Genomic DNA, 69,806 nt, shown 5'->3' on the forward strand with positions numbered 1-69,806 from the left:
GATTGGATTGACCACCCCTGGAATGTCCATGAGATGGAGGTACCTTTTACAAGGCCTCCAATGGATCAGGGAGCTGCTGTTGGAAAAACTCATCAACCAAAACAGCAAGAGGGCCCTTCACACAATCAGGATGGTATACATGACAAACAAACCAACAGAGATTTCCATAGACCGCCGCCGCCGCCGCTGCCGCAGCAGCAACAGCAGCAGCCACCCCAACCACAGCAACAACAATCTCATCAATTTGGTTCTCAAATTCAGCATCAACATAGAGCTGTGGCCAGAGGACCCAAACTGCACTTTCCTGAATTCACTGGTGAAGATTGTGATGGGTGGATTAGGAAAGCTGAGAAATACTTTGAGCTGGTGGGTATACCAAATGAGGATAGAGTGAGAATTGCAGTGTTGTATGTCAGTGGAAAAGCTGAATATTGATGGAGAGGGACAGGTTGCAATGCTAACACACTACCTTGGCATCATTTCTGCAGAATGGTGGGCGACAGGTTTAACCAAGTCTCTGAATATGAAATTATTGGACAATTTCATAATCTGAAGCAAGTGGGATCTGTTGTGGACTATGTAGACATATTTGAGGAAATGGTCAGCATGGTAAGAAGAAATAACCCTGCTTTACCTGACACCTACTATATTAGTAGCTTCATATATGGCCTTAAAGATTATATCCAGTATCATCTGCAGTGCTACAGACCAACTGCCCTTTCTCAAGCATATTGGTATGCAAAAAGGCTGGAACAGGCCCAACCAACTTTCAAGAAATTCAGTAATTTCCCTGGACCAGTCAAAGTACAGAAAAATTGGTCAAAAGAGAAGGAAAAAGAAGCTTCAAACCCCACAATAGCTGACCTGAGGGCAGCTGGTAAATGCTTCAAGTGTAGGGAACCTTGGGTCCCTGGACATACAAAGGTGTGCAAAGGCAAACAACTCTATTCAGTGATATTGGTGCAAAATGAAGAAGGCAAAGAAGAAGTGGCTGTGATAGAGGATGCTGATCAGGAAGAGGATGCTGAATTTCAGGATGCTGAAAACATTCCCACCGTCCAAATATCTATGCATGCCTTGTATGGTAGCTGCTCCCCAGCAAGCTCATTTACCTTGAAGTTGCAGATTGGGAATAAAACTGCCATTGCACTGGTAGACAATGGTAGTGATGCTTCTTTTATTAATGCAAAGTTTGCAGTAAAAGCCAAATGCAAAATTCAGTCAGTTTCTGAAGTAAAAGTAGCTGCAGCTACTGGTGTTGAAATGCTATCTGAAACTGCCTGCCTGAAATGTCCTTATTCTATTCAAGGCCACCAATTTTCTTCTGACTTCAGACTATTGGAAGTACAGGGCTATGATGTGGTTCTAGGAGCTGATTGGATCTATGAACACAGTCCAGTGGGTCTAGACTTGAAAAGAAGAGAATTTTCCATCACTAAGAATGACAATTCATTGGTTACATTTACAGATGATATAGCTCATAGCAGCTCACAGGTGATAGGTGCTAAAAAGTTCTGCCAACTGATTAGGAAGAGGGCAGTTGGAGCTGTCATTGTTCTTAACACCATCACAACTGAACAGCAAGCGATTACTGGACCAACACACCCAGAAATAGAAGCTCTCCTCACTGAGTACAATGACATCTTTCAAGAACCATCCGAGTTACCTCCCAAAAGATCAATTGACCATGCTATACCACTGATAGACTCAACTAAGTCTGTTAATTAGAGAGCTTATAGGCTTCCTCATCATCAGAAAAATGCTATGGAGGACATGATCAAACATCTGCTACAAGCTCAATTGATCAGACCAAGTGTAAGCCCTTATTCTTCACCAGTTATCTTAGTCAAGAAAAAAGATGGAACATGGAGAATGTGTGTTGATTACCGACTGCTTAACTCAAATACAGTCAAGAACAAATACCCCATTCCAATTATTGATGACCTGCTTGATGAGTTATTTGGAGCACAAGTATTTTCAAAAATAGATCTAAGGTCTGGGTATCACCAAATAAGGATGACTGAAGAGGATATTTACAAAACTGATTTCACTACACACATGGGCCATTTTGAGTATGTAGTTATGCCTTTTGGCTTAACTAATGCCCCAGCCACCTTTCAGAAGCTAATGAACACAATGCTAGCAGAATTTTTGAGAAAATTTGCATTGGTTTTCTTTGATGACATCCTAATCTATAGTTCTTCCATCAAGGACCATGTAGTTCATCTAAGAACTGTATTGGAAATTCTACGACAAAACAAGCTGTTTGCAAAGCTCAGTAAGTGCACCTTTGCTCAGTCTGAAATTGAGTATTTGGGCCATATCATCAGCAAAGATGGGGTGGCAACTGAACCTTCCAAATTGGCCATAATCAAGCAATGGCCAGCTCCAGCAACAGTTTCTGACTTGAGAGCTTTCTTGGAGTTAACGGGTTATTACAGAAGGTTTATAAAGAATTATGGCATCATTTGCAGACCTCTGTTCAATGCTTTAAGAAAAGATTCCTTTCAATAGGCAGAACCTCAAGAGGAGGCCTTCCAGCAACTTAAGAATATTATGACAAATCCACCTGTCCTAGCCTTACCTGACTTCACACAACCATTTGTATTAGAGGCTGATGCAAGTGGCAGCGGCATAGGAGCAGTTTTGATGCAACAGGGCAGACCCATATCATTTATGAGTAGAACATTGGGACCCAAAGCTTCAGCAGCATCAACCTATGAGAAAGAGGCCATGGCAATACTGGAAGCACTTAGAAAATGGAAACATTATTTTGCAAGCACTTCACTAATTATCAGGACAGACCAACAAAGCCTGAGATATATCCATGATCAGAAAATAGTAGAAGGCATCCAACACAAAACAGTTGGTCAAATTACTGGGATACAACTACAAGATAGAATACAAAAAAGGCAAGGACAATAAAGCTGCATATGCTCTATCAAGAGCCACTCATTCTTCTGATATTATGGCTATTTCTTGTATTATACCAAAATGGGTGGAAGAAGTCAATGCCACATACTTACAGGATCAATATTGTCTAGTTATGCTGGCTAAGTTGAATGTTGATCCACATGCGGTCCCTAATTTCTCCCTTGAGAATGGCATAATTAGAAAAAATGGCAAAATCTTGATTGGCTCATCAGGAAATTTGAGAACCCAGTTGCTGGATAACTTCCATAAAACTGCATTAGGTGGTCATTCAGGGGAGAGAGCCACCTACCAACGTCTGAAATTAATCTTCTATTGGCCACAAATGCACAAGAATGTCAAAGATTATGTGAAAGCTTGTCCTACATGCCAGAAAAATAAATCAGAGAACATTCCTTATCTTGGATTACTGCAGCAACTACCGGTCCCTGACATGGCCTGGACTCATATATCCATGGATTTCATTGAAGGCCTTCCAAAGTCCAATCAGAAAAATGTGATACTAGTCATAGTAGACAGGTTCACAAAATATGCCCACTTCCTTACACTGAGCCATCCTTACTCTGTCCAAGATGTCATTACATTATTTACTGACAATGTTCTAAAGTTACATGGTCCTCCTTCAGAAATTGTATCTGACAGGGATAGGATTTTCACAAGTCAATTATGGCAAGCAGTATTCAAGTCAATGCAAGTTGATCTCCATTTCAGTAGCTCTTACCACCCACAAACTGATGGGCAGACAGAGAGGGTAAACCAATGCCTTGAAAATTATTTGAGATGCATGTGTTTTTGTGCACCAAAGAGATGGTTTCATTGGCTCTCATTAGCAGAATGGTGGCACAACACTACTTATCACACCTCTTTGAATATGACTCCATTTCAAGCCTTGTATGGATTTCCTCCTCCAATGGTAGCAGAAACTGTTCTACCTGATTGCCCAAGTGACAATGCCAGAGAAATCCTTCAGAACAAGCAACTAGCAGCCCAGCTGATAAAGGACAATCTGTTGAAAGCTCAAGCTCGTATCAAACAACAAGCTGACAAACATAGGACTGAGAGAGTATTTACAGTTGGAGACATGGTTTATTTGAAAATACAACCATATAGACACACTTCTTTGATCCTACACAACTGCATCAAACTGCACTCGAAATTTTATGGCCCATTCAGAGTCCTAGAGAAGATTGGCAACACTGCTTACAAACTCTTATTGCCTGATGGCTGCCAGCTACATCCGGCGTTTCACGTCAGTCAACTTAAGCAACATATTGGACCCTCAGTCATTCCTTCTCCTGAGCTGCCATTGATAGATGACAAAGGCAATATCAAAGTGGCCCCAATGGCTATACTGGAACGCAGAATGATCCCAAGAAACAATGAACCGGTGATACAATGGCTGATTCAATGGACTAATCTTCCGAAAGAAGAAGCTACATGGGAGGATGTTTCATTCATTCGCAAGATATTTCCTTCATTCAATCCTTGAGGGCAAGGATCTCAAGGGAGGGGCATTGTCAGGAATGACAAAGAGCTGCTTATTCAGTTCGTCAGACAACATATCAAGTCGGCGCTGAGGGCAACGCTTCATCGACTCCTTCTCCGACCTTGGATTGGCATCCAACGGCTGTTTTACTAATACGTGATAAATAATATTACTTCTTGTGTAATTAATTACGACCATGCCATCTTGCTATTTAGGCTGGTCAGAACTTGTAAGCGGTAGCGCATTTGGTATTCTCCTGAACCCTAGAGTAGTTAGCTTTAGCTGTAGTTCGTCGCTACTCCGGCGGCGCTGTATCAGACCTGCCCATTTTGCAAGTAAGCTAGCTATCTTAGAACCCAATTCCGTTGATTGCTTGTTGTGCTCGTGGTTCTTGTCCTATTTCGTTTTCTGGATTTGCTCGATTCCTCACAGAACGGGAGGTGCAGCAACGTGTAGGCGCACCCGAGGACGGCCACGGCCAGGACGTACCGGTAGGCGTGCACGTTCTTGAAGGTGAACCTCTGCGGCGGGTCGCCGTCGACATTGAGCTTGTCGGCAGAGGGCGAGCGAGGCGGCGAGGAGCGCCAGGGTGAGGAGCCGGAGGATCAGGACGGCCGCCGGCAGGGCAGCCGTCGTCCTGGACGCCATATTTGCTGGGTCGTCTAAACTCCTAATAATAACTACAAGCTGTAGATTTAATTTCTCGCAATGTTTCTGATTGCTACTGTTGATTGGCTTGTTCTTGTCAGGATCGAGGACACCGGGTTTTATAAACGGCGCAGCTAGCCTGCGTGCGCTGCAGCTGGCTGGCTGGCGCGATTTGCTGGCTCCTTGAGCTGGTCGCCATGGCCGTGTGCCGTCGTGTTCTTGGAGCTGGAAGTCGGCCGCGCGCGACATTTGGCACGGGGATGTTAACTGTTCGATCGTTGAACCAGTCACCTGTGAGGCTGTGAAACCGTTTGTCAATTCGTCTTGGAGGAGGTCAGGAGGACTGTCTCAGCGAAAGCAAATCTATATATCGTGATAAGTTTAGGGATTTAGGTGCATTTAACTCTAGGTAAATATGAATTATCTAAAATGATTTTTAGCGGAGGAAGGTAGGTCTGGGTGATAGGTGGTACTTCACAAAAACAATATTATAAATAGGAAAAAGTCTAGTTTATACTCTCGAACAATAATAAAAGTCTGATTTTCAATTTTCAATTGCAAAATCAGATAATAAGGGCTATCCAACCGTTGAAACTGGCCATGTTTAGCATTTTGGGTGGTTCCAAAGGTGATTTTGTATTTTCTAAAAGAACAAAAAATAATAGTTAGATCTAAAAACTAAAATTATTTTTTTAATTAGAAGAATATGAAATTAGTAATAAAATATTTCTAAAATGTAACCAAAACGTTCTTGCTCTATTTAATCTTATTTATTGAAAAACAATAGATATAACTATGAGCAAACAAATACTAAATATGAAAAAAAATTGACAAGTAGAATGCCAATAGATATGTTATATTTTTAGAAAAATGATAGCACCTGTTTGGTATTTTTATTTAAAATAAACTAGTTGAGTGTCCGTGCGTTGCTACGGATAATAGAATATTTTTCATGAATAAACACGTGAATATCCTAGATAAATAGAAGTGATCAAACACAATTTTCACGTAATAAACAGATCATTGACCAAAGATAAATAGGAGTTCTTGAATATAGTGTTATGAGGACTGTCGTCAAAATATCTGTCACGACTGTTGGTCAAATTTAGACTCGTAAAAGCAAAATAATAATATATTGATGTTCAATGCCAACTAAATATGCAAACAAGTACAACAGAATATGAAAAACATTATGTGAACCATTTTTTAAAGAATTGTGTGGACGTTATCATCATATAGTTTTGTGACACATTGAGATTCCCGCACAAACAATCAGAGGATCATTTAAGTAGAAAAGATGCCGAACTTGCCATTGTAGTTTTGCAACTTGTAATGGAGCACACATTTTCCTTTGCTTGAAAGAACTTTCTGGTTCCGGCAATCCACTTCCCCTGGTTCCTGCAAGTGCATGGCAATGGGCAAAGTCCCTACCTCTCTTGCGCCACTGGCAGCAGCCGGCCGAGCCCTCCACATGATGCAGTGGTAGAAAACATTGTTACCATGCATCATAGGATGCAAGCAACACCACAACATGAGTTGGAAAAAAAAACCGAGATGAAGACGGCTCACCATGGCAGTGCTAGAATGAAGCGGACGGTGCTTCCACGTGGAAAAAAACAATCTTTTGAGTGCTGTTGTCCAAAAAAAGTGACATGGTTGCAATTTGACAAACTTGAAGTTACAGGAATACGGAATACTCTTACAGCTTGTTCACAGAGGCAGCAAGTAGTATAAGGTCCTGATCGTGTAACAAATACATAGTTGAGCTATCAAGTAGCCGTTGCATTTTTCAGAACAAGTTGAGAACTAAAAATACATAGTAGCTACATTTTTCAGAAGAAATTCAAACCTACAGTAGCATATCATTTTCTAGAATAATCTCCAGACTGAGTAGCAACTGCATTTTCAGAACATTTGTTTTCCTGAACTATCTGCACACATCAAACTTGGTAATTGTTTTACTTGCTAAGCACTAAGCAGGTAATACAAGATCAATTGTCAGACCAACACATGTGGGATCAAACAAAGAGCAGAGCTGACCACGAAAGGATATTCAGTTTTATAAGGACCAGATGCTCATTTATCTAGAGAAAGAATCCAACTTCTTACTTGCAATGATCAAGAACAGGCTGAGTTTCCTTTTACGCTCCTAAGAACAGACTGTGTTTCCTCTTACGCTCCTAAGCACGTCCATCATCACCTTCGCTATGCTCTCCCAAGCCTCGGTGCAATCACTGTATGTAGAGATATATACATATGTTTGCTGCAACACTACTAAAGAAATAAGGAGTTGTCAAGAAATAATCAAGTATAGGGGAGTATACCATATACAGTGCAGATCAGCTTTAGTTTGTTAAAAAAAATTGAATTTCTCCTCTGAAGCATGCATATGACAAATCAGTACCTTTCGAGGGATAATAAAACCATCATTTAAATGCAAGATGAATTGAGGAATCAAGATAGTATACAACTTCTCTAATATGCTGGTACCATATATATGTCCAGAAGCAGATTCTCCAAACGCCAATAGAATTGCAATCAAAGAACTAACCATACATCATTGATAGTGTAGAATACATTAGGTCATTACCACATGCTGTAAAAGCTCAAAACCTAAGCATAGGTGTCTCAAAGAATTCTGCAAAGTATAAATTTGAAGAATGTCATGCAGTACCCCTCATGCAGATTAAGATGTTATTAGCTTGGCCAAGAGTAACCTAAGGTCAGTATATTGCTAGTAGTTTTTCCTAACCAATAACAGCATAAAAACTGCACAATGATGTTGATGTCTCCCCATTTCAGTCATAGCTAATGAGTAATCCAAAATCATACACATTTGCATTGACGAAGCAAAGCATTACTCCAGAATTGTCTAAAAATTCACAATCAAACAGGAAGAGCGAAGTGCATAGCACTGAATTAGCAACAACTATAGCAGCTGTTGTGTATGCATCATTGTGGTAAAAACATGGTCATGTATCAGAAAGACTTGGTGTAGTTGTTTACATGCTGAAAAACAATGCAGGTAACCCACATATGATAAATGTACTATGAATTTGATAGAACCAGGAGGCCAAATAAAATCTAATTTTAGCCAGAAATATCAATTGATCTGAAATATGATTTTTAGATGGTGTGCATACACATTGATGCATGGTTGATGTACCTTCATGCAGAGGTGTCCCCTAATTCCTAATCCTCTAACTGGGCAAAAAACTAATTGTAGGTAAGAATCACTACGAACAAAACAGGTAGCTAAGAATCACTATTGTTAGGAATTGGATCCCTACCAAGGCGTGGGCGCAGGTTGTAGACGTGGGAAGGAGGAGGACGGAGGATGATGCGCGCTCGACGGCTTCTGGGCGCCGTGGTCGCGCAAGGGGGAGGAGGCAGGTGGGATTGAGAGGATTGTGGAGGAAGAAGTGAGGGCTGCGAGGGCGAGAGAGCGGCGGCTAGGGTTGGGGGGCGCCGGGAACGCCGGCCGCGGGGCTTCGCCCACGGCCGGCAAGAGAGAAGGGATTTCCTTCTAATCTCTTACTTGATTAGATTGATACATCTCCTCTCCTTATATAAAGAGGTTTACTTGACCCCTAAGTAAGCGACTAATTAACCCTAATGGGCTAAGGCCCAATAAGCCCTTGACTCCTCTAACACTACACCACACCTGGACATGCAGCTCGTCCTCAAGCTGCAACCTAACGATGACGCTAACAATGACTCCACTAGACGCAAACCGAAAACCTAAGAACAAGCCTTTTACATCTCGACTTATTTTAAATAAACTGCAATTCTTTATTTTTGACTCTTGAAGATACGGCGGACACCCTCCTTGTGCCTGGATCCCATGGAGATCATCGGAACGAGAGGGGAGGATAGGTATCGCCACCGGAAATTAGTCGCAATAGCGACCCGCGGAGACGTCCTCGTATCGGCCAGTGACGGAACGTGATGGCGCTAGGCGATGTGCCTCCGCCGATGACAAGGAGGAAAGCGCCTCCCTTATCGTTGCTGCAGAATTGGAGTTCGCTACCTAACGCACGCTTGAAGACAACGGCGAGTTGGCGCGAGCGCTGGCGGACTTCCGACGGAACAAGGTCGCGCCCTCATTTGCCGAGGTCGATCACTGTCAAAGCCGCCTCTTGCATCTCCAAGCGCATCTTCTGCAGCCGTCGCCGCGCTAGAAGGCCGCGTGCTGCAGCCTGCAGCCGCACCGCCGCCTGGATTAATGAAGCCGCTTGGTCCTGTTACTCCTTGCGCATCACGCGGACGAGCCGTCGCGCCAAGAACTTGCGCGTTGCCGCTTGTAGGTGCACGACCGCCTCTCTCTTTCGCTCAAGTTGTATCATCTCCTGGAGAGCGGCTTGTATCTGGACTATTGTAACCCTTATGTCGGCGCACAGATCCTTGGTGATCGGCAGGGTCGGCGAAGACGTTGGGGGTGCCGTGGACAGTGTGGCGGCGGCCGTCGATGAAGAACTCGCCAGGGTTGTAGATCCGTACCCTGGCATCCCATAGGGCATGGACGCCGCAGGGGTCAACGTCGGCGGCGGTTGAAGGCGCGACTCCATAGAGGTGATGCGCGTCTCCATGTTGCCCATGCTGCTCAGTAGCTTGGTCATCACGGCGGCCAGACCCTCCATGGTTGGCGGTGGCGGTGGTGGCTCAGACTTGTCGTCGGCTGGCATAACTGATACCAGATTGTTATGGCTGTTGTTGGGATTGAGATCGTGAGAGAGGGAGAGGGCGGTGGCTGCTGTCGCGCTACAGTACCCACGGTACTGTTCACGATATGGAGGGCTGCGAGGGCGAGAGAGCGGCGGCTAGGGTTGGGGGCGCCGGGAACGCCGGCCGCTGGGCTTCGCCCACGGCCGGCAAGAGAGAAGGGATTTCCTTATAATCTCTTGCTTGATTAGATTGATACATCTCTCCTTATATAGAGAGATTTACTTAACCCCTAAACAAGCAACTAATTAACCCTAATGGGCTAAGGCCCAATAGGCCCTTGACTCCTCTAACACGAGTCTGAGCCGGGCCAAGTCTGAGCGTCAACAGGGGAGAAAAGCTGGTTGACGCTCCTTAGCGCCCCCAATTTGTATACCGCAAGCGCACGGTTCGTGTAACTTTTCACTTAAAGTATTCCCCCAAGGTTTATCAATTCACGGAACCAAAGATACAACAAACAATCTACTAGCATAAAGATTCCTTTGTGTTGAGATGGTGAAAAACGAATCTAATCTACTAAAAACGACAAACACCGAAGGTAGCAAGAGAAAGTTAGAGAACCAATCTAGATCACCTAGATCATGCATATGTTGTAGTTCCAGCTAGATGTAGTGAAGTAAGATAGATGTAAATCTCAATGAAAAGCATCTTTAAACTCAAAATCTCCAATCCGATCCCTCGATGCCCCACCTACTCAGTGGCAACGCCCTGTCACGACACCCCCCTTTGGACGAAAATACCCTGAAGCAAGTCGAACCCCCTTTGATAGTTCCGCCATAAACCTCTAGCCACCATGACTACAAGATCATGCTAAGCGATCTATCTCGATAATAGATCTAGGATGAAGCAAACCCAAAGAAAAGAACGAAATCGAAAGAGAGAACATGACCACTAAACATTCGGAATCACAAATAACTTCACCATGAATGATTGTACATCACAAGATCACAACCGGGGCCCTACCTTGATCTTGATGATCCTAGCTCCAGAACTCCGACGTGGTCTTCCTTGCAAGGTTCCCACGTCGGCTAGGGCAAACCCTAGACAACTAGCGCGACCCTCGGCTCTCCGAGAGGTGTACCCTCGGCTCTCCGAGAGGTGTACCTCTATCTTCTCTGCTCCTTAGCGTCGTATCCCGAATTGATCTCCTCGTGAACCTTGGGGAGGGGTCTTTAAATAGCCTCAGGAAACCCTAGGTCAAAGGGGAGGCCGAACCGCCACAAAAAGGGGCTGCCACAAAAAGGGGCTGGGCCGGCCGGCCCAATGGACCCAGGCCGGCCGGCCTGGCCCATTTCTTCTAGAGTTTATGTCTTTCACGATTGCACCCCATTAGACGTCGTTATCTTCGAGATTTCTTCGAGGAAAAGGATAGGATGGAAAATCCTTCCTTAAATCTCTCTTTGCTTTGTTTAGCCCCGAAGTATCTTGATCTTATCTTGTGGACTTTGTCCTTTGGGCTTCATTGGAGGGTGGATGTGCACAAACGGGCCTCTAATCATCATGGTCTTCGGTCCTTTGTTCGGGCTTTGGTCTTCGTCTTTCTTCGTGTCATCGCGTGATCGTGGGCCTCGTCATTTCATGCTCCAAAATTGGTCAAAAACCTGCAAAAACGAAGTACCTCCAAAATATATGTGCAAACGCGAAAACGACCAATAATTGGGCCGATGTTAGGATGGTTAGTGATTTTGATATTAAATTCATGCCATTATCAAAGTTAAACAGGAGATAAAATGGATACTTAAGGAGCGCCAACATTCCCCCATGCTTAAAACTTGCTCGTCCCCGAGTAAGTCTTTGATAAAAATCAGCGTTGTCTTTCAGTGTCCAATCCCTGCACTTGATCATACACGAGAAAACACAATGCTCCCAAAAATATTTTGCAGTTAATAGTTCAAGTTGTAACCAGCTTTTTCAATGTGGAAGGTAGATACAAGTTAAATGCTTCCCCACAATTATTAAGCACATGCTCTCAAAATTAAACAAGTCTCAGAATTAAGAAAGTAAGTTCCATAAGTAATGCTAAACCAAGATCAATAATTTAAACCTCATTGCAATTTGCTCATGAAAACTCTCAGCTCATCTTGTCTCTCAAACTTGCTAGAACTTTCTCCTTTCTTTCTCTCATATGTATGTGTGAGGCTTTATCTGGAGCTCTGGAAAGGTTAGTCCTCACAAAAGATATTATAATCAAGATATTATCAAAACAAGAAATATTTCTTATGGATTTACCGAGACTCGTCAAAAAGACCATTGAAAAATAATTTCTTTATGGAGAGGGAGAGAATGGAACACACATTTTAAATGTTGGACATGTGCAAATGGCAACGGTTGATCCCAAGCCACAACTGAAGTCCTTGTTATCGGATTGCACATGGTTCGAATAATTGAGTATAGAATAATCTTCAAAGTACCTGGAGTTAAATGAAGCTAAAGGAACCGATGAGCTTTTCATCATCATTCATTTTTTTCTTTTCTCTCTTTTTTTTCTTTCCTTTTTTTTGCTCCTCAGAACCGTTGGCAACACAATGCACTTACTCCACCTCGCCTCATGCTTGAACGTTTGCTTGTCCTCAAGCAATGAAGTGATGATAACTTGATGGAGTGAATGCACAAAACCTTTATCAATTCTCTGGACTCAACTTTGGAATTCAAGGGAGCATCTCCTCGTGAAAGATTGAAGCCAACAGAGGAGGAAAAGGGGCAGGCCGGCCGGCCTAGGGGAGTTGGGCCAGCCGGCCTACTGCCTGTAGGCCTCCACTTCTTCGGTTTTTTCTTCTGCGAACTCTTTGATGCTTCCCAAGATTATGTTTTACTGAATTTTGCTCTTGATTCCACTATTTTGCCGTCGAAATAAAAATATATACTCAATATATAGGTTGTGGTTAAGGAGGTGTTTCACAAAAAGATGTTTTTGGTTAAGGGTGGATATCCAACGAGGTTTGCGATGTTCCCGGTATAGAAACTCACAATGCATGGTCAGCTTCTTAGTCTCGTACCAAAGAAGATAAATCCTTAATTAATTCACCTGAAAATAATTTTTGCTCTATGGTTTGTTATGATATATCATTTAGGCATGTAGAAGGGTAGAGCAATTGCAAAAGGTATCATTGACAAGGTTAGCTCAAAATTAAATCCAAATTAAATTTTACTTGACAAGCTTAAATAAGAGAGTAAGAATAAAAGATATGGGTCTTAATTTATCATAACCTCCACAATTGAATTAGCCGGTATTTAATTAATTTTCAGATTATGTTAGAGAGAGCATTAGTTTAATCATGCATAAACCAAGCACAAGAAAGTAGACAAGGCGGCAACGATCATCATATTTTATCATGGCACAAACTTTCTATCATCATTACTAACCATAACATTAAAGCGTGGGTGATGCATTTATTTATCATGGTGATGAAAACAAAAGAAAGCGAATTTCACATATGCTGAAAAATAAATAAAACAGAAAATTGCTACGCACACATAAGCTTGCACATATGCTGAAAATAAATGAAAAGAAATAGAAAAATCCAAACCACACGTACGAGCATTTTATTCATGGTCTTGTCGTCGATCACTCTCCTTGATTGGCTCTTGCGTTGTATCATTGGTCATAATACTGCTGAAATGTTCCTCCATTAAATTGTTTCGGTGGCGCCAGGCCTAGAAGTCCTATTTGATATGAAATTTTTGTGGTTCCATCTTCTAGTTGGCTTGTGTGCCTCCAGATGGCGTCTATGTCTTGTATGTTTCTTCTTGCATAGACACCCATAATTCTCAGTCCTTGTTCCGGTCGAGGGAGGTCAAAGTATTGTGCTCCAAATGATGGGTCGGGCATCTCTCCTTGGTATGACGGGGGTGAGTAGCCGTAGTTGCTAAATGGTGGTGGCGCCGCCGCAGCATGCCCCCATGCTTGATCTTGGTTCCCTTCATATTGACTCGTCCATCCTTCCGGGTATTCTTGTCCACTTGATGCACCTTGACATTCATTACTCCAATAAGCGGAACTTGGCGGTGGAAGGTCTACTTCCAAGTCTTCTTGTTGTGACGATGCCGATGTTCCTTCAATTAACTTTCCTCTTTTTGATTTCCTCACCTTTTTTCCAATATTTTCAACTCGCCAATCAGTCCTCCCTCTTGCGAATAATTTCAGCCTTTGATCGGGGAGGGAAATATCCATCTCAGAAATAGTGAATCCCTTCTTTTCATCCCCTTCGATATAATGGTCTTGTCTCAAATGTTCAATCCCAATATCTCTTCTCGGGACATAATATTTTTGGATCACTCGTAACCCCGGATTCATGGCTCGGGCTATCATTGTGAGGTAACACCCCGAACCAACTTCTCTCGTACCGGATGATGCTTCACAAATCCACCTTTCAACCATAATGTAGGTGGGATCAATCACTTACTTCTTCACCAATGCAGCATACATCCAATTTAATTCTTGGTCGGTGACCTTCGATTCTCTCATCCTCCCGAGAATTCTTTTGCTCAACCAAGAGTGAAATATTTGGAGGGTCACATTACTTATATTCTTCCTTTGGCGGTTGACATCTTTTGCTATCTTTGTCCAAAATTCATCAAGCTCTCCATCTTCAACTCGCACCATTTCATATCCATTACTTTTGAATCCGAGCAAACTCCCTATTTCTCCATAGGTGATGACTTTTTCTTCATTTTTGAGCCGAAATTTCAGACATGGAACTTCTTTATCATCCACCACTTCCGTTGTTTTCTCCAGTGTCATGAACATCTCAAAAGCCACTTCTTCTTGTATGTATACCGTGACACTGTCGGAAAATAACTTCCAACCGATGTTCTCCAAGAGTTGATAGATGTCATGATGAAATCCCAACTTCTCCAATGCTTCATCATCAAAATCATAATTTGCTCGCAACCTTCCCTTCATGAACTTTAGACTTTCTTCTTCTTCCTTCGACAAGATAATAAACCCATATTCTGAATTATTGGGCTTGTATGGTGGTGGTGTGGATGACCTTGTCGAACGCCGTGGAGGAGGTAGCATCCCTTCGGTGAATTTCATGAAGGAGCTTCTCGGGTCTCTCATCCCACCAAGGAGCAACATGTCGCTCCTCGGTGCGGGGTTGTCTTCCTCCATACTCCGCGGAGACTCACAGACCGAGTGCCTCCGCGAAGAACTTGCCGATGCGTCGGATGTCGATGAACGCGTCCTTCTCCTCCCGGTGACGAACCTCATGATGCTACTCATGGTGACTCCTTACTGCACACACTCAAAAACAAACACACCGGGGGTTTCTTGCCGACGGGAGAACAATATATCGAAGAGTGGAGCAAACTAGGATTTGTGGCGAATTTTCGGAGATTTTTGGAGTAGATTTTGGTGGATGAATTTTTTATGGCTCTAACTGATGTTTCTAGGTGAAGAACTTGAAGAACACAAGCAATGAACTGAGTGAGGAGCGTACCTGTCAAAGGGGAGCACCAGAGCACGTAAAAAGGGGCCAGGCCGGCCGGCCTAGGGCATTTTTGGCTCTCCTCCACTTCAATTTTCTCTGGTGGCTTGCTTGTGCAATTATTTGCTTCTGTCCAGTACATCTTTCATGCTTTGCACCGTCTAAATCCTGTGAACCACTTCTTCTTTGCCTTTGATGTCCAATTGCAACATTATTTCTTTACTTTGTGTCATTCACCTTGTCCCATGCTTAATCTTTTATCACATGGTGCCATCTTTGCTGAAAATCACATGTCCTTCCCATGCATGGCTGCTCCCTCCTTTGGATTATTTGCATGTGGTGGTAGGTAGAGAGCATAATTCTTTCCCGTGAACTCACTTTGATCAATGGATGTTAATCAAACACATAAACCCTCTCCAAATCATGCTTAGATGTTTAATCCTCCTCTAACTTCGAAATTTCAGAATTGACTCAAAGCATGCAATGACTTTAAATGAATAATCAGAGGGGAATTGAAACATCTTTACATTTGTAAGTCGAAAAATATTTCCCAACTACATTAATTTTGGTTGCACCGGAACCGTTCACTTTCATGAATTGATAGCGAACTATCTCGAATTCAACCGTGGGTCTTGGGTTTATGTTCTAATTTTTGCCAAAATGAGAGAGATTTTTGAAAAGGAGAATAATTAAGGTTAGGAAAATTCTAGTCCTATGGTAATGAAACTGAAAATTCTCCCTATGTTTATGCTAATCTACGCATCAAGAATTTAAATAATATAAACATAGCGCGGCTCAACTCGTGTGTTTTATCTCAACTTGGTCCGACCGTCATGGACAGGACGGTCGCCAAAAATGGGTATGAAATTTTGGATGTGGCTTTCTCAAGAAGAGACAAATAAATCATTAGATGACTCATGTCATTGGTTTAAAATAAAAAACAACATCGAAATGACCGAGCGAATAAAATCCAAATCGAATTGTTCGACCGAACGACCAATTGATATACTTTTGAATTCTTGAATTCTTGATATACTTTTTAATTCTTGATAGTCGAAAAATCCTTGACGCGTAGTTTCGCACAAACATAGAGAGAATTTTCAATTTCATTACCATAGGACTAGAATTTTTCTAACCTTAATTATTCTCTTTTTCAAAAATCTCTCTCATTTTGGCAAAAATTAGAACCTAAACCCAAGACCCACGGTTGAATTCGAGATTGTTCGCTATCAATTCATGAAACTAAACGGTTTCGGTGCAACCAAAATTAATGTAGTTGGGAAATATTTTTCGACTTACAAATGTAAAGATGTTTCAATTCCCCTCTGATTATTCATTTAAAGTCATTGCATGCTTTGAGTCAATTCTGAAATTTCGAAGTTAAAGGAGGATTAAACATCTAAGAATGATTTGGAGAGGGTTTATGTGCTTGATTAACATCCATTGATCAAAGTGAGTTCACGGGAAAGAATTGTGCTCTCTACCTACCACCACATGCAAATAATCCAAAAGAGGGAGCAGCAATGCATGGGAAGAACATGTTATTTTCAGCAAAGATGACACCATGTAATGAATGATTAAACATGGAACAATGTGAATGACACAAAGTAAAGAAATAATGTTGCAATTGGACATCAAAGGCAAAGAAGAAGTGGTTCACATGATTTAGATGGTGCAAAGCATGAAAGATGTACTGGACAGAAGCAAATAATTGCACCAGCAAGCCACCAGAGAAAATTGAAGTGGAGGAGAGCCAAAAATGCCCTAGGCCGGCCGGCTCCAAGGCCCTAGGCCGGCCTGGTCCCTTTTTAAGTCTCTGGTGCTCCCCTTTGACAGGTACGCTCCTCACTCAGTTCATTGCTTATTTTCTTCAAGTTCTTCACCCAAAAACATCAGTTAGTGCCCTGAAAAATTCGTCCACCAAAATCTACTCCAAACATCTCCGAAAATTCGCCACAAATCCTAGTTTGCTCCACTCTTCGATATATTGTTCTCCCGCCGGCAAGAAACCCCCGGTGTGTTTGTTTTTGAGTGTGTGCATCAAGAAGTCACCATGAGTGGCATCATGAGGTTCGTCACCGGAGGAGAAGGATGCGTTCATCGACATCCGACGCATCGGCAAGTTCTTCGCGGAGGCACTCGGTCTCCGAGTCTCCGCGGAGCATGGAGGAAGACAACCCCGCACCGAGGAGCGACAAGTATAAACACCACATTTACACAAGATTGCTAAAAGGTAAATGCTATCATGATAAGCATTACATGGATAGGAAAACATACATCAATAAGATTGAGACCAAACTAGCAAAATGAGGGCATGAACAATGGAATGGATGCAAAGTGCAAATGCAAAGTTAGCAAAAACAAGTGCTAGCATGGTTGAAAGGATATTTCGATGTTCCGCAACTAGCTTATTCAAAAACAATTGCTAAGAGTGACAAAAAGCCTTCGCGACACTTCATAAGAAGTGAGGATTTTGTCAATGAAAATGTTGTTTATCGAAAATGACCAAGCAACCGAGCTAACAAGGTTTTAGAAGTAGGTTTATGGGTTTCCTATATTTTTGGCTTAAAACAAAAATTTTGAAGAGAGAGTATTGGGTATAGAAATTCTATCTAAGGTGGTTTTTTTAAAAAAAAAACTAGAGAGAAACAAAAGTTAGTTTTTTTTAATGAAAAACATAACCTATGGTTTTAGGATTGCTCTATGAGTGGTTTTCCTAAGGATTTTAGGATCTCAAAAGCAAGGCTAGTCAATGTTTTTAGAAAAAAAAAATTTAAATGCAACATGCAATCCAAGAGTGAGACGAACAACATGGTATGCAATGCAACACAGGGTGGGTGAACAAAATGATATGACATGATGAGGTGATCTAAAACAAAACAAAAAGTTAGACTAAGTTAACTAGCCACAAGTTTAGAATCAAAGAGCAGTTCAACACTTCATATTTCCCTCTAAAAGGATACAAATAAAAAGACTCTAAACACTAATAGGCACACAAAAAGGTCTACAAGTTTCCCAAGATCAAATAACAAAGTGCTCCCTCAATAATATTTAGAATGAACAACATGAAGTTGTGGTTTTTATTAGAGCAATGGTACAATGTTACTTGATATTCCGATTAAAGACTGCAATGTAGACGGTCATATTAATATATATAAATAGATAAATAAAATGAACGGGTTGCTTCCCGCAAAGCGCTTTATTTAAAGTCATAGAGCTTGACTTTCTCACATACCTTCTAATTGATGTGAAGCCATGGTCCTTCGTGCGAGAATTCGAATTGTCCATGCAGCTTGTATTGATGTCGCCTTTCGTAATCCATCGTGGTTCGCTCTTAACATCTTCATGCGTTGAATGTTGTCATTCGTGCCTTCCTTTGCCAATGTCCTTAAGGCCCTTATTTTGTCCTGAACTTCTGAATTCGATCATGTATGCTTGATGAAACCACAGCCCAAGCTCCTCTTCATTGTTGGCATCCTTATCTCCTTCACCTTGTTCTCGTTACGTTGCTCTTCGCCTCTCCTTCGTGGATTTTCCCCTGCGTTCAGAATAGAACATATACCAAAATATAGTTCTATTGAAAAGTTTATGAAATTACCTTTCCAACAAGTGGTCATTCGCTTTAAACGGAGTCCAAACGAGAGAGTTATGACCGTTTTACTTTAGCGCTGCGTGCTGTCCAGAAAATTTCAGAGTACACGACCTTCGATGTTTTGGCCATAACTTCTTGTGGGAAACTTCGATTGACTTCATTCTTGATTCGTTGGAACCGGAACTTCATGGGGCTTTTGAATATCAAAAATATACTGCAATTTTCTTCTGAGGTCGAGCAGAATATTGATGATAACAATGACTTCTTAGGAATCGATCCGAAGATGTCAATGATGTTGATCTTGTGGTCTTCGGAGCGTCTTGTTGTGCATCCTTGGCTCCAATGGACTGTCTCCATGGTTCTTGCTTTGGCTAAGGTGTCGGGATCGAAGGATAAATTGGCATCAAGAATACGCCGTGCAAGAGATTAGAAGGAAATCCCTTCCCTCTTGCCGGCCGTGAGCGAAGCCCCGCGGCCGGCGTTCCCGGCGCCCAAAACCCTAGCCGCCGCTCTCTCGCCCTCGCAGCCCTCATCTCGTGAACAGTACTTGCGGTACTGTAGCACCACGGTACTGTAGCGCTACAGCAGCCACCGCCCTCTCCCTCTCTGACGATCTCAATCCCAACAACAACCATAACAACTACGAACAAAACAGAAACATCCAGTGCAGGATAAGAATATGTGCAAAAGCATCTGTGGCCTAGTGTTCTATATTTTTTTTTAGTGCTACAAACACACCAGTGAACAATCCAAGATTAGCCAAGAAATATCTCCTGCATAGGCGGGGCTACTGAAGTAGAACAATTGTATTCTTGGTCATGAACTATACACAATCGATTCTAATTTGGCAAATTTTATATGTCGTCGATCACAGAGCAAAGACAGGCTGGTGGTCACTGCTCAACACACTTTGCTTGGATTCTTAAAATAGTTTATGCATCCATTATAGGCTCAATTTGTGTTCACAAAACAATCATATCACAGTGGAGGTAATTGAAATACTGAAATTGCAGAGCACCTAATACTATACATGTAATTTGCCACAAGAAACAATGTAGAGTGGGTATGAGATATAACTATCACCGGATTAAAACATTGTTATGGACAGTTCAGTGTAATTAAATTCCACCAAAACTGAACCAAGAGTACAAGGTATACCTGCAGGCATTAGGGTGGTCGAGACGGCCACTGGAATCCTCGCAAATCTTTTGTATCTACAAATCATTTACATTTGCATTGAGGAAGCAAAGAACTACTGAAGAATTGTGTTTTTCTCTATACATCAGATCCACGCAAAAACAAGAGAAGCATTGATATGTTATTGTGACCTCGATTCAATGGACTGCCTCCGTTGGGAGCACCGGCTGCAAGGACCCGAGCTTCTGTGGTCCTTTTCGAGAGGAGAACAACACTACAATAGCCAGAAAGCAATCACATAATGCTTTGTGTGGATGATCTCAATTGATTCAACCTCATGGGGAAACTATTTTGCAAACACAGGGATGAACTTCATGAGGAATCACGTAATGCTCATCTGACGTGGAGCCGACGGCGAAGGTCTCGAGCCGGAGCAGATCGTCGGGGAGGCGAGGAGCTGCCGCGCGTTGAGCCGCAGGAGGGGCGCGGCCTGAGCAGTTCATAGGTTACGAACCGCTCCAGCGCAGAGAAGGCACGACAAGCGGGTGAGACGGGTCTCCGGCGAGCGAGGCGCGGCGGAGAGGCACGCCGCACGGTGGAGGCCGGACTCGGTGCGGAGAGACACGCCGCGCGGGTCCGAGGCGCACGGCGCCCGCGGTGGAATCCGAGGGGCACGGCGGACGCGGTGGAATCCGTCGCAGAGCCGAGGGGCACGCCCCGATGGGGAGGCCGGAGCTGGAGAGGAGCGTAGGAGATTGGCACCGGACCGCGACGGGCGGCGGCCGGAGAGCTCGGATCTGGAGCGCGGCGGGGCGGTGGCCGGTGCGCTTGGCGAGAGAGGAGGCGAGCGTGCGGCGCCCGGACGGAGGGCAGTCGGTGGTGCCGGGCGGCGCCGCCCCAGCCAAGCGCGTGGATGCGACGCAGGTGGAGGCGGGCGAGCGTGCGGCGGGCGGGGCGGAGTCGTGATTGGGCGGTGGAGTACCGAGCGGTTGCGCGAAGAGAAGGTAGGCGAGGCGGACGCATGTGATTGGGGCGAGCGCGGAGCTGGAGGGGCGGACACACGGAGCGGGCAGAAACACCGATTTGGCAGAGACACTTTTCACTTCGTTTTTAGGTAACATATAAATTTTTAGTTTAAACTTAATGTTTTTAATTTTCATAAAATGAAAAAAACCAGCTTTGAAACCACGCAAAGGGCTATATTTGTCCAGTTTTGATAGTTGGATAAACTTTGTTACCTGATTTTGGAGTTAAAAGTTGAAGTGATCTGGATTTTTCTCTTATAAATAGTATAGCCAATTTACTCCCTTCGAGTAGCTAAAGTCTAACCCTCTAAACTATAATTTGATACAACTTACCCTCCAAACTATGCCATTTAGTTTATTTTACCCGTAATACAATTTGTCTATTGTTTCTCCATGCACAAATTGAATTTTAATTTCAAATTTTGCAGGATAGTACCGGACATCACAATGCATATTAAAAATTTGTATAGTGTTTCATCGTTAGTTTTCATATAATTTTGACCTCCAATTATTATTTTATTATTAGATATAGTAACCTATCAAAATAATAATAAAAATTATGATGTATTTTTCTAACATGTGTTATGATGTGAACTATCATATTGTAAAATTTCAAATTAAAACTCCACTATGCATGGTGAAATGAAAAAGATAAATCATCTTAGGGAGTAATTTGAACTAATGATATATTTTGGAGGTAAAATAAACCAAATGATTGTTTAGGGGTTATTCGAACTTTGGTTACAGTCAAGGAAAGTAATTTAGATTTTTTTCTAAATATTACATAACAGAAGAAATATTCATTACTTCATTGAGAATTTTCCCTTAAAAAAACGGAAAGTTTTTTTTGAATGAAAAACTTATCTTACCTATTTCTAAAGCACATGACAAATCCTTCACACGTTCTGCCCGTCACTTTTGTTTCGTCCGTCGTTCTCTGATGCAGAAGCAAAGGAACTCTCGAAATCCTCTCCGAGTTGGCATCCGTTTATAACATTGTTAATCATAGTTACCGAACTCCGTGTTGTTTATTATAGCTACCGAACTCCGGCTGGGAATCAACTATTGTTCCGTCGTTTATTTTGGAGAAGTGTGTCCGTGTGTTGTCCAGCACAAGCGTTGAACATATGGATTTCATTGTATAAAATCATGCGTTTGCGGGTGTTATCATTCATTGGCTGCTGCAATCGATTCTCAGTTCATGAAGCGGAAGGTATCCGAGGACGCTAAGCTATATACAAGGCAGAACGACGAGACTGAGTACATGTTCATGCTTGGGGCGCCACCGCAACGACAATATGTAGTAGATCACCACATCAACGGACACTTTTTTTTTAAAGAAAAACAAGGCAAAATCTTATGTTGCTCTAAAATCAGATTAAAACCACGACAAGCTATCTAGCTACCTCAAGCAACACCTCGGCCAACATAAGTTTTAAAACTGGAAGCTACCCGACGATGATTTAAGAGCATTTCTATACGTTAAAGACCCACGCTTCCTCGGCATCTTATTGGGCCACGATAGTCAAAATAATTTTATCCGCGCGATTTCTATCCGACGGCCCGTGGTACGACCAGGGTTTTAAAATCCGACCGGACCGGTCTAACCGCCGCCCTCCGGTACCGGTTTACCGGACCGGTTAGGCCGGTAACCGGTGGAAACCGGTTGAATTCAAATCCAAATTCAAATAAATTCAAAAACTCCTATGCAACCGGTTCCGACCGGTTTACCGGCCGGTTTGACCGGTTTACCGGCCGGTTTTACCGGTTTACCGGTCGGTTTGACCGGTTTGAAATTCAAAAGCTCCCGTGCAACCGGTTTACCGGCCGGTTTGACCGGTTTACCGACCGGTTTGACCGGTTTACCGGCCGGTTTGATCGGTGGGCCTTCATGGGCCGGCCCATTTTTTTTCTTTTTCTTTTTTGATTTAACTTTAAATTCCCACAAACTATACTAAATGAATGAATTTTTGAGAAAATTTGACACCATTAGATTCATCACACCTTGAAGTATTTTTATGAATTTTTTGAGAATTTTTTATTTTTTGAATTCAAATTTAAAATTTGAATTTAGGCCGGTTGGGTACCGGCCGAAACCGGAACCGGACCGGACCGGTTTGACCGGTAACCGGTCAAACCGGACCGGTTCCCACCGGTTAGGTTAACCATGGGTACGACTCACTCCACTTTCCAGCCCCACAGCTGAAAAAATCTTCCTCCGCTCGAGCTCCATGGACGGTGAGTAGAAGGCGGCGACTGCCATGGTGTAGCCGGTGAGCCGTGCCGGCCGGCCTGCAAGAGCCACCACGCCACCTCGACCGCCGCCGGCCACTACTACCTCCATTGCCGCCGCCGCCGCTACCTCCTTCCCCGATGCCGGCCGCCGTCGATTCACCGCCACAACACCTTCCCCTCTCCCTCGGTTCCTTTGGGCCCTCACACGTTCGATTTCTTCGCCGGATCTCCACCTCCGGTCACGACACCATCGCCGCCGCCTTGTCCTCCCTTACCGCTGTCTTCCAGGTCCGTTCAGGCACCTCCACATGCGATTCTTTCTCAGTCTCTCTCTCTCTTTCTCCTCTGATGGGCAACTCCATTCGCGTCGCCAGGACGAGCTCCTCCATGCGAGGTGCACCAGATCGGGCGTGGGCATCCAGATCTACGGCAGCTCGGTCGAGGAAGGCCACATCTACGGCAGCTTGGTCGACAGCGACGGGATCCATGGCCCCGTCTCCTGCTTCGATTCGGTTGACTAGAGTTATTGCCACCGCGGATCTCGCTGTCCCCGTCATGGATGCCTCGCCCACGGGCTTCTCCGCCGCCGCCGGCGAGGCCCCGAACATCTGATGTTGGTAAGCAGTAAGCACTTTCGAATCTTATTCCCCCTTTTCCTCTAGGTCAGGTCATATACTCTCCGGTACAAACCCGTTCGTATTTGCTGCTGTTGTATTGCCCATCCCTGCAAGCTAAGTCTGCTGCTGCTATCTGTTCGTGTTCCCCTTATAGCAAAATAATTAGAGTAGTGTGCTGGCTGTATTCCTTTCCTCTCGTAGTATATTCAATCTGCAGCAGGAATCACGTGGTCTTCAGTATATTCAATCTGTTATTAGATTTGCTTGGTGTATCGTTTTATTTATTCATGGTTTGTTGTAACTTCATGTAAATCCTTGTTATCCAAGGTGATGAAACTGCATATATGATTTGCAGCAATGTACCCCATTACAACTTTGGGGACGCACCTAATTTTACAACTCTAGTAATAGTTGAGTGACATTTATTTCATAGGAACTGCTGCCTTATAGTTTGTGGTCCTTAAGCCATGTTTGGATCCTTTGATTAAGTTTTGTCCAAAATGTTCAGAGTTTCCTCTGTTTCATTTCAGTTCACTTTAGTTCAGAATAGCCTTGCTCTCAGAATTTATTTTTATATTTACTTGCCTTATTTCATAGGAACTGCTGCAGCTAACTATATATGTGTCCTTTGATTAAGTTTTGTCCAAAATGTTCAGAGTTTCCTCTGCTTCGGTTCAGTTCATTTTAGTTCAGCATAGCCTTGCTCTCAGAATTTATTTTTATATTTACTTGCAGGCATTTGTTAGAGTTGCACCTGACCATCTCCCTACAATTCATTATCAGAATGTTATAGTTAAAGAAGGTGATCTCTCCCTCAAGTATGATATGCTTTTCTTCCTTGTACAATTGTACTGTGTATGTGGCGTGAAAATAAGTTTTGGTTTAATTATTCTAGTGCATTATAACTGTTGTATTCTCTGTAACAAATAGAGAATACATTAATTTGGACAGCAAAACAACTGATAATGATCAGAAGCTAAGTTTAGTTTGTTAACCAGACTAGCTTCTTTAAATCATTTTGTAATTACTCATTGAGCAGGAGGACTATGAAGTTGCCAGGAAAGTCTTTGGGGGCATCATCAAAATCAAGCCTATGAAGAAAAGAAGGTAGACTATGAATCATATCCCCTTCCCTGTTGCAGCTTCTTGGTTACAGTACAAGTTTTTTTATGAAATTGTGGTGTTACCATTTAAGCTGGTTAAATGACTTCAAAATTCTTTGAATTCATTTGCCAGCTTCCACAACTATAGAGACATTGCCCATTGATCAGATAGTCTCTTGTATTAAGTTGGAGCTTTTGCCACTGTTAAAACTACTTCTTGATCAGATAGTCTCCGTGTAGCATTTTTAGTCATATAGGTAAGTCGAAAGCAGCACACACATATGTATCTTATTGGCAATATGGAATAGTGTGTTGTTCTGCAAATATCAAAACTCCTAGTCCTGTTTGCTGAACGACTTTCTCTTGAAAGTTTTAAATTTTTGTTCATGATTCCGATGTTTGCAGCATAAAGCCCTTCATAGGGTGCTTGCAGAGGTGAGAGGTTGGAGAACCTAGTGGAGTGGTGAATCTAAGTGTTGCTTCACAGGTAGGGAAGTTTTTGCTATTTCAGCTACTTGCCATTTTTGCCCTGAACTTTCCATTATCCGTTGTGAGTGTGATTAGGCCACTTGTTTTAGACAACTGCTGAAAACACTATAATGGTGTCAAAATTTTGTGCTCATATAGCTAATGGCCGTTTTCAGTATATGCTTATAATGATGATTAATAATAGCAGTCCTAGCTGCTGTTCTGAAACTCTGCACTTGCAGGTCACAACTCTGTATAGAATTGATTTCTCAGGAAGAAGGGAGCACACAGTTAGTTAGCTGATGATGTCAGTTGTAAGATAGCATTCTTTATTTTAGCCATGACCAAAGTTCCTCTATCTGACTAAGCAATGCATCTCATGTCCTCACTTGGAGACTATCTAGTTACATTATCCGAATGTATTTGTGTGTGATAGTCTTAACATTACTTGGATCAGATGATGTAGCTGCTGCTATATAGAAGATAGCTCCCCACATGATGGTTTCACATTATCTTGCACAATGTATTTGTAGACTTTTTGGATTTGCACTTGCAAAGTTACAATGGATTTGTGATGTATAACCTGTGTATCCAGCTTGACTTTAGAGAGAGTAACATATGTATGACTTCAACAGATTGTGTAAGTGTATCTGCAATGTATATATATGGATAGAACCTATGTATTTATGATGCATGTAAGATATATCTCATTTCCCTTTTTTTGTTTTTTTAACTCTTCATCATAGACATGTTTTCCTACAGCCACGTCGTAGATGCGTTTTAACTAGCCGCGTCTCTGATGACCCACATCGGAGACGCCGCGTCTCCGATATGGGTCATCAGAGACAAGGGTTTACTAGACGCGTCTCTAGTGTAGACATATCACAGATGCTATGTAAGTGACGCGTTTTTTTCGTGTCACTAATAACTATTTAGACACATCTCTAATAAGGTGTTTTCACAAAGTGCAAGTTGACATCAATTTATTGCTAATTTGAATTAAATTGCAATGGTGGCAGGTTATGAACAACACAACCATCCCAGGGACTTCACATTCAGCACCGCCTATCCCTTAGGTGTAATAATGGGGTATTTCTGTTTGAATAGAATCCAATGAAATCATAATTGATCTCAGATAAATAACTTCTAAAGAGTCGTTTATGTTAAGATACAGTAGCGCTTCTGTACTAATATGTAGTTATGTATTATACATGAGAAATAATTGTGTTGTACCATATATCTACTAACATTTTCAATTGCCATGTTGATGCTAAATTTATATGTATTAATGACATCCTACCTTGACTTAATGATGGTAGGCGCGTACTCGTAGCATATAAGAACCCGTAGCAGCAGCAGCGCACGGGCATTTATGCCAGTAAAAGATAATATAAACTGAATTTCCGGTTTATTTTCTTCAAACGAAGGCCGTCCACCTCAAACGTTTCTTCCCCAAAATTCCAAATCTACCATCCCAAACCCTAAACCACACAATCCGCGCTGCAATGCTCCGCCGCCGCCGCGCCCCGCTCCTCCTCGCCGCCGCCGCGGCGGGTGTCGCGCTGGCGACTGCCTCCCCGTCCGGCGACAACGGCCGAAGCGTTGCCTCCACGCTCCGGCACGGCGTCGCCCGCTCCTCCCGTGCCGTCTACACGGTTCGCCCTCAGCGCTAGATACTGCTCCTCCCCGTTGTTGTTCCTCCAGTGGTCCGAAGCCTGCTCTTGCTCAATTTCCCGGCGGTTGGTTGTCACTGTGTCACAGATTGGGTTCGTGGTGGCGGATTACAAGTACTCCCTGAGGGGGCTGGATTCTGGGTCGGCGGATTACCGGGTTAAGCTCTCTGAGGTATGGATTTGCCCGGATGCGACGTAAGCTTGTTGTATAATTGATCAGTTTTTTCTTAATGTGGTAGCTAAGTAGGGCTAGAGACATTAAAGTTGTCTAGTACTATTGCATATGGAAACGGGAACATAACTTATTTTTGTATTCCGTAAAGTTCACTTTTAGAGAACATTGTCACATGGTAGCCTTTCTGCGCTGTCTAATGGGCCTCTGCAACATTAGAGGAATCAACTGACTCTGGTCTCCTTAGCTATTTGGATCACAAATTCAAAATCTTTCCTTAGTAGCAGACAATATAATGCAAATGCTTGCTTGTTCTTTATGTCAGTGACCTTTTTGATCCAATTTTAGTTATTTATATGCTCTGCTTATGCAATTAGTGTACCATTTTAGAACACGAAAGTTCATATTACTATACCCTGACCTCCTTGTTCCTCAGAAACTAAGTTCTGCAAAATGTGGGTGATCTGATGCACTTAGATAGACACATTATGCAAATTCACTACTCATTTGAGTTAGCATGCCATAGTGGCCTTCTCTTTTACTACAGCTGTACCCTACTACCCTGTGATCAATATCCAGTGTTTCTCATGCAATTAGTAGTTGCCAGAGTACACAGATGATTATAGATCCCATGAAGCCTTAAATGATTTGTTTTTCTTTGCTAGGTTCATCTGCGTTCAGCGAAAAAGCTACTTAAACTATGTGAAGTGAATGGAGGGTTTTATGTAAAAGCTGGTCAATATGTTTCATCACTAAGACAAGTACCAAAGGAGTACTCGTCAACTCTCTCCTGCTTGCAAGATCAGGTTCACTGTTAGCTGCTCCCTCAATGACAGTGTACACACATGACTTTGCTTTGTTATTTACTATGTTTTTTTCCCAACAACTCAGGCAACTCCATCCAAGTTTCAAGATATAAAAATCGTTATAGAGCAAAATTTTGGCAGGAGATTGCATGAAATGTAAGTATTGAATTTCGTGATTGATTTTCTTAGATTGGTTGTATATATATTGTCAATACATATAGTGAAAACAGAATTTTCATAGGTTGGCTGTTGTGTCTACCATAGTGTGGGTTCTGTGTTCCACTTCGATCATTTCATTCAGCCTGTATTGAGTGTTCTTGCCAGCTTCTTCCTTGTGTATCATACTACCATCATAATTCACAGTATACTTAAGGCGGAATAGCTGATTTTGTTCTCAAACTTTCAGTGAAGGGTTAATTTCGTACCTAAACTACCAAAATGATCGTTTTTAGTCCTCAAACTTTTCCATGCAGCTCAATTCAGTCCTTCGTCGTATGTGTCTTGACACATTGGTGCGCCATGTCATCATCCAAGTGTTCCTATTTTTTAGCAGCAACATATATTGGTTCACACACACTTATAAAAGATAACACAACAAAACTTTAGCTTCTATCTACATGATTATTTTTTTTAAAAAGGAAACTTTTGTGTTTCTTGATCAAATCACTTCCTTAAAAAATGTACGTCATTTTATTTTCGTAAAGGTGAAACTTCTATAATGACCAAATTCATAGAAATGCTGACTTTTTTGTGAACCATAGCTGACTAGATGTGACGAAGCGTGCCAACATGACATGGCACATTGGACGAAGGACTAAATTGAGCCGGATGGAAAAGTTTGAGTACTGAAACAGTCGTTTGAAAGTTTAGGGATGAAATTGAGCTTCGGCTGAAAGCTTGAGGACTAAATCGACTATTCAGCCTTAATAATAATAAGGAAAAGATTTGGCTGTTTTTTACATTAACTTGGATTTTGGAGTAGTGAAATGAGCCTTTGCCATGTCCATGACATTAACATCATTTGAAGGCTTGAAATTGTGAATACACAAAGCATTGTGTTTTAGTTCATACTTTTATGTGGTTTTCTGTAGTTAGGTGCTTAATAATCCATAAATAGCTTATTGTATGGAAAAATCAATCTTAAGGTTTAATATGTGAGTATCAGATTCCTGGAATTTGACGAACATCCGATTGCTGCTGCATCAATTGCTCAGGTTCATCGAGGTCGATTGCATGACAATCAAGATGTAGCTGTCAAGGTGAAATCCTTGTTAAACTGTGTCAATTTCTGCTCCATTTTTCAAACGATGTATTGTTATGTCAATGAATATATCATCATTCTGGTTGCTAACTATCCTAAAAAGAGCCAAAGGAAATTTCACAGGAGATGTTACATGGCATATCTACCCTTGTTTTATACTATGACCTACCAAATTAATCTATGTGGATACAATGTGACTACCCTTGTTTTAGAAGGGTGTGCATTTGTGGAATAGCTTTTCACTTTTAGAATACCCTTAGAATTACCAGTTTCATTCTTTAGTTATCGGCCAATTTTATGGTGTGCATTGTACATTTTGAAGTCACGATAGTTTTGTTTTCTCGAACATGCAGGAGAGCTGTGTATTATTGTTTAAGAAAGTCACAATATTTCGTAAAGACCAGAAGTTAATTGGAAATCGATATCACTTTAAACAGGTGTTAATTGTTACCTTCAATCATTATTTAGACAAGTACCTTTAAAAAGTTTGAATGGAGTAAAACTTGTTTCAAACTGAAGCAGCTGAGCACTAGAACATGAATCCTTCATCAGTATTGCTTTGAGTAGAAAATTCATCAAATACATTTAAGTATAAATCCACAGCTAACTTGGCCTATATGGCTCAACTCTCGCTTGTATGTATGTTTAATCTGACATTGATAGAAGTGTAGAATTGTTAGTAACAAGATATAACTGCATATTCTTTTCATTTTGTTGGCCTCAGTTTTGCTGTGAGCAAAACAGCATAACTTAGTTTGTTCAGAGTTTAGAAAAAAGCCTGCAGAAACCATTCCTCTTTAACTTATGCATAGATTAACGCTCATTCTACCATATATACATGTAAATCTGCTTGAATTATTGTTATATCTATATTAACATAGTATTGGGCTTTCATACAAACCTTTGTGACATCTAGGTTCAGTATCCTGGATTGGAGCAGCGAATGAAGATAGACATCATGACAATGTCTTTCTTGTCAAAATCAGTCTCTTGGGTATGTTAAATACAGCAAATTTTGGTTTTCCCTTTATTGTGCAAACATTTACCACTGTTGCATCTAATCCATCTTGTGTGATAAAATCATGACTTTTACTCCAAGTCTACAACATACTATAAGAAGAGCAGTATTCATTGACTGGTAGTTCAGGTACAATCTTTCGTGCATTTAAGATCTAGATAAAGGAAAACTCTAAGTGCTACTTCTCTGTGGCAACATTAATGAAAGAAACTGATGCAATCCTAAGCAAGACTTCATTTACACTGAATGAATAGATGGTAGCAGGTAATGTTGTGAATGGGTGAATTAGCCTTAGCCTTTTAGATGGCAGTTGCTAGTGGAGTTCTGTTATGGTCGACCAAGTATCTCGGAGAAGAAGCCGTGACCGTGACTGAAGCCCAAGCCAACATCAGTGATCAAGACGTGGAGCAAGCGACGCTCCAGTCAGTTATCCTTTTATTTCAAATTTGTAATCGTAGTCAGTTAATGTAATGGACCTATATGTATTGTACTAGATCTAATGAGGAGTTACGCTAGAGATCATTCTGATCTCTCGGCGCCCTTGTGCCTCTCGCAACCCTCGCTTCCGTGTTCGTCCGTCTCCGCAGGACGCCGGCCGTCAGGACGGCGCTCCAGCCTCGTCGCCGCCGGGAGCCGAAGCCCCGACCACCTACATCGCACGGCTACTTCCTCCGGCGAGAGATCAACCCTGACAATCTGGTATCAGCGTCCTTTCCGATGGCTGGGAACCAGTCCGCCTCCGCCTCCGTCCCTCCGCCCGCGTCCAACGCGCCGCCGTCAACCACAACCGCGTCCACTGCTCCGCCACAAATCGCCGCTGCAATAACCGCGCCGCCACATGCCGTCAACCCCCCCGCCTCGATTCTGCCTTCGATTGGACCCAGCAACGCCGCTCCAACCGCCGCCCCCGGGTCAATCGACACATTAACATCGGCGATCTACGGGCTGCAGAGACAAATGGGTCAGTTTGCATCTCGTCTCTCTGAAATTGAAGGCCGCTCATCGATTCCCCGGGATCCATCGCCATCTTGGTCCTCTGGTCTCAGTTTCTCCTTGCCCACGCCGCCGCCATTCAGCACACCAGATGGCATGCCCAGTTTCGGCGGGATTCCGTCCCCGCCTGCGACTTCCGTTGTCGTCCATTCTGCCCGTTCCACCCAACCAATTCCCATTACACAAATTCCTTTCCCACATTCACCATCGCCCATTCCACAAATGCCTAACCCTGCTTCGCTATTCCACAATGATGATGATCCTGATAATGCCATGGCAGTTCCCAGATATCACAAACTTTCTTTTCCTACGTTTGATGGAAAGGAAGATCCCCTTGGCTGGTTGAACCGATGTGAGCATTTCTTTCGTGCTCAACATACTCGTGAATGTGATAAAGTTTGGCTTGCTTCCTTCCATCTAATCAGTGTGGCACAACATTGGTTCTATATGCTTGAACGTGACGCCGGCGATATCGCCGCCATCAATTGGCCCATGTTCAGATCTCTTTGTCACCAACGCTTTGGACCTCCACTCGGCACTAATCATTTGGCTGAGCTAGCTCGTCTTCCATTCCGGGACTCAGTTGCTGACTATCAGGAAGCGTTCCAGGCCCGCATGGCGCATGCCGGGTATCTTGCTCCCGCTCAACAAGTTCAGTTATTCACTGGTGGACTCCCTGATCCACTCCGCACTGATGTCGAACTCCAAGCGCCTCCTGATCTCCAACGCGCCATGGCCCTGGCACGGGCGTATGAACGTCGTGCGACGACTGCTCCAGCGCCACAAGGTCGTCCACCTCGTTCATCACCAACAACGCCGCTGGTCTCTGCAACTACTTCGGCCGCTGCGACCTCGCCTGCATCCTCCACAGCGGCTCTTGCAGTACCGCCGCGCCAGCTTCGTCACCTTACTCCCACAGAGATGGCTGAACGCCAGCGCCAAGGTCTGTGTTATAATTGTGATGAACCATACATCCATGGTCACAAATGCCAACGGCTCTTTTTCTTGGAAGTATCTGATTTTGAGGAACCAGACCAGCAAGTTCATACAGGTGACGCCACATCAGATGAGCGGCCACCACTCATTTCTCTCCATGCCGTCAAAGGCATTGGTTCTGCTGATTGCATGCAAGTGAAAGTAGGTATTGGCAACCATCAGTTTACTGCTCTGCTAGATTCTGGGTCTACCCATAATTTCATCAGTAGTGCTGCTGCTCGACATGTTGGTCTCAGTTGCACAGCCAATCGAGGTGTCAATGTCATTGTGGCCAATGGTGAACATGTTGCTTGCACTGGTCTCGCACAGGACGTTGCAATCCGTATTGGCGACGAATTTTTCTCAGTGGATTGTTATACTTTCCCTTTGGACTGCTATGATATGGTGCTTGGGGTATCCTTCCTTCGCACTTTAGGACCAATTTTATGGGACTTTGATGATCTTTGCATGGCATTCGGGCACCACGGCAAACGTGTTCTCTGGAAAGGCATTGGTTCTTCAGGCTGGGATATTCCATTGACCAGTCGTCTTCGTCTCCACACCATCCAAAAGGAAGATCAGCCGCTTCTTGATGACCTGCACCTGTTGCTGTCCGACCCTACAGCCAATGGAGTAGCCATGGATGCAGAACAGGTTTCAGCAGTATCCAAGTGGCCTCAACCAGTCTCTGCTCGTACCCTCCGAGCACCTTCCTTTCAGTTGTTTGCTGACCTTCAACAGGAACTTCAGAGTGATAATCAACTCAACCTTCCTGAGGGCCTCATCAAGTGCGGCAATCGTGTTTACATCCCGGCCACCTCGTCCACACTTCAGATAGTTCTACAGTTTGCACCACCCGCCAGTGCAACAAAACCGAGCACCCCTCCTTTACCTCCTCTGCAGCATGGTCGTCTCCTCCAAGCTCCTGAACGCGTGCTCCGCTCCCAACTTCAATATGGCGTTTGGTATGTTCCAATCAACTGACAGGACTTCCGGAAGCGGAAACGGCATGGGCGCCGGATCCATTCCACACAGCTCATCCAACATACCAGCTCGAGGACGAGCTGTGTCCCGAGGGAGGGAGAAATGTTATGGTCGACCAAGTATCTCGGAGAAGAAGCCGTGACCGTGACTGAAGCCCAAGCCAACATCAGTGATCAAGACGTGGAGCAAGCGACGCTCCAGTCAGTTATCCTTTTATTTCAAATTTGTAATCGTAGTCAGTTAATGTAATGGACCTATATGTATTGTACTAGATCTAATGAGGAGTTACGCTAGAGATCATTCTGATCTCTCGGCGCCCTTGTGCCTCTCGCAACCCTCGCTTCCGTGTTCGTCCGTCTCCGCAGGACGCCGGCCGTCAGGACGGCGCTCCAGCCTCGTCGCCGCCGGGAGCCGAAGCCCCGACCACCTACATCGCACGGCTACTTCCTCCGGCGAGAGATCAACCCTGACAAGTTCCAAATAGACTGTGATTCAGTGACCTTCCTTTTTCCCATCGTCTTGTCCATTATGGCCAGTGATTTAAATTGAATTTTCTGAAATCATTTTTTGCTTGGTTCTTATAGTTAATTGAATTTGGCAGTTGGCACTATGGCACTTGGCATGCTTCAAAACATTATTGGCAAATACTTTATCCTTGAGTAGTAGTTGCCATGATTGGACAGGCTGGTATTAGTGGCAATTGGTCCCATCCATGGTACTCCATTGTGGTGATCTTTTATCTTTTTTTAGACAAACATGTTTCATGATCTTTATGACAACCTGATTTCTGTTGATTTAAAGTCTGACATGTACCATGGTGCATTATAAGCAATTCATTGATTGGCAATGCGTAGTTTGTTGCTGGTACTTTATTAATTGAATTGACCATATATCTCATGAATCAATTGCTTTGAGCAGCTAGGACTTTGTGAGTACTGGTGGTACCCACTGTTCCACTGTTCTGTCCTCCGCTGTATTGAGATTAATTGCTGTACCTTTAGGACAAGCGTTCATGATTCAAATGATAATGAAATTCTGTTGATTGGAACCTTAACGTAAATAGCCTCTTCCATTCTAATATACTTTATTGTTTGGCACAATCAAAATGCTGTTTTTCATGTCTGCAGATTTTTCCTGATTATAAATTCGAAAGATTACTAGCTGAATTTGAGAAATCCATGTCAATGGAGCTTGGTAAGTGCTTCAATGTTCCTTTTGTGTAACTTAACTATTATTTTGATGAATGATTTCTGAGAACCTCCTATGTAGTTTTATATCTGTTTGATTATTTTCTTTTGTATAATCTGGAGGCACTACTAAAAGCCATTTATTTATTTTTCTTGAACCATAGTTTTGCATATTTCAGTTGTCGTTTCTGTTAATTTTTTTATAACCTTTTCAGAAAATAAAAGAACAATAGTCTTGTGTACAGATAAATATGTTAACATGGCAATACTTATAAAAAGAAAGATAATTTTTAGTGCTTTCCCTTTCCTGTTTTTTTTTGCATGATGAGTTTAAAAGTTAAACTATGTCCTTATTCTTCATGCAGTTCTCTATGCTTGTGGATTGAACTTTTTTGTTGTGTGTCATTCATTTAGACCATCTGTCGAAATTCTCTTTAGGTCTGTCTGATGTTCTAAAATTAACTGAGTATGTGATTTTGTATTATGGAGATAACTCTGCGACGTTCATTTACAGATTTTACTCTAGAGGCTAAGAATTCCGAGAGAACAGCCAACTGCTTCCGGAAAAAAAGTGTCATTAAAGTGCCTTATGTGTTCTGGGTATGAGCCTTATGAAACTTATCATGTTTTCTGTGTCTTGCTTTTTTAAAGCATAAACTGATTGAGCTTTTAAATCAATTATTGGCAGTCAAATCATGTTGTGTAAAACATACCCTTACCCCACAAAACATGCACAGCCATACGCGGAAAATCACAAACAGCCAACAAGAACATGAACCAGACAACCAGTATGTAGAGAATGTCTGGGGTGTGACTTATGCTTTTACATTTTAAAATTTAATTACGATGTGAATTATCTAGCTTTTTGTATGGCAATTTGTGACAATAACGTCTCTGTTGCAGCAACTGACAACCAGAGAGGTTTTGACGATGGAATTTTGTTATGGGCACAAGGTAAATAACTAATCCTTAGGCCTTGTTCATACAAGTTATTTGTGCATCTTCATCTATCAGTGTGTTTGTTGTGGAATTTCAATGATCTCGTTATGTAATCTCTAGCTTGTTTAATCAGCTAAACACTTTGCCAAAAATGTGAAAACCATTAAACCACACATTCTCCTTTACATACTCTAAAGATAATGCAAAAGAAATTAGTCAACTACTAATAAGGAGAAGTACCATTGACCCCTTTAGTTCTTCTGCTGTGACAGGTTAATGACTTGGATTTCCTGAGGAGAGCAAATATTAGTCCTACAAAGGTTCGCAGCTGAATTGTGACACTAGTATATTTTCAATCATAAAGTGACATTGAAGGCTTTCTTATGTGTATACACATCACAAACGTGACAAAAATGCTACAGAACTTGCTAGATTCGAGCTTTCTGAAAGCTGCTCAGCCTTCATTAAGTTTGTTAAGATCACACACTAGCTGGTTCACAAATAACTTGCTGAGGGAAAGACCGGGAATATACTTCTGCACTCTTCCAATAAACTCTCTCAGTCCTGTCGCATAGACTAGAAGTGGTCTGCAAATGTTCCCTTTATGAAAATTGTGTTAACTCAGAGTCCTTTCTCTCGTCTAGTACCATGTCAAGTTCATACTTTCATGCAACAAGTAACCCAAAAATTTGAGTTGTTACTTGTTAAAGATATAATCTGTGTGCCAATATAAGAAATGAAATATTATGTGTTACGTTCTCTAGTTCTGTATAATCATTCTCATGTACTTCAGCCAGAATTTGTACAGCGCTGGTGATAGTATCATACAGGCAAACACTCATTGTGATTGTAACTTGCAGTGCTTGTTGCTTAACCACGTAGTCCCTGTGTTATTGAGTTATTCTGGTAAAAAAGGGGGGTTTTGTTTTGTATTAATGTACATGAGCACACATAACACATGTTAATCAAATGCTTATAGTCACCATTCAGGGTTGTACTTCCTGAAAGCATGATACCATTTGGAGTTCTGAACCATGCACCATAATGGTTTCTTATATTTCGTCGTATATTTCTCTACAACTATTTTCTGTTTGTACTTAGCACAGAATTTTGTTCAACTGCCTCTATTTCAGGTTTATTTTCTCATGCATGTTGTATTTACCTTCCAGGTAGCTAAGGCTTTAATTGAACTGTTTGGTGAAATGGTATTTGTACATGGTTTTGTCCATGGTGATCCACATCCAGGAAATATATTAGTTTCTCCTCAAGGCCATGGAAAATTTTCACTAGGTACTCATTTTGCTCTTGAGCATGGTATTTTTCTACTTGTCTATAATCACATTGCAAGCATGAGTGTATAACTATGCATCTTGCAAACAGTAGTGAAGAAATACTACATTATTATAATATTATTATGTTCCAGCTCTTCAGGAATGAACATCTGAAACTCCCATCAAATTTTAGTTTTCATAGGACCTCTCCTTGCCCGGTAGGTTTCGTCAGGCTTGTGCTACTTAACCTGTGTGGTAGTGTGGAACTGTTTGCTTAAAAAGTTGCTCTCCCTACATGTACCATCAAAGTTGCCCTTAATGCATGTGGGAAAATTACCCCAGGCCCCAGTTGGATTCCTTGTCCATGTAGCGTCCCCTGCTAGCCAATGGCTAAGTCAGGCGCGGTTCTGGAACAAACTTGTCGGTTCATAAATAGGAGGTATCGAAATATATGTTTTCTTGGATGAATTGTCTCTGATGGGTATATCACTTACACTTGTTTGTTACTAAATGTTATGAGTTGGTTTTTAATTTGATTATGCAAGCGAAACTTTAGACTGGCATGCATTTTGCTCTACTTGCCCTAATGGTCTTGTTGGTTCACGTGTAACTGGTTTCAGAAACCTCTACTGTATATTAACATTAACATACAAAAACTGGAAAATTGGACATAAATGCATCTTATTTGAACTCTGATAATTTTATGTTCCATCCTTTTCTCTTCTGTTTCTCTTCATTGACAACAGTCACAAGTGTGCTCCTGTAGATGGTCAAGCCACCCATTAAAATAAACCTCTTTGTGTTGACGAATTTCAACAGTATAGGGGGGACTCTTCTACAATGCCTAGTGATTGCAGATGACAGCTTGTGCAATGAGCCCTTTGCTGTTTTTGGAGCGGAGCGCCTATTTAGCTCTTGTTCGAAACATTCCTGTTGATTATAAGATGGGATGTTAAGGTTCCCAGCAAGCAGCAAACATTTATTCTTGTTGGGTTGCTATCCACTTGATAAGATCTTTCTAATGGGATTGGAGGGTGCGAATCAGAGCAATCTGAAGGACGCTGGAGGCGTGTCGTGGAGGACGACTGGCAACGCGAGGAAGGCAGGGGCGCGGGTGGCGGCAGCGGAAGGTTTAGCCTAGGATCCCAAACCCTAATCTTGTGATACCATGAAGGAGAGTAGATTGCGTATAATGGATGGATATATGAGTGCATTGCTTAGGGGGCAAGTAGCCTCCCTTAGAGATAAGGCAAGCCAGGATTATACAATCCTAATCTACCATATCTGGAGATATCCCAATATAACACACTCAAACATTGTATGGAATCAGATCTTTTAGAATTTTTACATCTATGGTTTATGGCTTTTGCAGTTCTGTTAGATCATGGAATTTATAGAGAATTGGACCAAAAGTTCAGATTGGACTATTGTCAGCTGTGGAAGGCCTTGATACTGTTGGATACAAAAAAAATTCTGGAGTTGGGTGAACAGTTTGGTGTTGGCAAATATGCAAAGTACTTTCCTGTAATATTCACAGGCAGAACTCTAGAAAGGTAAGATTTAATTCTCTCATATATACCATGATGGACTAGGTATCATTCTTGAATAAATATGTATGATCAGTCCTTATTAAGAATAATGTGTCATCAGCATTCATAGAGCATCTTTCTTGGGACAGTGATGGGGCATGGGACACTATTATAACTTATCCCATGTCAATGTGAATCAGATGTACATATTTTTAATCATTTGCTTACACAGTGAAGTTTAAACTGAGTAGGGTTAAATCCAATACAAAAAGGAAATTTAAATATCTTCTCTTTTAATAACTATAGATGAATGAAGCCTCGATTGTCTGTTTGATTTACTTTAAGCATTCAACTGGAAGCTACTTAGGAAAACTCCTATATACTATCTTGATTCTTGAACCATAAAATTGCAAAATTTTGATAATGAAATTAAGGTATATGGCGCAATATTACGTTGGTCTATCATGAATTCATGATTGGACCAACATGACATGAATCACGCCATATGACCATGTGTAGAATTCGATCAGTATCCCTTATGTTCTTGGACTTGATGTCATAATCATTCCTGAACTGATCATCATAATGATCAGCAAATCAGCTCTTGGCACACAAATGTCTAGTGAAGAGCAGAGGCGTTTAAAGGAGGACTTGAGCTCTCTGGGAATGGATGACATATCTTCATTTATGGAAGCATTACCAAGAGACTTTTATGTCATACTGCGAACAGAGTAAGGAACTTTTTCTCAGAGCACGTCAGCATGTTATTGTCGTTACCTTCATTCTTGCAGCTTATAAAATCTTTAATCTTGATTTCAGTGGATTACTGAGGTCCATTTTGGGGAATCTAGGGGCGCCACGCCATGTTCGGCTTCTCACTTATGCAAAATGTGCTATACATGGCCTCGAGAAACAGCCCAAACTGGAGTCTGGTATGTCGAAGTCAACTAAACTAAATTTGACTCCTGTTATCATCATCCTGTCCTAGCTAGTCTAATGTATTGGAACTCTGCTATTGTATTCAGGTACAATCAACCAGATGTTCGTGCAAGTAAAAACAAATATCAGCTATCTCCATCTTAGGGTACTTATTGGTAAGGACACCATCATTATCCTGATGTCTCGACTCTGTATAGCGTTTTCTAATCCTGCTTGCTACCTAAACTTTTTCAGAAATAGCGGGATTGTTAGCAAAAGTAAATGATGCCAAGCATAAGGCCATGAACAAACTCAGAAAACTGTTCCAGGAGATCAGTCGAGGTATTCATCTCCTTACGTAATGCCCTGAAGTGTGTCAAGGATGGAAGAGGAAGTATGAAGGAGCAAAATCATAAGTACGATTGCTGGATTGGATCTTGAATCCTTTTTCTAGTGCAAATCATACATCTGTTGTAACGTCAAGGTAGTGTTCTGACAATATGGTTGGAGGCACGTCTTATCTTTTAGGTTGTACCATTCACAGTTCACTCAATGTCTTCGTTCTGTTTAGGTGCAATGGAATGCGAGTGAAGGCAAATTTGCCCTAACAAATGTATCTGAAAACTGCACAAACGAGGTTATAATATCCTTCAAGTCTTTTGTATGGTGTTGATTCTGGATTGTTCCCTTAAATGATCCTGCAAAACTTCAGCCTGCCTCAACAGTGCAAAAATACAATATCGATCACTGCACATTCCATGAAACTCAGAACTAAAAAATAACAAAGGCATTAGCTGTAGCTTAAGCTCTTAAGCTGTTCTAGATTGCCAGGCCTTGGCCATCTTCTTCCCCAGGTATTGAGCAGCAACCGCACCACCAGAGGCAAGCAGCCCAGAAATTGCTTGACGTGCGCTTGAAACCATTACCCGACGCCTCAGGGCCCTTCGCACACAGTTTGCTGCCATGTCCTTTGAAGGGACTACAGTGCATGTTGACATTTCTACAAAAAATACTTCCAGTGAGAATACAGAATCAACAAGGCTAATATGAATGAGGAAAATCCCCACCTTTACCAGGCAATCCATATCTTCCTTGCATTTGCCTTTGGATTGTCCACGGGAGAACAGAGAACAGTTCATTTGTTGTAGATGGACTACAATCCTGTTGATACATGACTCTAAATAGTTAGACGAACATTCAAACCAAGAAAAGTATAGTTCACAAAGCGATGTCAGTTAGCATGAAGCATGACTCTAAATAGTTAAACGGACATTCAAACCAAGAAAATATTTCAGTTGCTAGTTGCTACTATGATGGATATTCACATCAAATTTTCAAGTGATTATGAAAAGTCTTCACAAAGTAAGAAAATGTTAAAGCGAGCACAAGAATATGAGTGGTAGCAAAGGTAAGAAAAATAACATGAATGCTACGGAGGACAACCTTCACCATGTCAAGGCTTGTACTAGGGTAATGAAGTGCACAAGTTGCATTGTTTGCTATATGATGTTACTTCTATTTTCAACCGTATTGACGTGTGGTTCGCTTCTATAGTTTTCTCTTTGAACAAGGCAACAAGCTATGAGCATGAACAGAAAGATAATAAACCTGCCAGAAAGTCTTCTGTTGTCCATGGGATGATCTCTTCAGTGGCCCTTCAGCAATATACTCCTGCAAGAGGGGTCTGTACATTGATTGAAATGACTGGAAACTACCCTCAACAATCTTCTTCACCTGATTTACAGTGGTTTAATTGAGCATCAACTCATAAACTAAACAGAATTCCAATAGCATACCGTAATATCCTAAACTTGTAGATAAGAACAAAAAAGAACCACAAAATACAGTAATTTATACGATCTTGGAGCCCAGTATGCAGTTTCAATAAAAACCAATGCAATTGTGCTTAGTGGTATAGAGGGCTAACATGCATTTGTTTTTGGCTAATACCTTGTTTTTGTCTTCTGCAAACAGCATTCTCAAATCACCCATATATGATAGGCTACAGATTTGAGCATATAGGTCATACTGCACAAAGGGGCGTTAAAAAGGTGAAGGATAGAATCGACACAGAATAAATAAAATAATTTATTGTTGCAAACATCAAAGTTGACCCAACCTCAGTGAACTCTTCTGGTAAAAGGAGTAAAGAAGCTGAAGTTGCCATTTCAAGATTTATTGTGTTAAGTTTCCTTATATCCCAGTTATCAACAAGAACATGAACCTACAGAAATAAAAAAAAAGAGCAAACATTAACTCAGCTGATGTCAGCTTCAGACTGCAAGATATGTACTTGCACATAAAAGGAAGTACAAATTTTGGACTGATGCCTCTTTTATAAAGAGGTTGAAGCTAGAAGTCTTCTTCCATTATCTAAAAAAACTTAAAAGGCAGTACAATTGTAGAATGAATAATCTCTATACTTCATAATATACAATTTGAAGCAGTAAAAAGAAATAGGCTAAGTAGTTAAAACAACTATAGTCTGAATCATACAGAGCATGTATACTGCACAGCCACATATCACCGTGAAAATCACAACATAAGCAGCTGGAGACAGTAGAAACTAGTGTAGTGTGATTGCATTTGCGACAAAATAAGGAATCGTTGCCCAGCATAATACAGCAAAGAACAGGGAAATCCATATTCGTACCGGTTTCTGCAGCCGGCCACTGAGGTAGAACCTGTCCCAGGTCAAGACATCCATGGCCAGGTCCTTCATCCTCACCACCCCGTACTTTATCCTCTGCACAACACAACACAGATTTCTTCACCGGGAACTCAATCCAGTGGAACACAATGCAACCGAAGACAAGATGCTGCCATCCATCAGTACCTTGTCTCTCCACTCCACGAACGGGTTGAAGTACACCCCGACACCGACGCGGTCCGCCAGCCCAGTGATCTGACTTGCCAGGACCAAGAAAACCGATCTCTCAGTCGCGTAACTAGCCAACACCAAACCAGGCAATCAACCAAACCAATGAACTAGAAAGATGGTGGTGTGGTTGGGAGGGAGCTTACGGCGCCGGAACCCAGGCACCGCATCCAGCGGGAGTAGTGCGCAGGGTTCCTCTCCAGGTTCTGCACCAACCAAGAACACACACACATTCAGGATCACAATCCATTAAAGAATAAGAATTGTTAGGATTCACCGAACTAGAAGAAGGGAGGTGGGTTGGGGGTGTTCCTAGTACGGTAGTACCTCGGAGTGCCACTGGAGGGGGTCGGCGACGCCGAGGATGTAGTCGACCATGGACGTCCTGTCGGGGCGCGCGTGGAGGAGTGTGGAGCCGTACGCGCAGCAGAAGTCCACCGGCGGGAGGAGGTCGCGGAGCGGGCCGGCCAGCTCCGCCGCCCTCTCCTCCTCCGCCGCCGCGTGCATTTGGGCGCGGGGGGGGGGGGGGGGGGGGGGTGGCGGTGCGAGGAGAGGAGAAATCAGGGAGAGACCGGGATAGCGGAGGAGGCGGGGGGCAAAGGCGGTCGCCGGAGGCAAGAGGGCGGCGGCGGGGGTTTAGACAGAGGGTGGCGATGAGTTCGTTGTGGCGGTGCTGAATCTGGACCGTTGGTAAGAGCCGCCCTCGGTCTGGATTTAGTTTCGAAAAAGGTCAAATTTTGACAAAAAAACAGCTTAAGTATGTTAAATTTACAAAAATAGTATACGGATGCATTCTTATTTAAAAATATGTTCACACGATATTGGATTTGTTTGTGTTTCGAAAGAAAGCAATGGTCACGTTATTTTAAAGACCGAGCCCAAACACATCTACTCCAAAACAGGAGGCTTTTACATGTATACTATTATAAAAGATTGCCCTGACGTTTATACCACTAAAAAGTTTTGGTGATACTTCTGTATCATCGTGTTTTTTGTTTTGACGTCTGTACCATTCCGTCCACATGCTGTTAGAACTTAACGGTCTGCTTATCCTGATAGGTGGGACCAATTTATAGAATTGACCATCTTACCCCTGCAGCTCTATTCCTCTCTCTGGTCGCTTCGTGGCCTCCCCTGCGCGCGGCGAGGGCGGTCGAGGCGAGGCCAGGGCGGCCATGGCGCGCGGCGAGGTGAGGGCGGCCGCGTGGCTAGGGTCGCCCTGGCGAGGACGGCCGGGGCGGCCAGGGAGGCCCTGGCGGCCGCGCCGAGGACGGCTGGGGCAGCACTCCTGGAGGGCCAGGACTTTGCAGAGATGTTCGACGTCGTCGGCGACGGGCTGCTGGTCACGGACACCGCGTCGTGGGTGCGCTAGCGGCACATCGCCGCCACCGTCTTCGGCAACCCCTCGACCACGCCGCCGCTGCCGCCGCCTCACCGGACGGGTTCGAGATCGAGGACGCCACCGAGCACGTCCCCGCCGGCCGTGGCCTGCCACACCGCCACGCGCAGCACCACTGGCCGCGGCGCCATGGCCCTCCCCATCGGGGCCGCGCGCCTCCGCCGCTGCGCAAAGCTCTGCCTCGGCTGGGCCCCCACCGGCGCGGGCCTCCCCCACGGGCTGGACTCCCCTCGCGGGCGAGCCACCACCACCGCCGAGGTCCTCCGCTGCGTGCGAGTCCGGAGAGAGGAAAAGAACGGTGAGGAAGAAGATGACAAGTTGGGCCCGCTAGTCATTGAGAGAAAGAGAGAGTTTAAGCAATTTTTGGCATCAAGGGTATAATGGTCTTTTTGCAGCTCTGTTACCCTCCGTTAGCACCCCTTCCATCCATAATGGTACAGAGATCACAATGAAAAAACGCAATGGTATGAAGATATCACCAAACTTTTTAGTGGTATGGATGTCAGGGCCATCTTTTGTAATGGTATACATGTAAAAGCCTCCCAAAACAGACGGTTGAAACATTTCTGTGCAGCTTTGAAGCAAAATCATTAGAATTCATCTGCAACATCAAAGTGTGACAGACAACATCACTTCAGAATACATATGGCACATCCTCATCCCTAGAAATTAGAAATTCAGATCAGCGAGTATGCAAAACCTCCCAAAATAGTTGCATTGCATCCACACAGACCATTGTGCAAGCACCGGCCATTTCGTTTGTTCTTCTGTAACAGTTGCAAAGTAGATATCATCACAAGTTATAAACGAAATATAAAAAACACATAATACACCGTACACACATCTTTCAGTGAGATGACCATGAGCAAAACCTGGTTACAATTAACAATGGAAGGATACGTGATTGGAGCGGGTTTGTACACTCCACAGCTGCACTACCTCTGTTTTAAAACATCGTGTTTGAAATTATAACAATCACATATTTACTATGAATTACCCCCAAGCCTTGGCGCGCTGGCTGTGATGTTGTCTCCAGGTGAGTGCAAAAGAATTTGATTAGTGACAATAACGCCAAAGGTGCTTGGCTAAGCAGACAGTGCATCGTGAATTAGCTTTTTTGCGATTTCCTTTGAGAGACCCATAACGCTGTCGCTAGAACCAACCTGCGTAAATACAAGTTAGGTCATTTAATAAAAAAATCAAACACAAACGCTCGAAGATCAGCAAGATAAGGAGACTCAAAAACTGACCACTGCTTCAACGAATGGCAGTGTCAATGGATGTTCAAGCAGCAAGCCACCTGCAACCCGAAATACTACTCCCTCATCGATCTAGCAGCAGGCCAGGGCAGAGAAAAACAGCTCAGTGACATAACAAAGTGACAAATATGAAAATGTAAAACTTGTGATAGTAATCCAGGAATTGTTTTGGGTGCTTCAACAATAACTTTTGGGTTCACACTTTGTAAGAAGCGTACAATTCAAATATAAGCTCGTACCAAGTTCTCAATGACCTCATCTGGTATATCGTGGAAATAAACCTGCAGAAGAACAAGGCAAAACTTCCTTACTCAATTATTATCAACAAAAATTACATTTAAGACACACTTAAGACACCAAGTTGGGGATTCTACTTGCTTTTGACAGTATAAATAGGAAGATCTGAATAATTTTCCCTTCCCCCTCCCCCAAATCAGTGCATTCATTTTATATTAAATAAACTTATTGATGGAACCATGTGTCCCCCATGCAATAATAAATTGATCTTAAAAGCAAAAAACATAAAATTGTCTTTATAAAATAATCATTTTGACAAAAAAAAGTGAATTACCTCAGCTTTGTCCAAACTTCCAAGTCTCTTCCCAGTTGTAAGATTAGTTACAACTACAGACCCAACAGTTGACACATGACCACCGGAATAACCTGGAGAAGATTTATGATTCAAATAATAAACAATAGCATTAAACCATTTGGGCTCAGATATTGTGTGGATGAGAAACCTTTCAGGAATTGGCGTGCTTCTTCTTTGGTGGTTGGCTTTTCCCTAATAATTCCTTCATGGACGACCACCTCAAAGTCAACTACAATTCAGTATGCAATCATACAAATGATAACATTCTAGTAATAAAACCATAAAAGAGAGAGATGTTCCACCACATGACCATGGCACACAAATTCCACCTAAAGTAGGAGAGCGCAGGTTAGCAAGACATACTATGTCTGAAGTGATCAGGAGTGTTGGTTGACTGCCTTCTTTCTGGTAATCAGCAATGTTCAATCTGGACATGACAGCATCAGCCTGAAAGATGCTCAAAGTGGTTAATTCCATGCTAGAGGAATAAGCAGTCGGTGCAGAAAAAGTATCTGTGGTCCTATTTGTTTGGGCATTGCTTCAGCTTCCATTTCCACCACAAAAACTAAAAAAAAAATCTGCTTTCAAATAAACAAAATGATTATGGCAAAGCTTGTGTTTCTTATTGCTATGAAATTCCATAATGTAGAACTTTTTTTTTATCGAACACGCAGGAGAGCTGCGCATCTTTATATTAACAGAGGAAAAAAGTCCAATACAACCTCATCACCTTACCTTGGACTAGAGTAAGGGATGCGACTAGAACATAAAAAACTGTTACACCCGAAAGATACAAAAAGGTAATGTAGAACATCAGCTCTTCATAAACATTGCTATTTCAATGTCACAAAAATACATATTTGTCATACATATAGAATACCATATCTAACAACTATCATATTGAAGGCATCAAAGAAGTAGCAAAACTGTCACAAAAGGTCCACAAAAAGTGTCACAGATGATGCAACTATGCACTGCCAAGTGGAGTTATGAAATGAGGTATTGTCACCAATAATTTTTATCTGTTTCCTAACACAACAAAGGAGCTTTCAGTGACATTATAAGGGAAAGTGTACCGATGACTGAACACTTGTCTTTCCCGCCTTTTTGGCACTTAGCTTTACATGGTACTTTTGTCCACTGTAGGAAGCCACAAGGACCCTTGTATGCTTCTATAAATTTAATATAGAGTGTTCAACAATGAATATGAGACCAAAACGAACTCAGCTACATGAAAACAAATACATTCCTGAAAACAAATACATTTTGAGCACATAAGACATATTGAATGATAAAAAAGCATTCAGATAAGTTTTCCCTAAGGTGAGCAACAAAGAGGGGGAAGAAGTAATGTAAGTTGTCAAGCACGTTGAGGAGGGTAGCTTTGGGAAGTGTAGGCATGCCTTTTTTTTTTTTCTGAAACCAGTGTAGGTATGCCTCTTTAACATCATAACATCCAATGAATAAAAAAACGAGCTGCTTTTTTTTTAGAAAAAAATAACTCCTAAACATTGTGTTAAAAAAAAACTAAGGGACACCATCTCAGAACCTAAACTCTGAATGTTTGACTACAAGTCGTACATGGCAGCAAACTTGCAGCGGCTGGCAACACATTTGTAACTGAACCATAAAAAGCATCATATCCACATGGACAACTCAATGGAACTGTACAATCCCCGAACTTCATTGTACTGAATCTACATCGTAGTGCATTCAACAGAGTAAGAATAAAAAGCAGGGAAATGTTAGCCTACCTTGGCCTCGGCAAGAACCATCACCAGGTCGTCAGGATTCTCCCGCCTGATGCTCTTCTCGTCGATGTCCGCAGTCTGGAACCGCACAAAGACAAAAACAAATCTCGTCAGCACTTCGCCGGCAGAAACCGAGCGGCAGGAGCCAAGAAAGCAAACACGACGGCGCACCATGACTTGGAACTCGAGCCCCATCTCCTCGAGGATGTGCTTCCGCGCCACCGACGACGACCCCAGGATCAGCTGCGACGCGGCGAGGCACACCGGCGGTCAGAACGAGCGGAGGAAGAGAAGGGGATTGTTGTTGGATTGAAATCGTTAAAGGGCCGAGGGCGAACCTTGAAGGGCTGCGGGCTGGAGGGCGAGGACGAGGCCGTCGCCATGGGGCTCATGCGCGCGGCGAGGCGGGGGAAGCAGGGGCGCCGCGTCGGCGTCGGCGGGGTCCCGGGAATACCGGGGCGGCGCTGCTGGCAGCAGAGTGCGGCCGCCGCAATCCGAAGCCGGAGCAGGGATGGGATACGGTACGGCGGCATACGGCAAGGGTAGGGTGAGGTGTGCTGCGAAAATTGCAATTACGTCCACGTATGAGTTCATTCTTCAATCTTTATTGGCATGATGATACTTCTAGTTACAGCCTCGAAACTCTTTTAGAGAAAGAGCACTTTTTACAAAATGGAATAGTTCCGGCCTCTGCAACGCCCACAATCTGATTTTTATATTATTCTCAACATAAGTACTGAGGATACATAAATTAACAAAAAAGAGCACGTATAGTATGAGAAAAATTAAAATCAAAGTTGTCGGGTACCATAATCATGGGACACCCTAACCAGGGACTAAAACGCCCTCAAACGAGCAAAACAAGATTAGGCGTCTGGGCCGAATTCTCCCCTGGAGCAGTGCCGACGTCCAAATTCGGATGCCCAAAGTCGCACCAGGGGCGGAAAACCCAAGTGCACACTCGGCCCACGCCCCAGCTCCACGGCACGACCCCTCCAAGGCCTCGCTAGCCGCGGAGCAATCTCCGCCTCGTTCGAGGGCTCCCCGCCGAGGACCCTCGAAGCGCAGGCAATCCCCGCCTCGCTCGAGACCCCCTCGGCGAGCCCCCCGTGGGGCCTTGGCACCGGGGAAAACTCCGCCTTGCTCGAGACCACCCTCGGAAGACTGGGGCGGCGGCCCAACCACCTGACGGGACGGGGCGCCTTAATTCGCCAACCACTCCACGGCATGGGGTGGGGGCCAGATGGGGTCAGGAGGTGTCAGCCGGTGTCAGCCACCACACCACACAGCGGACGTGACCGGCGTCTTGTCAGCCTGCGCCTACCGCTGTGTCGCTATTCTCGGCGCGGGGCCGGTCTGCGGCGCCCTGTGGGGACGTGCCTGACACCGCCACGCTACTGTGCCGCCTACCCCTGGTACTTTTCTCCCCTGCAAGACCCTCGGCGGGCATGGGCGACAACCCTCGGACACAGTACAACTCTTGACCGGGGCAAGACCAGTGTCTTTAGCACCCTCGACGCAAGGCACTGCGCACTCCGCAGTCACCGCCATGCCATCGATTGGCGCCACAGGACGCGGACACGCCCTGAACACAGGCGAAGGACTCGCAAGGACGACGACCATATCCGACGCCATACTCCACGGCGCTCAGCGACAGCAACAACCACTGTTCTCCCCTGGATCGGAGGGAGAAGGGTAGCCCAGTAGATGTCCTACACGTGTAATTCTCTCCTCCTTGGTCTATAAAAGAAGGAGCCAGACCCCTCAGCACGGGGGCAAGCACGCTCGAACACGTTCACACACAAACTCTCATTCGCACTCGCTCAACACCAGAGACTTGGGAGTTCTCTCCCTCTCTCGCTCAAGCTTGTACCCCCTACTACAAGCACTCCGGTGCAAGATAATACAGTGCTCCCCTCTCTGCTGGACGTACGGCCTCATTGGCCGGAACCAGGATAAACCCGGTGTCAGTGTGTTATCTCTTGCATCAACTATCTAGAGACAGGGACACGCAGCATCATTACTAGTTGGTGCTAGACCGCGAGGTCCGGACACCGACAGTTGGCGTGCCAGGTAGGGGCACGCTGTGTGACAATCATCGTTTACTCCCGTTCTATCTCTAGATGGCGGGCATGTCAAGCCGATTCCCGGCAGGCATGTCAGATCCATTCCCGGCGGGCTTTGTGATCTGGTTCGGGAGCCTCGAGTTTAGGGCAACCGACAACGGTTACCTCATGGAGCGCCTCCCGCCCAGAGTCAACCCCGACACTCCAGCACCGCAACCCCGGCGCCGGAGACACTCGGGCAAGCGTGTGCGGCAACAAGCGTGTGCGGCAAGCGCACATGGAATGGCGCAGAGTGGCACGCGCTAGCCCCCCCCCCGCGTGGGTCGAGGCTAGCGTGCCGCAAGCTGCCGCCGCGGGGGAGGACGCCTCCCCTTCACCACCAAAGACTACTGCGACGCTGATAGAAGGAGGCGCGTCTAGGCCGCCGCTCTACCCTCACGGGATGCGAGCTTCTGCCGCGACCTATGCATCATCTGTCAGCACCAACATGAGCGCGTATGAGGACTTGCCTGGGCATCATCTGCTCTCGGCACGCGACCTCATCGCGTCAACACCCGACAGCTCATATCCTGACTCCGCGGATGGGGAGTTCGTTCCCGCGCGCGGTCATGTGAATCCGGAGTGGGATTACTCCGGGATCCGTGATCTCAGAGCTTTTTTGTCCTTTCAGCTTGCGGCAGACTACTGCCTCACCTGTTCTGACGACTCCAGCGAAGGGGACTACGACCCGACTCGGGAGTGCTTTGTCGCCGAGATAGGGCATCCCGACGACAACGATGCCGTGGCAGATGCGACATGCGCCGCGACAGCCGCGGCAGGAGTGACTGTGGCACCTAGACCATCCACCCCGTCTAAAGCAGCACTACAGCAGGCACAGCTAGCGCAACTCCAAGAGCTTGAGGCCAAGCTCGAGGAGGAGCATCGGCAGACGCAAAAGTTGTGCACTGCGCTCGAGCAGGAATGCGTCGGCCGCGGTGCGGGAGCTCGGGAGGCAGGACGTGTTGCTCGGGTGTGGATCATGGCGGACGAACGCGAAGGAAGTCCCCTGGGTTTGCCTAGGGACAGCCAAAAGATCACCGCTACGGCGCTTCTGATTCGCTCGATGCCGGAGCCATCTACGTCCGAGGGTCGCAACCTGCGCAGGGAGGCACATGCACTTCTCGAGGATGCTGCGGTACAGCAGGCCGAGAGCTCTGCATCTCGTATGTGCCCGGTGGCTTTGGCGAGAGCTGGCGGGGCGGCACAGCAGGACCGAGAGGCCTCGGTGCACACCCCACCAGCGAACGAGGCGAGGGGACCCACGGTGCACGATCGCGTCAAGCTGACTCCTGTAAAGGATCCACTTCGGGACGCACGCGGAAACGCCGACGACGGCGACGCCAGAAACATCCTCAATCAAAAGAAGAAGGAGGACGGTGCCGCTCGCGGTTACCACCCTCGACGTGGTGGTCGCTACGATAGCGGGGAGGATAAGAGCCCGTCACCGGAGCCTCCGAGCACCCGTGTGTTCAGCCGACAAATCCGCGCTGCTCTGTTTCCCCCTCGCTTTCGGCAGCCCACCACGCTCACCAAGTACTCGGGAGAGACAGATCCCGGGCCCTGGCTCAACGACTACCGCCTAGCGTGCCAGTTGGGCGGTGCAACTGACGATGCTGTCATCATTTGCAACCTTCCTCTGCATCTTGCGGACTATGCACGAACATGGCTCGAGCATCTTTCTGCCAACCAAATCCACGGCTGGTATGACCTAGTCAGGACCTTCGTAAGCAACTTCTAGGGCACATACGTGCGTCCTGGCAACTCTTGGGATCTCTAAAGGTGCCGTCAGTAACCTGACGAGCCCTTACGAGATTATATCCGACGCTTCTCCAAGCAGTGCACCGAGCTCCCCAGTGTCAAGGACTCTGAAGTCATCAGTGCCTTCCATTTAGGCACCACGTGCAGGGATCTCGTGCGCGAGCTGGGACGGAACCCTCCTTCCAGTGCCAATGAGCTGTTTCACATAGCGACCAACTTTGCCTCTGGAGAAGAGGCCGTCGGTGCTATTTTCGACGACGAGAAGGGAAAGCGCAATGTGGGAGCGCCGGCAGAGGACACCAAGCCCAAAAACAACCCGAAGAAGCCCAAGCGGGGCAAGAAGGGCAAGAAGAAGGGCCTGCCTAACCAGCGCGGTCAGGGGCAGGAGGAGGACTCTGACGAGGCTCTCGTTGTCACCCCTAATAGCAAAGGTCCTCGAGGCCCTCCTCGAGGCGGCGGCGGCCTATTCGACGACATGCTCAAGAAGTCGTGTCCTTATCATAAGGGCAGGGTTAATCACACCCTCGAAGAGTGTGACATGGTCCGCAAGTATTTCAACCGTCTCGACTACAAGGACGAGGCCAAGAAGGAAAAGGATGAAGAGGGCAAGGGCGGCGACGGCTACCCCTCGGTGGAGAACGTGTTCTTCATCTTCGGCGAACATACGGCGAACATGACCGCTCAGCAGCGCAAGCGGGATTGCCGAGAGGTCTTCTCCGTCACCAAGGCTACGCCATCCTATCTCGACTGGTCAGAAGACACCATCTCCTTCAGCCGTGAAGACTACCCCGACTACATCCCGAATCCGGGACTGTACCCGCTCGTCATGGATCCTATTATCGGCAAAACCCGATTCTCCAAGGTGCACATGGACGGAGGCAGCAGCCTCAACATTCTGTACGCACACACCCTCGAGCTCATGGGGATCGGCTTGGACAAGCTGCGTCCCAGCATGTCGCCATTTCACGACGTCGCGCCGAGAAAGCGAGTCCAACCCCTTGGGCAGATCGACCTGCCTGTCTGCTTCAGCACACCGGCCAACTTCCGCAAGGAGACGCTCACCTTCGAGGTGGTGGGATTTCGTGGGGCGTACCACGCCATACTGGGGCGGCCATGTTATGACAAGTTCATGGCGGTCCCCAATTACACCTACCTCAAGATGAAGATGCCGGGTCCGAAGGGCGTCATCACCATCAGCACGTCGTTCGAGCATGCCTACGAGTGCGACGTCGAGTGCGTCGAGCGTGCCGAGGCCCAGGCGGAGGACGAGGCCCTCGCAGCCAGTCTGGATAAGATGGCAAGCGAAGCCATGGACTCCACGCACTGGCACGCAGGCAGCTTCGAACCCACCGAGGGTATCAAGAAGGTGCCCCTCGACCCGAGCCAACCCGACGGCAAGGCGTTGCAGGTCAGTGCCACCCTCGACAGCAAATAGGAAGTGGTGCTCGTCAACTTTCTCCGCGCCAACGCAGACATCTTTGTGTGGAGCCCCTCGGACATGCCTGGCATACCGAGGGAGGTCGCCAAGCACTCCCTTGACATCCAACCCAGCTCCAAGCCAGTGAAGCAGCGCATGCGACGCTTTGACGAGCTCAAGTGCCGGGCAATCGGTGAGGAGGTGCAGAAGCTTCTGGCGGCGGGATTCATCAAGGAGGTATTTCATCCCAAGTGGCTAGCTAATCCTGTATTAGTTAAGAAAAAGAATGGAAGCTGGAGGATGTGCGTAGATTACGCTAGCTTAAATAAAGCATGTCCGAAAACCGAAAGTTCCATTTCCTTTGCCACGTATCGATCAAATCGTTGATTCAACTACGAGATGCGAACTTTTATCCTTTCTTGATGCTTACTCTAGTTACGATCAAATAAAGATGAAAGAGTCCGGCCAGCTCGTGAGTTCTTTTATCACACCCTTCGGCATGTACTGCTATGTCACGATGCCATTTGGACTCAGAAACACCGGAGCTACATATCAACGGTGTATGCTCCATGTTTTCGGGGACCATATCGGGCGGAACATAGAAGCATATGTCGATGACATTGTCGTGAAATCCAGGAAGACAGGCGACCTGGTAACCTATCTCAAGATCACGTTCGACTGCTTAAGGGCCAAAGGGGTAAAGCTCAGCCCGGAAAAATGCATTTTCGGGGTGCCTCGAGGCATGCTCTTGGGTTTCATCGTCTCCCAGCGAGGCATCGAGCCCAACGCAGAGAATGTCGAGGCCATCCGATGGATGGGACCGATCCGAGACTTGAAGGGGGTGCAGAGGGTCGCGGGCTGCCTGGCAGCTCTGAGCCGCTTAATCTCACGCCTCGGTGAGAAGGGCTTGCCTCTGTACCGACTCCTGAGGAAAACCGAGCGCTTTTCGTGGACCCCCGAGGCTCAAGAGGCCCTTGACAGGCTGAAGGCGTCACTCACTCATGCCCCCATTCTCACACCACCGATAGACGGCGAGCCCCTCTACCTATACATAGCTGCAACAACCCAAGTGGTCAGCTCGGTGATCGTCGTGGAAAGACAGGAGGAGGGTCATGCTCTGCCCGTCCAACGGCCTTTGTACTATGTCAACAAAGTGCTATCTGAGACCAAGACGCGGTATCCACAGATCCAGAAGCTGCTATATGCAGTGGTATTGGCTCAGCGCAAGCTGCGCCACTGCTTCGAGGCCCATCCCGTCACCGTGGTCTCGTCTTTCCCTTTGGGAGAGATAGTCCACAACAGGGAAGCCTCAGGTAGAATCGCCAAGTGGTCAGTGGAGAAACTGACCGAGCCCATGAAACTCTCACGTATGCTCCTCGGAAAGCGATTAAATTCTAGATCTTGGCTGACTTCGTCGCTGAATGGACCGACACTCAGCTGCCCCCACCACAAATTCAAGCAGAGTATTGGACCATGTACTTCGATGGGTCAGTGATGAAGACCAGCGCTGGCGCTGGCCTGCTTTTCATCTCACCTCTCGGAGTGCACATGCGCTACGTGATCCGTCTTCACTTCCCAGCATCCAACAACATGGTGGAGTACGAGGCCCTCCTCGGTGGCCTCCGCATCGCCATCGAGCTTGGCATCAAGCGCCTCGACGTACGCGGAGATTCTCATCTCATCATCGATCAGGTGATGAAGGAGTCTAGCTGTCATGACTCGAAGATGGAGGCATACTACAACGTAGTGCGCCACCTCGAAGACAAGTTCGACGGCCTGGAACTCAACCACGTCCCACGCAAGTACAACGAGGACGCGGACGAGCCAGCTAAGATCGCGTCGGGGAGGACCACCGTTCCCCCGAACATCTTTGCTCGCGACCTCGCCAAACCTTCCGTCGATTTCGAAGATCCGGGGAAGCCGGGCCCCTTGACTGCCGAGCCCTCCGACGGGAACCCCTCGGCGGACGAGACCGAGCCCATGAAGACGGAAACCGAGACATCCTCGGCGGACGAGGCCGAGGCAATGCAAGTCGACGAGGCTCCACTTTTGCAAGACTGGCGCGACTAGCATCTTGACTGGTTCAACCGAGGGGTGCTACCCTCGGATCGCGCTCAGGCGCGACGTGTTGCCAGGCGGGCCAAGTCTTTCGTCGTGATCGACAGGGAGCTATATAGGCGCAGCCCCTTGGGAGTTCTGCAACATTGCATCCCTATTCCCGAGGGTAGGGAGTTGGTTCGAGACATCCATGCTGGAGTATGTGGCCATCACGCGGCACCACTCACCCTTGTGGGTAATGCGTTTAGGCAGGGTTTCTACTGGCCAATTGCAGTCGCCGACGCCACGGAGATCATGCGAACCTGCGAAGGTTGCCAGTTCTACGCCCCTCAAACGCACTTCCCAGCTCATGCCCTACAGACCATCCCCATTACATGGCCCTTCGCTGTGTGGGGACTGGACCTCGTCGGACCACTGCAGAGAGCGCCCGGGGACTACACCCACTTGCTGGTGGCGGTGGACATGTTCTCCAAATAGATCGAGGCACGACCTATCATCAAGATCAAATCCGAGCAAGCCGTGCAGTTCTTCACCGACATAGTCTACAGGTTCGGGGTCCCAAATTCGATCATCATAGATAACGGCACCCAGTTCACGGGAAAGAAGTTCTTGAGGTTCTGCAACGACTTCCACATACGTGTGGATTGGTCGGCGGTGGCGCACCCATAGACGAATGGCCAAGTGGAACGTGCCAACGGCATGATCCTACAAGGCCTCAAGCCAAGAATCTTCAACAAGCTGAACAAATTTGGCCGGAGATGGCTCACGGAGCTGCCCTCGTTCATTTGGAGCCTGAGAACAACTCCGAGTCAAGCCACGGGCTTCAGCCCGTTTTTCCTAGTCTATGGTGCCGAGGCCATCCTCCCCATCGACTTGGAATACGAGTCCCCAAGGCTTAAAGCCTACCAAGAGCACCAAAACCAGCAGGCCCGTGAGGACTCGCTAGATCAGGTGGACGAGGCTCGAGACGTGGCGCTTCTGCACTCGGCACGCTACCAGCAGTATCTGCGATGATACCAGGCGCAGAGGGTTCGACGTCGAGACCTCAACAAGGGGGACCTCATGTTGAGACTTCGACAAGATAGCCGAGGGCGCCACAAGCTCACCCCACCATGGGAAGGCCGGTACATCGTCATGGAAGTACTAAAGCCTGGCACCTACAAGCTAGCGAACGAGAAGGGCGAAATCTTCACCAACGCTTGGAACATTCAGCAGCTACGTCACTTCTATCCTTGAAATTCCAAGCCATTTGTACATGCTTTGTACTCGTATCTTAAAATACCCAGGACAATAAAGAAGTTGCTTTACTTACTAATTTCTCGGGGGTTGTTCGAACCCTCTGGGGCTCGAACGCACACAACACTGAGAGAGCCTCGGTTTTGCCCTCGGCAAAGCCGAGCCTCCCTCGGGGGCTACAACAGGGGGAAACCCCCAAATGTCCCCAAAGTGTTACGTTTTTTCCGAGATTTTTTTCGCACCTAACTCTCTCGAACACTTAGAAAAACGGACGCAAGGCGTAAACAACTCTGGCACGGGACCGGCCGAGCCGCGGGACCGCCTACGCCTCCGGGATACGGCATCCCCACTCACCCCCCTACGTCTAAGTAATTTATGAACGCGAAAACCCTTGCGGAAGTTTATCCGAGTCACACGCGAGAACACGAAAAAATAGTAGGAAAAACGACACTCAAATACACGCGAAGGCCTTAGACGGCCGCATTGTTAAGCTTATCTCTTTTTCCTTACATAGGAAGGTCAAAAGCAAGAATCTTAACTAATCTATTTTTGGCCTCATGGCCCAGGCTGTCTACAAACCACCTCCCTCCTCATCGCGCTCGCCCTCATCTTCATCGTCCTCGGCACCGGGGAAGAGGTCGCCTTCAAAGACCCTAGCCAAGTGGAGGCGGCGCCCTCGGCACCTGCGTCAGCCTGCTCCATGGCATCGATCTTGGCGTCATCATCACCATCAGGGGCGATGTAGCCTGTGGCCAAATGCTCGAAGTCAACGACGTAGTGCGTCGAGACCACGCCAAGGGCCTTCTGAACGCCGACTCGGAGGGCGCCCTTCAGTTGCTCGGCCACCCGGTCACCCAAGGACCTCAAGCGACTGAGCAGCGAGCTGCCCGACGAGCCTCCCTCACCCTCGACCTCTCGGCACGCGGCCACAATGACTCCCTCCAAGTCTTCGTAGTCCCATTGCACGGACGCGTATGCGACCTGGACGGCCTCCTTCGCCGTGGTCTCCTCCGCTACCTCCTTCTGCAGCTCTGAGCAGAAACAAAGATAAGTCTCGACAAAATCAAATAAAACGAACTTAGTCTTAATGCTTACCCGCGATACATTTCCTCCCCTCCGCTATCTCCGCTCACGCAGTTGTGAGGGTATCCTCCGCGCTGAGGAGGGCAGTCCCTTGCCCTTCGATGAGGGCCTCCTTCTGCATGAGGGAGAGGATTTGCGCCTCGAGAGTTTCTTCCAGCTCCGCGCACCGAGCCGCCTTCGCCTGGAGCGCCGCATCCTTCTGCCGGAGCTCAGGCCGCCCTCGCCTCGAGAGCCTCGTCCTTCTGGCGTAGCGCAGTGGTTTGCAGTTCGACCTCCCAGGCCCTCTGCTCCACCGCGGCCCTTTGAGCATCGCGCTCGCCGATGGCTCGGGCCAACTCCTCTTTCCGCGCACGATCCTGCGCCCCCAGGTCGGACACTAAGGTGTTGGCTTCGCCCAGCCGCGCAACCAGAGTGGCGTTCCACTGCTCGAGCCATTGCACCTTGGAATATTGTTGGGCCAGCTCGGCGCTCTTGTCGCGCGAGATTTGCTTCAGCCGCTGCAAGCAGAAGGTGTGAGCGGGAGATGCGTAGACGCAATCAGAAACAGACAAGTCCCGGAGAAAGGCACTTACCTTGTGTCAGACCTGGGGCAGCAGGACTGCTCACAGGTGTGGAATATTCTAGAGTAGGGAGTACCGTATGGGTATCTCCTACCTCTACTATAACTACTTGTACAACAGTAGAACTAGCCTAAGTACAAGGAAACTACCCGACCCACTCGGAGTAGGACTTTAAACGTACTCGGCTAGGACTTTCCATGTAACCCTGTTCCCCCAGACTATATAAGGGCGAACAGGGACCCCTCCAAAACACCGAACAATACCAAAGGGAATACAAACCATCACACAGGATGTAGGGTATTACGCTCCGGCGGCCCAAACCTGTCTAAATTCTTGTGTTCCTTGCACCATCGCGTTCTGATCTCGGCGAGCCCCTACTCATAACCACTCTCCTCGGGATACCCCTCGGAGAACTCGATGGTAAAACACCGACAGCTGGCGCCCACTGTGGGGCCTCTCGTCAAAGATCGACAGAAGAATTCGATGGCATCCTTCAAATTCAGCTTCCCGGCGATCGATGCCAGAACCGCTTTCGCTTTCGGTTCGTGGGTCTCCATCGCCAACGAATTAGGAGGTTTTTCGAGCCATCTGATCAACCCCGCGAACACAAAAACACCCCGGCGTGAACAACTCGCCGAAATCACTTCCGACGAAATCCTTCTCCCTGGGATCGTTAAGGAAATCGAGAACTTGTCCTTGTCGGACTCGGCATGTACTCGTTTTCCTTTCGGACTGAAGAATTCTGCCATGTCATATTCAGCACTTTTCCGCCAAGGAACCGGGCTGGGACTCGGAGTCCCCCCTGTTCGACTCCTACCCGGACTCGGACGATGACTTCGATCTTGACTTGGATTCACTCGATTGCCAGAATTTGACCATCCTGGCTACACCTCAGAACCGAATCGTCTTCTGGAAGGACTCGGAATCCATCAGTGACTTCTACAGTTCCCGCCTGGTGGCTTGCTTACGGGATCTGCCTTATCAGCCGGGCAGACCTCTTTCTCCAGTCAGAGGAGAGAAAATTGGCGACACTGCTCTGGTCGATTACAGCACGACTCACTCGACCCCGGACAGACAGGTGTACGTCTCGCTTCATGGAGAAGAAAGCACACTTGGCTCCCAGGCTGATCGATACGCCAACGAAAGTCTGGACCAAATTTCAGACGATGAGCTATCAGTCAACGCTCCGCAAGATGAGTCCCAACGAGACAAAGAAAGCCGGCGACAATGCAACTGCCGCCGTGCCACTCACAGAAAGAGCGCGTCTACTCAAGCTCAACGCACCCCAGCTCCACACGGACCGCGGAACCAACACCAAGACCTGGACGAAGCTGCCGATAATGCCTTTGACAGTCCTCTGATCAACCTGGCTGAGGCAGCTATATTGATGCAAGACCTGCCGGACACTCCTCAAATTCGCGAAATTCAGCGCTTGACCAGGGGTGCCTTGCACCAGATTGGGAAACAAAACCCGGCTCCATCTATTTCCCACAACAGCCGAACCCCAGCTAAACAGAAGGACCACCAGGAAGCAAATCAAGGCAACCACCCGCGTGGCCAGCTCCGGCCTAGGTACCAGGATGAGAGCTATCATGCTGGTTCTTCAAGAAGCTATGACCGATACTCTAATGACGCACGGGACATCATCAACACCTAGCGTCATGGACGACCTGCTGATGAAATTGATCGATTCCCGGCGTTCAGCCAGAACATAAATTATGCCGAGTACCCGACTGGTTTCAACCCAGTAAACATGCAGAACCTAAAAAAGTATGATGGCAAGCAGGATCCCAGACAATGGCTACGAATTTACTCGACTGCTATCGAAGTAGCAGGAGGCTCAAACTCCACTAAAGTCATATATTTCCCGATGGCTATGGAATCCGCCCCCTTGACATGGCTCGAGAGCTTGAGACATGACTCGATCCACTCATGGGAAGACCTGAAAAAGACCTTCATCGATAACTTCCAAGGCTCCATTCATCGACCAGCTACTCGCCATGACCTACGACTGTGCAAGCAGGAGCGAGGCGAAGCCCTGAGATCGTACATAAAAGGATTCTTTGATACCCGAGCTACCATTGCCAACATAGCAGACGACGATGTGATCGACTACTTTCACAATGGCCTCGCCGCACAACAACTGTACCGAGATTTCGGAAGAAACAGACCTCGCTCAGTTGTAGCACTTCTGGATATGATGCTTGCATGGGCCGACCAGGAAGAACAAGAACGCGACCGCTTCCCCCGCCGTGAAGATAACAATCAGAAATGTAACGGGGACCCGCGATCAGATAAAAACCAACGCAACTTCGACAAGAAGAGAAAGCTGGAGGATACAGTGGCCATAATGGAACGGGGGACAAAAGGACAAGAAGGAAAACCAACAAGACGATTTCCAAAAACTACTCGAAAGACCTTGCCCTTTACATCCTAAAGGAAAGAACACGATCCTCGAGTGCGTTAATCTTCGCAAGTCTCTCTAACAACGCCAATTGGAAGAAGACAAAAAGAAGAAAGATAAAAAAGACAATGAAGATGACGACAAAGAAGGAACCATGGGATTCCAGCAACCCGCCAACAGGGTCAACATGATCTATGGAGGAGACTCTTCCTTCAACAAAAGAAAACAGAAACTGGTTTGGCATGAAATATTGAAGATGGAACCAGCCGTCCAAAAACCACTAAGGCACAGTGAAACACCCATAACCTTCTCAAGGGAAGATCAATGGACCAGCTTTTCAGAACCTGGAAAATTTCCACTCGTCCTGGACCCAGTGGTAGCCGGCTCTATTCTCACTCGGGTGCTAATCGACGGAGGCAGTGGCCTAAACCTCATCTTCATGAGTACAATCACCAAGATGGGACTCGATTTATCCGACAAATTGAAACCAAGCAAAGCACCCTTCTATGATATCATCTCGGGAAACGCTTCCTTCCCAGTCGGAACCATAGTACTCCCAGTCACCTTCGGTACACCAGATAACTACCGAACGGAACTCATCAAATTCGAAGTAACAGACTTCGAATCCTCATATCATGCCATACTCGGATGGCCAGCCTTGGCCAAATTCATGGCAGTTCCCCACTACGTCTACCTTCTGCTGAAGATGCCAGGAAAAACAGGAGTCCTCACCTTCCGCGGAGATCTTCAAAGGTCCTTTGAATGTGAAAAGGAAGCTATAACCTATGCTTCCACAAATCGGCTCCCTGACACAGCAGGAGAAGTACTGGCAACAGCCCAGCAGTACTCGGCGTCAGGATCAGAGATCCCTACAAAGAAGATAAACCGCTCTGCTCCAAAACCACCCGACAATGTTGTTGTCAAGGCAATTCGATTACAAGATGACGATCCATCAAAGACAGCCTTGATCGGGACAGGGCTTACTGACCAATAGAAAAGCACGCTCGTCAACTTTCTTAGGGCCAACCACGACGTATTTGCATGGAAACCAGCCGATATGCCCGATGTCCCAAAGGAGTTAATCGAGCACTCCCTGAATGTCAACCCTACTGCCACTCCAAAGAAACAGAGGCTACGAAGATTCTCGGCAGAGAAAAGAGAAGCCATCAAAAAAAAACTCGCCAAGCTACTCGCAACTGGCTTCATCAAAGAAGTTTACCACCCCGAGTGGCTGGCAAATCTAGTACTCGTTCTTAAAAAGAACAACAACGAGTGGAGGATGTGCGTCGACTACACTGACCTCAACAAGCACTGCCCGAAGGATCCCTTCGGACTCCCCCGCATTGATCAAGTCATCGACTCGACGGCTGGTTGCGTACTACTATCCTTCCTGGACTGCTACTCGGGCTACCATCAAATAGCCCTCAAGGAAGAAGACCAGATCAAAACGGCGTTCATCACCCCATTCGGTGCATATGCTTACAAGACCATGTCCTTCGGACTGAAGAACGCTGGAGCAACTTATCAGCGCGCTATACAGCTATGCTTCACCAACCAGCTCCACCGCAATGTGGAAGCATACGTTGACGACGTGGTCGTAAAAACAAAGGAATTTGACTCTTTTATCCCCGACCTAGAGGAAACCTTCAACAGTTTGCGAAGCTTCAGGTGGAAACTGAACCCGACTAAATGTGTTTTCGGCGTACCGTCCAGAAAACTACTCGGCTTCATTGTCAGCCACAGAGGAACTGAAGCAAATCCAGAAAAGATCAACACCATCATGAACATGGAAGCTCTGACCTCTATCAAAGACGTTCAGAAGCTCACTGGATGCATGGCTGCCCTGAACAGATTTCTATCGAGACTCGGTGAAAGAGGACTCCCTTTCTTCAAACTACTGAAGAAACAAGATAAATTCAAATGGTCCCAAGAAGCAGCCGATGCACTCGAAAACCTGAAAGAGCACCTCCAGTCACCTCCTATCTTAACGGCCCCAATGCCGGGAGAAGAGATGCTACTTTACATCGCAGCTACCACTCACGTTGTCAGCACATCAATTGTGGTAGAACGAAAAGAAGAAGGCTACGCCTACAGCGTCCCAAGACCAGTTTACTTCATCAGTGAGGTACTTTCTGAATCGAAGGTTAGATACCCACCGATTCAGAAACTACTCTACGCAATACTAATCACATCAAGGAAGCTGCGACACTACTTCGACGAGTACAACATATCAGTCGTCACAGACTTCCCACTGGGGGACATCCTACACAACCGAGACGCAACTGGTCGCATCTCAAAGTGGGCAGTCTAACTAGGGGCACTCGAGCTAAAATTCACACCAAGAACAGCAATTAAGTCCCAAGCTCTAGTCGACTTCCTGGCTGAATGGAGAGAAAATCAAATACCTACCCCTCCATCCATATCAGACCACTGGACCATATACTTCGATGGCTTACTGAAATTGGGTGGAGGAGGAGCAGGTGTACTCTTCATCTCTCCAAAAGGCGAGCAACTCAAGTATGTTTTTCAAATTCTCTTCAAAGTATCAAACAACAAAGCAGAATATGAAGCTCTCCTACACGGTCTCCGGCTGGCCATATCACTTGGCATCAAGCGACTACTCGTCTACAGAGACTCCCTGCTTGTAGTCCAACAAGTAAACAAGGAGTGGGACATCAACAAAGAAACAATGGATGCCTACGTGGAAGAAATTAGGAAACTTGAAAATAAGTTTTCAGGACTAGAGATCCATCATGTCGTCTGCGACAACAATGTGGCAGCAGACGTCCTCTCAAAACTCGGCTCCGACCGAGCAGAAGTCCCTCCGGGAATTTTTGTCCATGAGCTTCATCATCCCTCAATCAATATTTCCACCACAATGGAAGTCGACTCAGTTCCCCAAGAAACCAGTCAAGAGGTAATGATGATCGAAGCTGATTGGCGTACTACGTCTATCGACTACATCAAGGACAAAGTACTCCCACCGAGAATCAAAAAAGACGACACAGAAGCAGTACGCATCATGCATCGCAGCAAGAATTACGTCCTTGTCGACAAAAAACTACAAATGAGGCGCAGGATCAGGAATCCTCATGAAGTGCGTCATAGCAGAAGAAGGAAAAGGAATCCTACAGGAAGCTCATGAAGGCACATGCGGAAACCACGCGGCCTCACGCATGCTGGTCGGCAAAGTCTTCAGATCAGGATTCTACTGGCCCACAGCATTATCAGACGCAGAACTACTCGTCAAACAATGCCCAGGATGCCAATACTTTGCCAAACAGAGTCACTTGCCTGCTCACAGCTTGATAACCATACCTCCATCATGGCCGTTCGCTTGCTGGAGCCTTGACATGATAGGACCACTCCCAATAGCGCCAGGAGGTTTCACACACATATTGGTAGCAGTCGACACGTTTACTAAGTGGATTGAAGTCAAGCCAATCAAAAAATTATCATCAGATCGGGCAGTCAAGTTCGTAAGTGAAATACTCCACAGATTTGATTTTCCAAATACAATCATAACCGATCTTGGATCAAACTTCACTTCGCAAGAATTCTGGGACTACTGCGAGAACTTCAGCATCGAGTCAAGTACGTATCTGTTGCACACCCAAGAGCCAACGGCCAAGTGGAACACATCAACGGACTGATAATTGATGGCTTAAAGAAAAGAATCTTCGATTCTACAAGCAAAAAGGGAGGTAAATGGCTGGCAATACTTCCAATGGTAATCTGGGGGCTACGAACCCAACCTAGCAAGGCCACAGGTCAAACACCTTTCTTCCTGGTATACGGCTCCGAAGCAATACTGCCGGCAGACATCATGTGGAAGTCACCTCGACTAGAGATGTATGACTTAGCAGAAGCCGATGAAAGCCGTCAACTAGAACTAGACTCACTCGATGAGATAAGATGCAATGCACGGCTACGATCAACTCGATATCTCCAAAACATGCGAAGATATCACGATCGCAACATCCAGACATGATCTTTCAATGTTGGAGACATGGTCCTCCGTAGAATCCAAGATGAGATAGGCCTCCACAGACTCAACTCAAGATGGGAAGGACCTTTCATCATAACCAAAGTCATAGGACCAGGATCCTATCAACTGATCTATGCGGACGGACTGGAAGTCCCCAACTCTTGAAACATCGAGCATCTTCGAAAGTTCTACCCATAAGCTGTCAAGAGGCCACCTCCCGGACTTCAAATTTCAATAAAGAAACATGGTCTTTCGGAGTCCAATTCAAGCACGCAAGACAGCTTCAGGAGTCGTAACTCCATCGGCTACCACGAATACCAACCTTTCTTTGTTCACTCAAAGTCAAAGGAATGGCGAATCGAGTAGTCGGGGTAGGGCCATGAGCCTTGCGGCCCTAGAGACAAGTTCTCTACCACCTTCAGGAGTAAAACCTAGAGACATGAGCTCACCCTCCCTAGGGATGGTTACTCCTTCGGCTACCTCGAATACCAACCTTTCTTTGTTCACTCAAAGTCAAAGGCACGCCAAATTTTGTAGTCGGGGCTAAGGGCCATGAGCCTTGCGGCCCTAGAGACAAGCTCTCTACACTCTTCAGGAGTCGTAACTCTATTGGCTACCTCGAATACCAACCTTTCTTTGTTCACTCAAAGTCAAAGGCACGGCGAATCGAGTAGTCGGGGCTAAGGGCCATGAGCCTTGCGGCCCTAGAGACAAGTTCTCTACCACCTCCAGGAGTAAAACCTAGAGACATGAACTCACCCTCCCCAGGGATGGTTACTCCTTCGGCTACCTCGAATACCAACCTTTCTTTGTTCACTCAAAGTCAAAGGCACGACAAATCGAGTAGTCGGGGCTAAGGGCCATGAGCCTTGCGGCCCTAGAGACAAGTTCTCTACATCCACCAGGAGTCATGACTCCACAGGAACACTTCGTCCATGAGACGACAACTATCGACTACTACGGTACTCGATCTTCGGACGGGACAAAGCTCCCTATCTCCCAAGAGGAAATTATCGTCCATGAGACGACAACTATCGATTACTACGGTACTCGATATTCGGACGGGACAAAGCTCCCTATCTCCCAAGAGGAAATTATTGTCCATGAGACGACAAATACCGACTACTACGGTACTCGATCTACGGATGGGATAAAGCTCCCTATCTCCCAAGAAAAAACTATCTCGTCGACTACTAAGGTACTCGACCTCTGGAGGTTACACCCCCCTCTAGAAGAACTAATCATCCGCAAGATGGAAGTTAAGGAGACACGATCTCTACATCCACACAAGATGACAGCTCAAATTAAGTTCTCACAAAAAGAGCTCGGCAACTCATTAACCAAAAAAGTCATATTTACATGGCAAAGAGAAGATACAGTACATCCTACTGGTCTATCAATTTTACAATCTGGTCGGCCACAAGTTCTGCCTCCTCTACAAACTTGATAAATTGGTCATGGTCACAAGTCGAACACATGCCATCGCCAAGAACACCTATCTTGGCCCAATGCCAGTATGACTTGACAAGACCAAGAGCCTGCGCTACACAATTCCTAGAAGCTTCAGCCAAATACTCGGCAAACTTCTGAGGAACCTTCTGCAGCCAATCAGCCAAACTGCCATTAGATTCCTCGGCGGAACCGACGGACTCGACCATAGTCTGAGCCGCCACCCGAAGTTCCTGCAACTCCTTCTGACGCTCCTCAGTACCGTCTATAGCCACAACAAAAAGGATGTGAGCACCCTTACGACCTAAAAGGAAAGCATCAGAACACAGATCAAGAGGTTACCTCGGTTCTTCTGGATCACCTCCTTCAGCATCCTGACCCTCTGCTCGAGTGCGGCTTTGTCTTTCCGCAAAGCAGCATTCTCCGCCTCGAGCAGAGCGATCTTCTGGCGATCCGCCTCAGTCGCCTTCAGCTTATGGGACTTCAGATATGACCGATTGGCCATTTGCTGCAACAACACAGTCAGCCTACAGAAAACTCCGCATAAGGAAAAAATACTCGACAACAATACTCACCACAGAAAACTTGGTGAACTCCCATACAACGGCTTGGAATTTCTTCATATTCCCAGCCGTCAACTACAGATCATCTTCAAGCTGCTCACCTTGATAACATTCAAAACGAGGAGGAGACGCCATAATTTCCTCCAATAGGCTATCACCCGACTCCTCTGCCTCCTCAGCTTCTGGCGAGTCACCTGTCGTCTTACTCGCGTGAAGCAGTCGAGCAAAGGGAAGAGCCTTCAAACCATTATCAGGAGGAATGATGGGCTCACCAACAGGGATCTCCTCCGAAGGCTGCGACCCCTCCCCACCAGTCCTCCTCGAAGACTCTGCCACATCAGAAGGAGCGGCAGCAGCAGGAGCCCTCTCCTCAACCACTCGCCTCTGCTTAGGCGCCACACCAGGGCTACAGACATAGGCGATGATGTCAAACACCAAAAACTCAGAGTGAGACAAAAACCACCCGATTGGTTACCCAACATCATCGCTAGCCCTCCTCTTTCGCACAGTTGTCCTCGGCTTCTTGGGACAACTGGTGCCGACTTCGGGTCCCAGATTGCCCACACGAGCCAAAGGTCCGACTCCTCCCGTCTTACCCATCATCAGGTCTGCAAGGGTAGCACGATCGTCAGAGTCAGAACTCGACAGAGACTCCGAAGATGTTGGATCCAAATCCGGCCGATAATCATGAGGCCACAAATGAGCGCTAGGCGTCATTGTTGACGCTCACTAACGACCATTTCCAGGCGTCACCTTGATTAGAAAATCATGAGTTTGCATTTCTTACACGCATCCTTATCCAATAAAGTTCCTAAATCACACTTTACCTTTTACAATATGCAAGTTGTGTTTTCAAGCTAATATGCAGGTTACAAGCACACTTTGGCCCGACAAAATATCATAGAAAATATCAGAGCACCGATTCAGGCTCAAAAGGACCAAGTGAAGCCCAAGAACTGAAGCAAACCCAGCTGGGGCAGGCCGTGCCTCAACTTTAGGACAAGGGGAGACCAAGACAACCCCACTCCAGGAAGTTGGGGGCGGTTGGCGGCCCGGGTAGGCCGACCGACCTACCTGGTCGGCCGGCCAGGCCCGTGGGCCCCACCGTCTCAACCAAAGCACGTGGCGCTTCCCTGTTGGCTCGCAACGTCGGTTCGGGGTGCTGCGGCTGGTGGCTCTCTGCTATAAATAGAAGGGGGGAGGTAGAGAATAGAACACACACACACACACACACACACACACACACACACACACACACACACACACACACACCACACACCTCTTCCTGTCTTGCATTCCTTGCATAGTCTTTAGGCTTAGTAGAGTTTAGGAGAAGTCTAAGAGTCATCGAGTCGCCGGAGTTGCTCGAGAGTCTGGTATGGGTTCATCTCTAGCTCTCTCTTGTAATATTCGGTCGTTTGTAATAGAATTAGACTATGGTTACCGATATCTGCTTGAAGTATATTCTGAGTTATTCAGTATATGCTTCTTGTCATGGTTGCGTTATTATTCAATGCTTGCATTGCATGATCGCCCTGTGCTGGAGATGGTTAGTCTTTTATTCTTAGAACTCTATCAACTGCTCCAGTATTCGTATGATTGCTCTAGTGTGATGTCTATCCATTCGGATGGTGGGGGCTCTGCGCGAGACACTAGAGTATCCCTTACTAGTGTAGACATGATGTCTAGATTAGCTAAGAGTTGCTGGATGTCAACTATACCCACGGTTTGTAGAGGTAGCCGGCATGTGGTGACTACCCTGTCCGTGCCTTTTAGTAATCCTCCACGTTCGGTATGGGGGTAGGAGGTACATAAAGTCGCCGGGGTGTACGGGCTCATCCCGTTACTTCGATAGCGATCTCCCTATTGTGTAGTTTAATCTCTGACAAGCTAACTAATGAGAAAGTATAGATATAGCTAGCCCAGCACAGCTGACTCGAGCTCTGACTTTTACCTTGCTCCCGACCTAAAGTAACCTTTATTCTTTTATCCAAGAGAGTAGTTTGTGTGTGTGTCACACTACCTCCTACCATGTTATTATCTTACCCCTGTTTATGCATGAGAATATCCAATCTAGATAGAGCTCACCAACTGATCTATATATTCTCTCACTCATTGCCTTCCCTACGGAAATATAAATGACACCCCGGTATACTCCCGGGTAAAATGCTACAGCGGTGTTCCGTGCGCTTGCAGATCTATTCGTGGTTCATGAAATACTACCGTCCCAAATTGGCGTCTGCGGGAGTCATCGCTAGGTGAATTTGGTAGGCGCCAACAAGCATTTTTGGCGCCGTTGCCGGGGAAGGCACAGAGTGAAATATATAGACAAAGTTGTGAACAAAATCGAAATTGGTATTCGCTTGCCAAACAGGCTAACTTGGCTTTGTTTTCTTATTTTTATTGATATGAAAACAGGGTAGTGTAAGACCGGTTTCGACTTGCCGCAAAACTTTCATTCCGATCCAGAGTCACTTTTGAGGAGGACGCGAGCTCGTCTCATATCACCTCAGAGATCACTCTCGGCAGTTGATCCAGTCATCGCATCGTCGTCTGCTCCTAGAGCTATGGCCCAGAAGACACTCCGTGATTTCTCTGCTCCATCTGCTAGCCAGGTCCCGACCGGACCCGAGGTTAACACCGGAGGAGAAAATTTCGAGATCAAGACGGGTCTCATTACGATGGTGCAGGCCAACCCATTTTGTGGCAGGGCCAATGAGGATGCCAGCGCTCATCTCCAGCAGTTCCTGGAGCTCTGCAGTACTTTTGTTATCAAGGGGGTATCGCAAGATGCAATCCGGCTCCGTCTGTTTCCGTTTTCTCACTTGGGAAGAGCGAAGTAAAGGTTTTATGCTAACAAGGCTGCTGTGGATACTTGGGACAAATGTTCCAAGGCGTTCCTCTCGAAGTTCTTCCCGACAGGTAAAACCAATGCTCTTCGTGGTCGGATTTCGAACTTCCTGCAGGCATCAAATGAGTCAATTCCGGAAGCTTGGGAGAGGCTTCAGGAGTATATTCTAGTGTGTCCGCACCATGGAATGGATAATTGGCTCATTCTACAGAACTTCTACAACGGGTTGACACATTCATCCGGTGATCATGTGGATGCCGCTGCGGGTGGAGCTTTCTTCTCGCTGACCATTGAAAGAGCTACATCATTGATCGAGAAGATGGTTTCCAACCAAGGTTGGAGCGATGATCACCTCCAATCGCGCCAGCGAGGTATGCACTCCGTCAAGAGGCCGACATGCTCGCTATGAAGATTGATCTCCTCCTCAAGAAATTTGAGGATTATTCCCAAGATAAGGCTCAGATGCAAATACTTCAAGCCTTGGAAACTCGCATGATGTGCAAGGTCTGCGGGAATGCTGGACATTCGGGCGACAATTGCCCAGAAACCCATGAAGAAGCTCTATTCCTCAATGGCAGCAATGGGTTTCGCCCACAAGGAGGTCAGGGGTGGAATCAACCATGCCCATATTACCAAGGAGGTAATGGGAATTCGAATTCTTTCGGTCCTAACCAGCCTACCTTGAGAGACCTTGTCTACGGCCAAGCGAAGATCAATGAGTCCCTTCAGAAGACGTTGGCCGCTACAGACAAATCTATGGAGACCATCCATGCCAAGATGGACGGATTCTCCACTGCTATGAAGAACCAGCTGAGTTTCAATAAGGCGCTAGAAACTCAATTGGCTCAACTAGCTGCTGCTACACCTGCTGCTGAACTAGGGAAGATTCCGGGCAATCCGAATCAACTCTAGAAAGCATGAATGTCATCAATGCTATGTGGAAAGAGCCCCTTAGCAGGACATCCCTCAGTTATGCAGAGAAGATCACACGCCCAAGGAGAGGTGCGTGGGGTGAGTTGGCAGCCACAATAAGAGAAGATCCCGGAACCCCAGTGATCAGCTGCTCAATCTTTGATTATGAATTTGATCACGCCCTTTGTGACCTTGGAGCCAGCATTAACATCATGCCCAAGGTGACTTTCGAGAAGCTAGGCTATCCATCAATTTCCCCTACCACTATGTGTGTTCAGCTGGCAGATTCCATGATAAGATATCCAGAAGGAGTTGTGGAAAGGTTAATGGTAAAAGTCAAGAATACCTACATATTGGTGGACTTCATAGTCCTTGATATGGAAGGAGATCTTGGAATTCCGCTCATACTTGGGCGACCATTCCT

The 69,806-nt window shown here is 45.9% G+C and overlaps 4 protein-coding genes, 1 long non-coding RNA gene, 1 other non-coding gene and 1 pseudogene across 17 annotated transcripts; 2 read left to right on the forward strand and 5 right to left on the reverse strand.

Moving 5' to 3' along the window:
• LOC120645720 overlaps window positions 1–5,065 on the reverse strand; it is a 6,670-nt pseudogene extending 1,605 nt beyond the window's left edge.
• Window positions 5,066–6,179: 1,114 nt separating this feature from the next.
• On the reverse strand, window positions 6,180–21,011 carry LOC120644648. Of its 7 annotated transcripts, XM_039921325.1 has the most exons (5): window positions 20,332–21,004; window positions 20,137–20,219; window positions 19,967–20,022; window positions 7,556–7,597; window positions 6,180–7,339 (listed from the first exon to the last, which is right to left on the reverse strand). In XM_039921325.1, the coding sequence occupies exons 1-5, from the start codon at window positions 20,446–20,448 to the stop codon at window positions 7,215–7,217; spliced, it is 423 nt and encodes a 140-aa protein (XP_039777259.1). In that variant the 5' UTR covers window positions 20,449–21,004; the 3' UTR covers window positions 6,180–7,214. The 7 variants fall into 7 exon arrangements, 1 of the variants encoding a protein (XP_039777259.1); XR_005663871.1 differs by lacking the exon at window positions 7,556–7,597 and adding an exon at window positions 18,452–18,754 and having other exon boundaries at window positions 6,180–7,299; window positions 20,137–21,005; XR_005663869.1 differs by lacking the exon at window positions 7,556–7,597 and adding an exon at window positions 18,452–18,754 and having other exon boundaries at window positions 6,180–7,336; window positions 20,137–21,004.
• A 2,135-nt stretch (window positions 21,012–23,146) lies between these two features.
• LOC120644653 lies at window positions 23,147–26,112 on the forward strand. Of its 2 annotated transcripts, XR_005663875.1 has the most exons (6): window positions 23,147–23,493; window positions 23,580–23,822; window positions 24,558–24,624; window positions 24,862–24,929; window positions 25,331–25,412; window positions 25,636–26,112. It is a non-coding gene; the product is annotated as an uncharacterized LOC120644653 (long non-coding RNA). The 2 variants fall into 2 exon arrangements; XR_005663874.1 differs by having other exon boundaries at window positions 25,331–26,112.
• A 652-nt stretch (window positions 26,113–26,764) lies between these two features.
• LOC120644649 (aarF domain-containing protein kinase 1-like) lies at window positions 26,765–39,783 on the forward strand. Of its 3 annotated transcripts, XM_039921326.1 has the most exons (17): window positions 26,775–27,048; window positions 27,155–27,238; window positions 27,904–28,044; window positions 28,130–28,200; window positions 29,210–29,303; window positions 29,659–29,742; window positions 30,222–30,299; window positions 34,403–34,469; window positions 34,977–35,062; window positions 35,366–35,416; window positions 35,674–35,721; window positions 36,571–36,691; window positions 38,045–38,225; window positions 38,795–38,932; window positions 39,021–39,133; window positions 39,227–39,295; window positions 39,375–39,783. In XM_039921326.1, exons 1-17 carry the CDS (start codon window positions 26,899–26,901, stop codon window positions 39,479–39,481), a joined length of 1,683 nt encoding a protein of 560 aa, XP_039777260.1. In that variant the 5' UTR covers window positions 26,775–26,898; the 3' UTR covers window positions 39,482–39,783. The 3 variants fall into 3 exon arrangements, with proteins under 3 accessions (XP_039777262.1, XP_039777260.1, XP_039777263.1); XM_039921328.1 differs by lacking the exon at window positions 35,674–35,721 and having other exon boundaries at window positions 26,765–27,048; XM_039921329.1 differs by lacking the exon at window positions 29,659–29,742 and having other exon boundaries at window positions 26,783–27,048.
• Window positions 39,708–42,526, reverse strand: LOC120644650 (phosphatidate cytidylyltransferase, mitochondrial-like). 3 transcript variants are annotated; one of them, XM_039921330.1, is made up of 9 exons: window positions 42,325–42,523; window positions 42,144–42,203; window positions 41,956–42,024; window positions 41,773–41,865; window positions 41,239–41,343; window positions 41,070–41,147; window positions 40,728–40,853; window positions 40,187–40,280; window positions 39,708–40,119 (listed from the first exon to the last, which is right to left on the reverse strand). In XM_039921330.1, exons 1-9 carry the CDS (start codon window positions 42,502–42,504, stop codon window positions 39,929–39,931), a joined length of 996 nt encoding a protein of 331 aa, XP_039777264.1. In that variant the 5' UTR covers window positions 42,505–42,523; the 3' UTR covers window positions 39,708–39,928. The 3 variants fall into 3 exon arrangements, with proteins under 3 accessions (XP_039777264.1, XP_039777266.1, XP_039777265.1); XM_039921332.1 differs by having other exon boundaries at window positions 39,758–40,119; window positions 40,728–40,790; window positions 42,325–42,525; XM_039921331.1 differs by having other exon boundaries at window positions 39,764–40,119; window positions 40,193–40,280; window positions 42,325–42,526.
• Window positions 42,527–43,971: 1,445 nt separating this feature from the next.
• LOC120644652 (7-methyl-GTP pyrophosphatase-like) lies at window positions 43,972–47,569 on the reverse strand. The gene is made up of 9 exons (XM_039921333.1): window positions 47,337–47,569; window positions 47,170–47,241; window positions 47,002–47,076; window positions 45,611–45,694; window positions 45,396–45,465; window positions 45,227–45,318; window positions 44,895–44,936; window positions 44,647–44,727; window positions 43,972–44,559 (listed from the first exon to the last, which is right to left on the reverse strand). The coding sequence occupies exons 1-9, from the start codon at window positions 47,529–47,531 to the stop codon at window positions 44,482–44,484; spliced, it is 789 nt and encodes a 262-aa protein (XP_039777267.1). The 5' UTR covers window positions 47,532–47,569; the 3' UTR covers window positions 43,972–44,481.
• Window positions 47,570–68,552: 20,983 nt separating this feature from the next.
• Window positions 68,553–68,659, reverse strand: LOC120646556. The gene has a single exon (XR_005664461.1). It is a non-coding gene; the product is annotated as a small nucleolar RNA R71 (small nucleolar RNA).
• Between the last annotated feature and the right edge of the window lie 1,147 nt (window positions 68,660–69,806).

The sequence above is a fragment of the Panicum virgatum genome, chromosome 8K (genome assembly GCF_016808335.1).
Source record: "Panicum virgatum strain AP13 chromosome 8K, P.virgatum_v5, whole genome shotgun sequence".
In the NCBI taxonomy this organism is placed as follows: Eukaryota; Viridiplantae; Streptophyta; class Magnoliopsida; order Poales; family Poaceae; genus Panicum; species Panicum virgatum.

Excerpts from the sequence above, each read along its gene's own strand:
- LOC120644648 (XM_039921325.1), bottom strand. The coding sequence starts at position 20,448 with ATGAACTGCTCAGGCCGCGCCCCTCCTGCGGCTCAACGCGCGGCAGCT. Across the intron at positions 20,220-20,331 it reads CCACGTCAGATGAGCATTAC|TGTTGTTCTCCTCTCGAAAA; the intron begins GTGATTCCTCAT and ends TGGCTATTGTAG. Across the intron at positions 7,598-19,966 it reads GACCACCCTAATGCCTGCAG|TTCTATTGGCGTTTGGAGAA; the intron begins GTATACCTTGTA and ends CTTTGATTGCAA.
- LOC120644649 (XM_039921326.1), top strand. The coding sequence starts at position 26,899 with ATGCTCCGCCGCCGCCGCGCCCCGCTCCTCCTCGCCGCCGCCGCGGCG. Across the intron at positions 35,063-35,365 it reads AAGTGCCTTATGTGTTCTGG|CAACTGACAACCAGAGAGGT; the intron begins GTATGAGCCTTA and ends TCTCTGTTGCAG. Across the intron at positions 38,933-39,020 it reads TATGTCATACTGCGAACAGA|TGGATTACTGAGGTCCATTT; the intron begins GTAAGGAACTTT and ends TCTTGATTTCAG.
- LOC120644650 (XM_039921330.1), bottom strand. The coding sequence starts at position 42,504 with ATGCACGCGGCGGCGGAGGAGGAGAGGGCGGCGGAGCTGGCCGGCCCG. Across the intron at positions 41,344-41,772 it reads GTGGCCGGCTGCAGAAACCG|GTTCATGTTCTTGTTGATAA; the intron begins GTACGAATATGG and ends TTATTTCTGTAG. Across the intron at positions 40,854-41,069 it reads TTGCAGAAGACAAAAACAAG|GTGAAGAAGATTGTTGAGGG; the intron begins GTATTAGCCAAA and ends ACTGTAAATCAG.
- LOC120644652 (XM_039921333.1), bottom strand. The coding sequence starts at position 47,531 with ATGCCGCCGTACCGTATCCCATCCCTGCTCCGGCTTCGGATTGCGGCG. Across the intron at positions 45,695-47,001 it reads TGGTTCTTGCCGAGGCCAAG|GCTGATGCTGTCATGTCCAG; the intron begins GTAGGCTAACAT and ends AGCATCTTTCAG. Across the intron at positions 45,466-45,610 it reads TCCTGATCACTTCAGACATA|GTGGTCGTCCATGAAGGAAT; the intron begins GTATGTCTTGCT and ends GTTGACTTTGAG.